The sequence below is a fragment of the Xenopus laevis genome, chromosome 3L (assembly GCF_017654675.1).
Source record: "Xenopus laevis strain J_2021 chromosome 3L, Xenopus_laevis_v10.1, whole genome shotgun sequence".
In the NCBI taxonomy this organism is placed as follows: Eukaryota; Metazoa; Chordata; class Amphibia; order Anura; family Pipidae; genus Xenopus; species Xenopus laevis.
In genome coordinates, this window is record NC_054375.1 from 108,959,757 (window position 1) to 109,031,845 (window position 72,089).

The 72,089-nt window shown below is 38.8% G+C and overlaps 1 protein-coding gene across 4 annotated transcripts; it reads left to right on the forward strand.

Annotated features, from left to right (window-relative positions):
* Window positions 1–12,899: 12,899 nt before the first annotated feature.
* sema6d.L (semaphorin 6D L homeolog) lies at window positions 12,900–59,949 on the forward strand. Of its 4 annotated transcripts, XM_041586782.1 has the most exons (19): window positions 12,902–13,867; window positions 38,188–38,341; window positions 40,191–40,302; window positions 41,126–41,186; window positions 42,676–42,738; window positions 42,935–43,036; window positions 43,352–43,442; window positions 43,766–43,885; window positions 44,354–44,442; window positions 45,285–45,502; window positions 45,612–45,743; window positions 47,051–47,206; window positions 47,295–47,468; window positions 47,598–47,738; window positions 47,823–47,900; window positions 48,291–48,349; window positions 49,509–49,565; window positions 50,487–50,654; window positions 56,586–59,949. In XM_041586782.1, exons 2-19 carry the CDS (start codon window positions 38,233–38,235, stop codon window positions 57,911–57,913), a joined length of 3,258 nt encoding a protein of 1,085 aa, XP_041442716.1. In that variant the 5' UTR covers window positions 12,902–13,867; window positions 38,188–38,232; the 3' UTR covers window positions 57,914–59,949. The 4 variants fall into 4 exon arrangements, with proteins under 4 accessions (XP_041442718.1, XP_041442717.1, XP_041442719.1 ...); XM_041586784.1 differs by lacking the exon at window positions 50,487–50,654 and having other exon boundaries at window positions 12,900–13,867; XM_041586783.1 differs by lacking the exon at window positions 49,509–49,565 and having other exon boundaries at window positions 12,900–13,867.
* The last annotated feature ends 12,140 nt before the right edge of the window (window positions 59,950–72,089 follow it).

A 72,089-nucleotide genomic window follows, 5' to 3' on the forward strand; every position in this document is an offset into this window, starting at 1 on the left:
CTGTTTTCACCCAGACCTCTGCATGGTTACTTCAGAGCTGTCTAAAATGGTTCAACACTTGAGTGATGTCTCCCATTGTGCTTAAATGCACCCACCCACCTGGTACCTGGGCACCTGAAACAACATTTTTTTAGTCCTGCAGGAACCAGAGGGAGGGGAGACAAGCCAGACTTGATAAGTTAATACTGAAGTTTCTAGGTCCCTAGTCCCTAGTGCCCCAGCAGGCACGAAACGCATTAGGCTTTTGTCTCTCATGTCCAAATAAATGTTTTTTTTTTATATTTACTAATTTAGTAGCTACTTTTTCTTTTTGAAGAATCACACAATTGGAGCTATGTTGTATATTTCAATGCCCCTGGACTGGGGTGAACTGTGAGTCTTTTTTCACTTATTTTTGTTATTGTATTTTCATACATATTGTTTTGTTAGTACGCATATAAATACTTTTTGGCGTTTTTTCACCATTCCTTCAAATTTGTGTCTGTCTTCCCTCCCCACATAAGAGCAGGAGTGATTGTCATACTAATTGCACACTTTATAGGACTGTTTTATGAAATGTATCTATATCATGGCTGCTTTGAATGGCCTTAGACTATTTGGGTGCTGTAGAACTGAGGTGTCCGCAAGATATCCCTAAGGCATTTCATGGCCCCCAGATAGCCAATGGCCTTCAAAGACCTACATGATTGTAAATATTCTAGCCCTCAGATATATTCATATCAGATATTTTGTCTCTTGCTTAGGGGCACATTTACCTAGGGTCGAATATCGAGGGTTAATTAACCCTCGATATTCGACCGTCGAAGTAAAATCCTTCGACTTCGAATATCGAAGTCGAAGGATTTACCGCTATTCCTACGATCGAAAGATTAAATCCTTAGAATCAAATGATTCGAAGGATTTTAATCCATCGATCGAAGGATATTCCTTCGATCAGAAAATTGTTAGGAAGGCTAACATTGGCCTCGGTAGGTTTTAGGTGGCAAACTAGGAGACAGTACTTCGACTATCAGCTAGTCGAACGATTTTTAGTTGGAATAGTTCGATTCGAAGTCGAAGGTCGTAGTCGAAGGTCAAAGTAACCCATTCGATGGTCGAAGTAGCCAAAAAAAACATTCGAAATTCGTACTATTTTTCCTCTATTCCTTCACTCGAACTAAGTAAATGGGCTCCTTAGAGTTTGGAAAATACTTATGTCAAATATTCTAGACCCATCATGATTTACTAAACTGTATGAAATATGGTTTTGCAATAGATTTTAAACATAACAGCTAAAAGTGCTGGTCGTTGTATTTGGGGAGTTGGCTACCAAACACCAACTAAAACAAATACATTTTTTTGTTCAGGAATGACATTTTATATTGTAGAGTGAATTATTTGTAGTGTAAACGGTGTAATTTAGAAATCAAAAATACACCATAAAAATCATGCCAGAATCAGGCTGATCCAATCATGGGCCCTAGGGTCCAACAAACAGATGCGCTCCGCAATCCAACGTGATTTTTACCCCTGTCTGATCGAGATCTGGTTGACTCTCAGCCAGATATCGATTGGGGAAGCCTGTCGGAGGGCCGCACACACTGGCCAATATGCTGCCAACTCAGTCTGACGGCAGCTTTTATTGGTTCGTTTATGGCCACCTTTAGAGATAAAGGATCCTTGGGGATATCATTATTCACCCCCTTTACCCCAAAATGATTGCAGGAAAGGATTAATGCTGGATATGAACATTTTATTAAAGTATATATGACTGTGGTTTTTATGTGTGGGAAATAGAGAAAGTCTGAGTTTAACCTGCTCCTCTGTCAACAAACAGGAAGAGACTCACCCTTCAGGCAAATACAGGCTGATTATATGTTCTGCTGGCTTTATTTGCATGAAAAAGAAATAAGCACGGAAAGTTACTTGACATAATCTACTGAAAATAAATAAAAGGCAGAATATACAGGCACCTTATAATACTCAACTGATTTTATTAAGTGAATATATCAGTAGTGAGGATCCCAAAATAATGAAAATTGCCCAAAATCACTTGGGGGCCCATTTACTTAGTTCGAGTGAAGGAATAGAATAAAAAAAACTTCTAATTTCGAATGTTTTTTTTGGCTACTTCGACCATGTAATTGGCTACTTTGACCTTCGACTACGACTTCGAATCAAACGATTCAAACTAAAAATCTTTCGACTGTACTGTCTCTTTAAAAAAAACTTCGACCCCCTACTTCGCCACCTAAAACCTACCGAGGTGCCATAGACTTTTTAAAAATTTTTAGGTCGAAGAAAAATCGTTCGATCGATGGATTAAAATCCTTCGAATCGAACCATTTCATCGAACTATTTGCGGTAAACCCCTCGATATTCGAAGTCGAAGGATTTACATTCGGCAGTCAAATATCGAGGGTTATTTACCCCTCGATATTCGACCCTTTGTAAATCTGCCCCTTGATGTAACCAACACTATCAGAATGGCAATAGACTAAAGACTAAAAGTATTAATGGGGTACTCTATGCCAATATATGTGACTTTAATTGAAAATAAACAGCACACATACCTATTGGCTTGTACTGTAATCTTTGCAAACATGCCCTTATTGCCAATGTATAATGCAGTTTAAAGGTGAGAATCTTTACGGTGGGACTAGCAGATGTGTCTAATAATGAACTCAGATCCAGTCCAAAATGGCCTGTTAAGAACACAGCATGTGAGTGTGTCATCAGATAATTTGGGTACAAGCCCACTATCTTTTTAGAGCAATGGCCTGCTGAGGAGTTTTGCATAACTGACAGATGGCTATTTTGGTCCTGCCAGTACGGACTCTAATTCAAAGCACTCTCCACCAGCTATTTAGCATTTATGTTCTACTAAAAATGTCATTTTCATCTATGTGTCTTCGGTTTGAACATAACATACATTACTTTTGCAGCTTTTTATTGTAGATTATAAAGTGTCATGCAGAGGTGTCCAATCTGTAAATCTCCAGATGTTGCCTAAAAGGAAAAACACATATAAATCCTTTGAAGGATTTAGTAGATGAGATTGGCATTGGAAACATGTTACTTTAACTCTCTAACTACAAATTACAGCCAAATTTCTGTTTGAGTGTTTAACTAATTTATTGTCATGTGATTCCCTGTGATACTTTCCAATGAAAATGTGTCAGTAGTCTTGTTTGTGGTATAGGTGTGGCTTACCTTTAAGTTATTTTTAAGTGTGTTATAGGATGCCCTGTTCTTAAATTTTGGGTTGTAATTATATTTTTATTCAGGTCCTTTCATACTGCAGGCCAACTGTCCCAGGTGAAGGTAAAGAAAAACATAGAAAGGGAAAAAGTACCCCACTCATAGGAGCTTGCTCAAGTGGTTTATTTAGAAAAGTTGCAATGTTTCGAGCACAAACTGTGTCCCTGACGAAGAGCAGAGACTCCCCATAATAAAGATGATCTGGATTTTTATTAAGTCCTGTGAGTGCGGATCTCTGAGACAATGAGACCATACTATTTACTGCAGTTGTGGATATATATATATATATATATATCCACATTCAAGGCTCTTATTCAAACTACTGCCTGGTTGTTAAAGTGAATTCGACCCTAGCAACCACACAGCTTCTTCAATTCCAAACTGGATAGCTGCTTTACAAAAAGCAAGATAATTAAATAATGAAAACCACATAAAAATAATAATGAAGACCAGTTGCACAATCAGAATATCACTGTTCCTACATCATACTGAAAGTTAACTTAATGGAGAACTACCCCTTTATTGTGTTCAAATAGTAGCAAATGGTGGCTGGTGTTTTAGCCTGTCTTGGCTTCCATTCAATAGTTTACCTTGATGGTTTCTGATGTGCTCCAACCACCAACTCTACAGTCCATGCCCCCTTGTCCCCTGGGCAGATCTGCTGTATATTGATGCCACTGCTTTCAGTCATCCTGCTGTGTCTGGCACCATAGCTTTCTCCTACCCAATATCTCAGTGCACTTTGTTCAGTTGTTCAAGAGACCAGTTGGAATTGTTGTTCTTCAGGGATGCTCTGATCACTGGCTCAGGTGGCCAAACTGGGCAAATATCCGCTTGGTAACCTCTGCAGATTTAATACATATCATGTTTGCTGTCTAATGGGTTTGATGCATCATTTTTTCTGACTCTATCTTTCTTTACCAATGAATGTTTATTATTTAGAAGCAATACAGTTTAAGGGGTGGTTCACATTTACATGAACTTTTAGTATGTTATAGAATGGCTAATTCTAAGCACCTTTTCCATTGGCCTTCATTATTTATTTGTTTGTTTTTGAATTATTTGCCTTCTTCTTCTTCTTCTTCTGACCCTTTCCAACTTTCAAATTGGGGTCACTGACCCCACCTAAAAACAAATGCTCAGTAAGGATATACATTTATTTCCCATATCTGATTAATACAATCAGCCTTTGGGGTTATGTCCTAACAGAAGGGATCCCTTCAGCTTCATATGCAGCGCTGCTTAGTTTTTAAATTTTTTTAATCCTATTTGATTATTATGGCATGGTGGTGAATAAAAATTGCTTTTTATTTTATTTCTAATGTGTAATTACTTGCATTATCTCTAGATCGTTTCTGACACTTGTATTGTAGAGTTAAAAGTCCCTTGTGTTTTACGTTTTCATGTTGCTAATTTAGTGGACACCCCAATACCTGTAGTCTGATATAATCTCATTAAGCCCTATTTTAGTAACTTTGTTGTTGGATATACATTTATTGTTATTGCTACTTTTTATTGCTCAATTTTTTATTCAGGCCTCTCCTATTCATATTCCAGCCTCTTATTCAAATCAGAGCATGGTTGCTAGGGTAATTGGGACCCTAGCAACCAGACTGCTGAAACTGCAAACTGGAGAGCTGCTGAATAAAACACTAAATAACCCAAAAACCACACATAATAAAAAAAAGAAAACCAATTGCAAATTGTCTCAGAATATCACTCTTTACGTCATACTAAAACTTAACTCAAAGGTGAATAACCCCTTTAATCTCTTTCGAACACATCATAGTCGTACCAGTCCTCTCCCACTAATAACATTATTGGGCGTTCAAGTGAATTTCTCTGCTGTAGAATTTGCCTTCCAGCACTACAAGTTCATATCTAAATCTTGGCTTCAGCACAACGGGAATTTTTCCCACAGCATTACCAAACAGAAATCAGTAAAGGATTATTATTTTACTTAGTCTTCTTCCAATTTAGGAACTTGATTTGTAGGCAAATCTTTTGGAGTAGCGTAAATTATACTAGTTTTTGTTTAGATAGGAATCATCTGAATGACACAATAAAACAGAGATAGAGAAGGGGAAAGTAACTGTGTCTCTTAGCTGCCTGTGACCTGAGGCCAAACCATTTTGTTATTGATTGTCTCATGCACATTGACTACACATATTGGGTATCATACAAATGAATAATCACACTTTTTTGCTTGCAGAGGGGGGGCTCAGTCTGAATGTATAAGTGCAGGCATGGGATACATTATCCGGAAACCCGTTATCCAGAAAGTTTAGAATTACAGCAAGGTCATCTCCCATTGACTCCATTTTAATCAAATAATTCTAATTTTTAAAAATGATTTCCTTTTAATCTGTAATAATAAAAGAGTGCCTTGTACTTGATCTCAACTAACATATCATTAATCCATATTGGAGGTGAATCCATTATATTGGGTTTATTTAATGTTTAAAGAAGTTTTTCACCCTCCAAACACTTTTTTTCAGTTCAGTTGTTTTCAGATTGTTCGCCAGAAATAAAGATTTTTTTCAGTTGCTTTCCAGGTTTTATTTTTCATATTTTTTCTCAAATTCAAGTCTATAATGTAATGTTCCTGTCTCTGGAAACTGTTATAGTTTGCTACATTAGTGGATGCATGTCTCTGCAGCATCTATGGAACATTAGCAACTATTGTATCAACTGAAACTTAGAGATTCTGCTCAGCAGGGCCAAAGATAAAAAAAAAATGTATCAACTTAGATATCAATTTAGAACAGTTTACAGAGTCGGAGACTAGTGATGTGCCCATTACCCGCGGGTCAGGTTGGTTCGGCCTACCTTGTTGCTCCTCAAGCGGGTCGCTGCTCTTTACCCGCGGGTCGGGTTGGTTCGGCCTACCTTGTTGCTCCTCAAGCGGGTCGCTGCTCTTTAGACTGTTGGCTTCCGACTTCTGGCTTCCTATATTATAGGCTTGTGTCTACCCCGCCCCAACAATTCTGTGACGTATTCAGTGGGGTGGCGTGGATCTATAAATAGAGGGGGGGGCGAGTGCTGGCAGGTCCAGGTCAGGTGTGGATAGAGTTTTTCTCTCGACACCCCTCCCAGACCTGCTAAAGAAAGAAATAAGAAGGTGAAAAATGAAAAGTAAACTTCAATATTCAGAAAAACAGGCATAAATAGAAAATAAAAAGTAATTGGAAAAAGCCTTTGTTTCTAGTGAACTTTAAAATCTGAACTGGAAAAAAAAGTGTTGAAAGGTGAAAAACCTCTTTAAAGTACAGAAATCTAAATTATGCAAAGACCCCTCATTTGGAAAACCCCAGGTCCCGAGCAGGTCCCATACCTGTCCAAGATTGGCTTTCTATGGAAAAAAAACTTCTACATGACAACATGTATCAAAACATACTATCAATATATACTTTGATGGGATACATTGAAACTTAGGGGTCAAGGACCAGCACCTGCACCATCATGTTTGAGGAATCATTTAGAGTTTTTAGCTGTTTCTTCTCAGGAAAAATCCAAAGTGACAAATCCCCCAGGAACTGTCCCCCCATTACAGCTAATGAAGCTCAGTAACCATCGCCTGAAAATGCAAACATGTGCAGTTTCTGACATTTGATAAAGCTAGCAATTACCATCAACCCTAAAATGACCCCATGCCATGTGTGCCAATGCACTTACAAACCATTCCACCTTTATAAAAGTGGTAGGACTTTGCAAAAAAAAAACACTCTTACCAATACACTCATTTAACAACAATTAAATATATAAAATAATATAAAGTTCGATGCCTGGCTTTGGTTTCCATCTTGGCAACCCCTGCACCAGCAGGCAAAAGCAGAGCTTGTCTAAGGGGAAGATAAATCCATGAGGATGTCTGTTACTCCCTCATTTGTGTGCCATTAGTTGTATTGGTTGCCAATAGGATAACACTGAAGAAATGAATGAGGACAGCCAGGTCATGCGCAATATTGCTTAACACCATGATGTCCTTACTGACTCTCTCTTCACTGCTGGTCTCTGCATCTGCTCTGAACTCAGGAATTGAGGATATGCATACATTTCATTTAAAACTATATTAGTGCTCTAACACACTGTGCCTTTGCCATGTTTGCCATCTTTAAGCGCACCTAAAATATCAGCAAACCTTTATATTCGACCTGTGTGTACTTATGTGCATTCAGATTTGCATTTTATTGCCACCTCATATCATTGTATTGTTGGACTTGATGCACGTTCTTAATACAATAAAGTAAAGAGATGTGTGTTGTGTTTTCAAAAAGCATATGCAATTTAATGCACTCAGCATGCATTTTTAGAGGCATAAATATGCCTGGGTGCAAGAGCCCTATTATTCATTATTTTTAATTATTATACTCATTAGTAGGACTCTTTCAGTCAAAATAAGGTATAGTGCTCAAATAACTTTACAAAATAAACAAACATGGTTGACCTATAACTTTCCTATTGGGAAAACGGGAGTCTCCTCTTGTTAGATATTTGCATTTGGGAGGAAACGGCAATGCCTTTAAAGCTTTACAGACATATCTTTTTCTGCCACAAAACCAGGGGAAAATATAGAGTGCCATGTTGTCTTAAAAATTAAAATGACCTGTGAGGGTGCTAATAATAATTTGTTGGCCAATTAGACGGTTTCAGTCAAAATAAGTTGTATTGGTCAAATAACTTTGCAAAATAAACAAACATGGCTGACCTATGCCTTTCCTATTGGGAATACAGGAGTCTCCTCTTATCAGATATTTGCATGGGGGGAGGAAACAGGAATGCCTTTAAAGCTTTACTGCATATCTTTTTCTGCCACAAAACCAGGGGAAAACACAGAGTGACATGCTGTTTTAAAAATTAAAATGAAATGTATTTTATTGCCTTTAAGGTTAATACATTGACCCCTTTGCATTGTCTCAACTCACTGGTGGTTCATAACAATCTAGTAATAGTGAAGAATAATAGAATCACAAAGTCGCTCTGCCGCCTAAAAACAATCTGCAGTGAAGCATAGGAAGCATTTAGGTTGTTAATTCTCAGAATATTTAGTGCCTATTATTGAATATAAATGTGAAAATCTTTGCCTAGACTGTATCTCAATGATTACACGCTAGGCTTTTTGCTTGTTAAAAATGTATGAGGGAGCATTGAAAATGTTTTATGAACAAGACTGTATTTGCTTGCAGAGTGCTAGCTTCCTATAGAAGTGGCTTTCTTATTAATGGAGTCCATTGCACAGCACCCCTTTGCCAAGAACCGCCACTCACTGCGTCTTATAGGGTTATTTTCAAACACTAGTATTAGGAGCAGCAATAGGCCAAAAGTGACATTTTGACTGCCCTGACCAAAGCCCTATGACAGAGTCCTACAGCAGTTAGGGTACCTGCGGATTACCTGCAAAAAAATGAGTAACCTGTGGGTTGCGGGTAGAACTTTTGGATGCGAGTATAGACGCAGGTTGGCGGTTATACATATTTGTGGGTTGGATTTTGAGGGTCATATCAATAGCGAGTTTTCCTCCTCTGTTTTGACTTCTAATGATGTCACTTCTGGTATACAATGACAGAACTTCCTGTTTCTTGATGGTCAGCGGATTGGGTTGCAGATAAGGCACTTCCAGGTCAGGTCGGGTAGCGGGTCCAAGTGGGTAAAAATTCTGGTCTGGGTCAGACTTGGGTTTCAAAAATTGGTTCCGCGCAGGACTCTACCCTATAAGCCATATCTATATGGTTAAAAAAAAATATTGTCCTGCTTGGTAGCAACATAGCATCAAAAAAAAGCCTGGAAAGGAAATAACTGATGTTGTGGCTGTATTAAACTTTCCTTTGGTTCCAGGCAATCCTTAAAAAGAAATAACTGCAAACATTTGTTAAAGGACCAGTAACATCAAAAAATCTAATTGTTTTAAAGTACTAAAGATATAATGTAGTGTTGCCCTGCACTGGTAAAAATGCTGTGTTTTCTTCAGAAACAAGTTTCAAGTTACACAGCAGATAGCAGATAAGCTCTGTAGAACATAATGTTATCTGTTATCCACTATTTATCCTGTGCCATATAGCCTTTTTTCAATTTCCTCCATTGCTGCTCAGCAGCTGGTTAATATGAACTATAGTAGCGTTTCTGAAGCAAACAGATCAGTTTTAATAGTGCAGGGCAACACTACATGATATTTTCATTACTTTAAAACACTTTCACTTTTTGGTGTAACTGTTACTTTAATGTCATAAGCATGGTCAACCTTAGAATTAAATTTTAGTATGATGCAGGCAGGGGTATGCTATGGCAATTTCAATTGGTCTTCATTTAATTATTTAAAATAATTATTTTGCACTGCTGCTTTCCAGTTTGAAATGTCTGTATACATATAGTTTCTAGGGGTCCACATTCTACCCTAGCGACCAGGCAGTGGTTTGAAGATGAACAGGACCTCAAAGAAAAGATATGCAGAACATTCTAAGCAACTTTTCAATAGGTTTTCATTATTTATTTTTTATAGTTTTATAGTTATTTGCCTTTTTCTTCTGACTCTTTGCAGCTTTCAAAAGGGCGTTGCTGACACCCTTCTAAAAAACAAATGCTCTGTAAGGCTACAAATGTATTGTTATTGTTACTTTTTATTACTCATCTTTCTATAAATGATGATGATGAAATCAATGCATGGGTCATTTGGACCCTAGTTAACAGATTGCTTAAGATGCAAATTGAAGAGCTGCTGAATAAAACGCTAAATAACTCAAAAACCTTCAATAATAAAAAATGAAAAGCAATTGCAAATTGTCTCAGAATATCACTCTCTACATCATACTTAGTGGCCCATTTACTTAGTTCGAGTGAAGGAATAGAATAAAAAAAACTTCGGATTTCAAATGTTTTTTTTGGCTACTTCGACCATTGAATTGGCTACTTCGACCACAATTTCGACTTCGAATCGAACTAAAAATCGTTCGACTATTCGACCATTCGATAGTCAAAATACTGTCTCTTTAAAAAAAAACTTTGAAGGTCCCCATAGGCTTTGGAACAATTTTTAGGTCGAAGAAAAATCGTTTGATCGATGGATTAAAATCCTTCGAAACTAACGATTCGAAGGATTTAATCGTTCAAACGATTTTTCGTTTGATCAAACTATTTAAATATTCGATATTTGAAGTCGAAGGATTTCAATTCGGCAGTCGAATATCGAGGGTTAATTAACCCTCGATATTCGACCATAAGTAAATTTGCCCCCAAAAGTTATCTCAAAGTTGAGCAACCTTTAAAATGTTCATGGTTAAAAATATCAATGGATTTAAAAAGTTATTTGAAACTGAAGTTATTTGTATATCCCTGTCTGGTTCTCCACCAGATCTGTTAATCTGCTGGCTTCTGCTATATTGTTTCAGAAGTCAGAACTAAAAGGGCTGTAAATATAAACAGCCAGTCAGCTACTGCTTTCAGTAGCAATGACATTTGTAAATATCTTTTAAAATTATGAAACATTTTTAATTCATGTATATTGGAAACTTGCTTAGAATTATATTTTCTGTACCTATGTTTTGTGTGATTAATATATTATCATTATTATTAATAATTATGTACACAGCGATAATTTGAGACAAATTAAAATGTGATTTATTTTTTTTGGTCGTTTTTGAAAAAAAAAAAATTGCCCTTTTGCTTTCCATCTTCAGCCTCAAACTTATAAGAACATTAATCCTGTGGCTATATTTTTCTCCTATTTATCTTCCAGCCTGTCATTCAGACCCCTGCTTGGCTGATAAGTGGGTGAAAGAAAAAAAAGATACGTCAAATTGCAGTACAAAAAGATAAATGGCCTAAAGGGGAAGCTCACTTCCAGTATTTTATAGATTGACACATTCTCAGAAAATTTCCAGTTGGTTTTAATTTTTTATGACATTTCATCTTTTATTCTGAGGTTGTTTCCCTTCCAACACTTGTTTCAGTTCAGTTGGTTTCAGATTATTTACCAGAAATAGACTTTTTCTAATTACTTTCTATTTTCTATTTGTAACCTTTTTCTGATATTGAAGTTCAAACTTAAATTTTTCACCTTCTAAAGTAGCGTTGGGAGGGGGGGTCGCCGACTCTCTAAACTACCTCTAAAGGCAGCTGTTAGAATTGATACAATAGTTGCTAATACTCCAGAGATGCTGCTGTATCAACTAAATATTGCAAAATTGTAACAGTTTAGAATCTGCACCTGAATTACTGAGCTGTCAAACACCAGAGACAGTGACATTCAACTTTAAGATTTTGGAAAAACGGTTTAACTCTGGATACAATCTGAACATAATTGAACTGAAAAAAAAAGTGTTTGGAAGGTGGACAGCTCCTTGAAATGTCTTCTAACTGAATTTCCTAGAGATCTGCACCAAATGCTTGACATGACCTGGTAACCTTAGGCCAGATATTATAGTAACTACAGTAATCTTCAGCCTGAGCTCCCCATTGCCGTGAGCCATGAGGACAGGCCCGGACTGGTAATCTGTGGGTCCTGGCAAATGCCAGAGGACCTGCGATAAGTTGCCATAGACAGTCAGTATTTAGTGGGCTGGTGGGGGCTGTTTGGGCTTCTATGTGGGCTGATTGGGCCTCTCTGTACCTGAAATGCCAGGGCCTATTTTAATTCTCAGTCCGGACCTGCATGAGGAGGACCCTATAGATTGGGAACCAAATTTCTAGCAGCTTTTGAAATACTCATCCCAGAATTTATTTATTATTATTAACATGTATTTATATAGCGCCAACATATTGCGTAGCACTGTAAAGTAAATGTGAATATACAACTACATCACATGAATTACATATATAGAATATATGGAGTAACAAACATTACAATCAATACAGGTACAAACAGGTGAGGAAGGCCCTATGCATAGGCATACAGTCTAAAGGGAAGGGAGTAATACACAAGGTGTGGGAGTGAGCAAAATCGAAGTAAGTGGGTGAGAAATGTGGTGTTGTATGTGGTGTTGCGTTTGGTAGTTAAGCAGAGTGAGGGTAGGCTTCTCGAAAGAAGTGCGTTTTCAGAGATTTTTTGAAAGCAGAAAGGTTGGGAGAAAGTCGGACAGACCGTGGGAGAGCGTTCCAGAGGAGGGGTGCAGCCCATCCAAAGTCTTGAATGCGAGCATGTGAGGAGGTAATGAGAGAAGAGTTGAGTAGCAGGTCAGTAGAGGAGCGTAGTAAGCGAGTGGGTGAGTATATAGAGATGAGTTCAGAGATGTAGGGTGGAGCAGAGTTGTGAAGTGCTTTGAAAGTCAGTGTCATTAATTTGAATTTGATTCTGAAAGGTAACGGAAGCCAGTGCAGGGATTGACAGAATGGCGAGGCAGAGGAGGAGCGGTTGCTGAGGTGTATGAGCCTCGCAGCAGTGTTCATTATGGACTGGAGAGGTGACAGTCTCTGGAGGGGGAGACCAATTAAAAGAATGTCCTAACAACTGTGGGAAATACAGAAATGTGTAGAGAACAAGTAAAGGACTGTCAACGTTCGGATATTTTTTGTGCCCAGATAGAATGAGTAGAATTTGAACAGTATACCAACAGTCAGGGGCAGATTAGAGTTTACCACAGAAAAACGCCCTTCTGTTTATTCCTATGGGATTTTTAAAAGCGTATTGATCAGACTGTGAACTGTAACTTTCTATATTCATGGGGATGGGGGAAAAGACACAGTAAAGGGCTCCAGGGCTGGGGTGTGTGTCAGACAGTCACTGAGGAAGCTGAAAAGTCGCCACAGAAGTAGAACTGCTTTCAGCTGCCACTGTAAGAAAGAGTGTGAGACAGACACAAGAAGAGACCTAGGAGGACCCTCCAAATGTGCCTGTGCTGCAGGATCAGAGCTGGGGGCGGAGCCGGCACAGAGCTAAGCAGCCCGACTGACTGACTGGAGATGAGTCGAATTACACCATTTGCCTGGGCTGACTTTGTTTTGCTCGCAGCCTGTCCCACTGCTGGACGGAGATAATTCGGTGCAGTCGGGAGCTGAGGAGGATTGTGTGAGAGGAGCAACAGCAGAGACACAGAGACACTATATCCCAGCGAGGATTTGTGTGTAGCGTGGATAGCGGTCGCTGCTGCTACTGGATACTCATCGCTACTCCTGTGTGATCAGCGCTACCCGGGGCTATTGTTACTATTATCAGGCTGCTGGGCGTGTGTGCCGGGGAGGCAAAGTTTAGCCGAGCAGACTGTGCGTGAGGAGTGATTTCTTTGCCCGGCGGGACTGACTGGGAGTCTTTTTCCCCCTGAGCCAAGTTGTATTTGCCGGAGCGGAGGGCTGTGTTTATAGGGGGATGGGAAGTGCAGGGGGGGAGGTGCAGCCGGAGTACAGGGGATTGGGCAGTCAGCGCTGTTGCCATTTGATCAGACTGGAGCTTTGAAGATCACAAAGATTATTACACAGCTGGGCCCCTAAACACTCACCGGGCTGTGCGGGGCTGAGGGATGTACAGAGTCTTCTAAACCCCAAGTGGATGTTCCCTGCGAGCGGCAGCAGCTGCATGTGAAGCCTCCTATGTGGACTATTGCTCGGACCTTACGCAAACTTACCGGATGGCTGCCGGGATCTGCCGATAAGTAGCGCCGGGGAGACACTGGCAGGAGGCGGCACAGCTCATCCCCACTGGGTAAGTTTCCCTTTCATTCTGCCCTGTCATATGGGAGACCTGTTATCCGCAACCCAATGCAACTAACAGGTTCTGTTGCCTCTCACAGGGATTCACTCTGGAGTCCTCCTCATCCCTTGTAACGAGGCAGCAGTGCTTATTCACTACACACATCTCTCTGTATATATTGCTCTCATTATAGGCTTCCAGTAGTGCCATGTGTAGTGTTTCTTCTCACTGGCAAATGCCTATGATTTACATGCTGTCCGGGGAATCTCATCTACATTTGCTGGATGAAAGTCTGTGAGCTTTGTGTGTGTGTATATATATATATGTATGAGTGTGTGTGTGTGTGTATATATATATATATATGTATGTATATATGTGAGTGTGTGTATGTGTGTATATAGATATATATATATAGATATATAGATAGATATACTCATGTGAGTGTATATGTGAGTGCTGTAAAGCATGAAGTGTGCTGGAAGTTTAGAGAGTGTTCTTGTGTATAACTATGCAGTGTGAGGGAATACTATGCCAAATCCTGACTGGGTCCTTGCCTTGTTCAGTATCAGCAAAGTGCTGGGATGTAGAGGGAGCTAAATTTCATTGCTGCCTATATATTATGCATGGAAACAAATAGGAGAGTCGCAGGCAAAGGCATGTGCAGTGCTGAGTAGCTGGAAGCAGGTTTTTTTTTCTGTGTGTTCCTATGTTAGCATTTTATCAAACGGGTCTGAGAGATTTAGGCAGTGGCAAGGAAGCTCGGAATATCTTATTTCTGTACCTCATTCGCTTTCGGAAAAGGTCACTGGTTTTGTGAAGATGATTGCCTGGCTATAGATGAAGTGAAAATCTCAGTAGTGCACCACCTACCGAAACCACACCTCAGGGCTCCAAAGTATTGTGATATGTCACACACCAGAGCACTTACTGCCAACGAGACCAGTTGCTTTGCAGCGTGCTGGCTCCTTTACTGTATATTATATATATTTCATATTTCCCACGTGCTGTGCTGAAACCTCTCTCCCTCAAAGCAGCTTCTAAGTCAGACTGTGGCATTATTATTCTGTGTGTGCCTTGGAAGATTCTATTAGGAATGTTACCAACCCCCACCCTAGTGCATTTGTAACCCTTACACATACGGCAGATATTTCCTATCTAAGAGGATACAGCCCACATAAAGCATATTATTATTATTGGACTAATGCCTGCCTTAATAATTATTAAACATCTGCACAGACTATTTTTCAGACATAGTGGGTGAGTGCGCCATAGAGCTGACAGTCTACATTTAGTAGATACCAGTGGCACAGAGAGGTCCTGAGCATCACACCCAGGTCTACAGTTCACTTACCCACCCATAACACAAGTCACAGATTTATCAATATATATATATATATATATATATATATATATATATATATATATATATATATATATATATATATATATATATATATATATATATATATATATATATATATATATATATATACATATATATTGAAATATAATTTTGACTTGGCAATATCCTGTTATGAAATAAACGGTTGGTACGGTCGCTGCCGACTTTAATGTTTATTTTATTCCGGCTCTGGCTGAGATGCTTGTTTGTATGCTTGAGGTGTCCAGCTTACAAGGATCTCGGTGTTAGACTGTGCTAATGCTTTTGTGCTGTAATGGAATATGCCTTTATTCAGCTTTATTTGTGCCCAGAGCAAGGCATTCATGTGCTTAATGTAACTTTATGCCTAATGAGAATTTCTGCAAGCAGCACTGCTTTCAGTCTATAAACATTTCCTTTGCTCAAAAGAAAATTCATAAGAAGATGAATGGGTCCTGTCACTGCAATCTAATTGCATACTTGGAGGATCTAATTATACCTGCTCAAGAAATGAGCGAGTTTGAAAAAATGTATTGGCGTGTAGCATTATTAATAAATGCTGTAACCTGGTTGGCCATGATTAAAAAATATATATGCAAATGTTGTAAAGGAAGTGATTTTGCCCAAATTGGTACCCTCCAATTATTGAACAGCGATTGGTAAGTATCAGAACATATGAAGGGGGAGTGTTATGTCGTTTTTCCATAATTAAAGGGCAGCAGGTTAATTCCACTTATTGTAGCCCAGCACCTGGATTATGTGTCTGTGTTGCTTTAAATAACAAACATGAGGGCATGGTCCTCCGATGATGTGAGTTTTATTTGCAGCTTTGCTGCTGAAAGATCTCATTGGCTCGGTCTTATCTGAAGGCAGTTTTGTCATGAGCCAGTCTTTAAATTAGTCCTAGTGTAATAACACATTTAAATTGGATGACCTTCCGCAGATCTAATTATCACTGTATAAATTACTGCATGTAGGGTCCTGATGTGTTCAGCTGACTAATGGATGAACCTGTACAGAGATCTATCCGTTCTGACTTACATGTTTATGTGTGATTAACTCTGTGCTCTTTAACTTGCTCCATGTATCGGGGAGATTATCTATACCACATGGTTTTGAAGGTCTGATTGCCTTTCATACCATACAAAGAAGTCTATGGAGCTTTCAAACCTGATGGGGAAAATAATAGAAGTCTATTGGAGGGCCACACCCAGCCTCTGGGCCTCAAATTGGTTACTAGCTGTCGTCTGTCAATCTGGTTTTTAACAATTATTGCATATTGGTTTTTGCATTAACCTTCTGGGATCCATAAACCAAATGTCCATGTTAAAATCTGAAATAAACAGCTGTTTGGGGTGCTGGCCAACTCAGGAACACTTAAACAGCAGCAGGTTGCACCACTCTCCCCTAGAACATGTACTAATACATTTTTCCACTCTAATGAACTTAAGAAAGGAGGTGTATTATTTACTCATGGGTGAATATTATATTCAGTGCCTTAACACCAGTAAAGTGCTTTGTAATTAAACCAGCCAAAGCAGCTCCTTCACCCTGGTGTCTGTAAGGACAGTTGATCTGTTTTCATACATTAGATAAGCCATTATGGTTACAGTTAGAAATCCATACAAGACATTAATTGAACGTTCTATCCTTGCCAATTTTACATTCAAAAAGAAAGCCGCTGTTGGGATTTATTTTTTGCCTTTTATTATGGACACAGAACTGTTTACAGAAAATCATATTTTATCCTTCCGATGGCAATTCCAAGCGCGGTGGGATTTATTTTATGGTCTGTATTCAGTGCCTTGTGCAGAAAGGAGTAAGCTGCTAATAATGTATTGATTCAGTTTATTCAAACAGGAAGGCTAGTAAATTGTCTTCATTCCACGGGGCTAATGTTTGAGAAGAAATAGGCTTCAAATCTCTAGAGCACACACATAACATGAGATATGTCTGTTTCCCCAACTTTTCTCTTCCATTAGTCTTTTGTTAACTAACCCGTATTAGCATTTTAACAACCGTGCAGTGAACTTCTGCAATCTTTTTTCAACTTGGGCTCAGTCAGTAGATCATCCATCATTCTGTCCTTGGTCACAACAGGCTACTGGCTCCATAACCATTCAGAGCTGGAGAGAGAAATTATCCGACTGTGAACAGCACAGCTGGCTGGAGTTTTTTTTCCCCCTTCTATACTACTGCCAGCATTGTAAGGGCCATAGCAACAAAAGTTAACATCTAGAACATAAAGTTTCTTTTGTTTCTTTAATGGCTACCCAACTCTCTTCTTCCCTTTGTGAGTTGTCAGGGCCCTTTGGCTTTTACTCCTGGCTAAAGTGGGTTAAATATAAAATTGGCTATGCCTGGTTATTTCTGTTGTAATTTTGGGATCTTTTATCCAGGGGACCTGGGATTTTTCAGATACAGGGTTTTTCTGTAACTTGGAACATTGTTGCAGTAGGTTTGTTCTGCCCTCTATAGATGTAGGTAACTCGGTTATCCTCAAAAAGAAGACTGAGAAATGACAGACATGCCTGTAATACAGAAATAAAATGCGACTAATCCAATATATGTTGGTTTGATTGCATGTCAAATGTTATATTGTACAGTGCTGCCGAAAATGTTGATGCTTTATTATAAACTAACGAAGATATATATTTTTCTTTATATCCTGATGTCATCAGTTATAATGTAGTGCTTGTCGATGTCCCTTTTGTGTATTATAAGTGATCATATACCCTCCTACTTTTAAGATTTAAGGCTCTAGAAGTCATCTTGGTGTTAAATGACCTTTATAGAAACACGACTATGGGTCTTCTCAGTTAGTTCTAATATCCTTATATTTTACAATGCAGGATGAATTATACCCTGTATAAAAGTCTTGTGTCTGCTGGAGAATCATGTGCTTACGCTGTTTAACATTTCCATATATACAACATATCTACTCCATCACATACTCCAATGTAGAAACCCAAAAGCTGTGTTTTTTTTCCCCTCCACTTGGAGTATATAATAGTTGTATTTACACCAGCTTGTAGAAACTTGTTGCATACTCTGCTGTTTTGATTTGGAAATGGCTTGAAGGCATCCTCCAGTTACTGAATGGCAGCTGAGGGTTATGTTTCTAAGTAGGGTTTTAACTTCACATTATTCTTTTTGTGTTTGGAGAGACTTGTTTATCTGCATATTTGTGTTCATGTATTGATATGACTGTTCGCTAACCTGAATCATCTGCTGAAATATCATCCATAGGCTCAGGTAAAATAGGGCCGATACCCTTCTGAATGTCAAGCAACAAAAGAATATACATTTCTTACTTGGCTAGAGCTTTTATGTTTATGTACACACGTTTATAGTATTCCACCCATTATTTCAGAGCTAATAGCTTGCTATTCAGGCCCTGTTTATAGTATGTATCCTTTATTTTACCTTAAATATGAAACACATTTGCCTTGATGCATACGTAGGTGCTACAGTGCTTGTGTTGAATAAGAAAAACTTGGCTAACCTGCTGAGAATGTTCTGTCCATGCAGTTCCCTATAAACAGTTTTTACCCTCCTTTTAAAGGAACATAATACATCACTGACCAACTGAGATTTAGAAGTCAACGGCAGCTCTTCTCCTATAGATAAACAAGCATAACTAAGGTTGTCACTGCAAACACTGCCTATTAATGGGGTCACCCCTAATTAGGATGTTTCCCATTTAATCTCCCTAAGGCTTTTTTTAAATGCATATGTACAGCTTTTCAGCAATTGGAGAGCACCTTAGCAGACTGATCTCCTTGGGATCAGGCACCCCTCCTTTATATACCCCTCTCGTGTACTGATTAGGTGGAGTATTCGCTTACTAGACCCCTGTACTTTTGCACCATCAGCTCTTTACTGGTCTGGGACTGAAACACTGTAATCTATTCCCAATGGGATTCTAAGTTGTTTACAGACTAATGGCAGCTTTATTGATGGCCAAACCATCACATAGCTGTCTGCTCTCCCCCCACCCGCTTTAATGCAAGCACTTGCTGATACATGTTCAGAGACTGTACATTGCCAGAATGGAGACATTTATCAGCATTTAGCTGGAATATCTAGTATTAGCTTTTCGTGCAATGAAAGTAACAATTAGCTTTATTTTACATTGTGAATATGCAGTGCCGGCCACTCGCCCCATAGCCAGCCACATACCCATTTGTGTTTGAAGGCTGGAAACATCTGGAAATGAACAGAATATGGCAGATGGGCTGATGGGTATTGACTGGAGCCAGAGCTGTGTCTAAGGTTATCATTATCTAATTTAGGGCTTTGGAAGGAGATGCTGGCAGGCAGTTCTTTACTAATAACCTTCTCTATTCCTCCTGATTGCTAACAACCATATTTATATTCCTTAATACCTGTTGGGCTGTTCCTTTTTGTCATGTTTTAGCAGCCCAGAATATTTTGTTCTGAGAGGCTGGAATTCCCAGAACACACAAAGGAATTTAGAATCTCATCACCTCCATGCTCCGTTACCAGCCCTTGATTTGTCGGTGGTGCTTTGGCACGTGTCCTGAACAGAAGGAAATAAAGCAGGTTGTGTGTTGGATGCAGCCGCATCACTTAGAGCTAAACATACATATTTAAACACTGGACCTGGGCAAAATGGGCTGCAAATGCACATACTGTGTTTAGAATGGGCTTTTTCCTCCACTGCTATATTCCATAAAAAGAGAGCGGGAGAAATAACATAACAAATGCAAATACTTGTTGACATCACATGGCGCAGAGGGAGCATAATAAAATGCAGAATAAACATAAATGCTTGGGTTAAAAGTGCTAGCGTGCACATGCCCCGAGGTTGCCACTGGCTATATTCTGAAACTAGCAATTGGCTAAAATTACTTTCCATGTCTGCCTTATGAATTAAATTATTATTATTATTATTATTATTATTATTATTATTATTATTATTATTATTATTATCAGGATTGTGTTCTGTCAAAGATAATTAAAGCATATTATTGCCTTCAAAAACAAGCAGCAGAGACACTGGAGGAAAGAAACACTGCATTGCAATAACATTTTATTCCTGGGAGCCGTATAGGTGGGACTGTGGTGCTAGACTTTGTGCTGATATCATCATTCATGGAAATAGGATTTCTAACCCTCTGCTTTCATATCTATGGCTAAAATCTTCCTACTCAGCGACATGGGCTACACTGAAGGAAGATATTTGTGTACTTCATAAAAACTCTTGGATATATTTTATATAATCTGTATTTTTGCCAGTGTGTCTAGGTGTTTTGCTTCTGACAGTTGTTCTTCCATGCACTGTACATTTCCCACTCAACAAAATCGTTAACAGGGCATTTTGGGATTTCCCATGGTACTCCATTGACTTGCATCAGCACACTAAGCCACAGGGAGATGAGTTTTTTTTCCACTGAAGTGTTCAAGTCTTGCTCCCACTTGTGAAGAAGCTAGGCCTGCCTCTCTAATACATGTGCACAAAATAAATGCTAAAAGACCAAGTGCATGTGGGAACTTTTTGAAGTTTTGTAAAAAGCTGGGAGTTGTAGGATAACAAAAGCTTGAGAGCCACGGATAGACGTCCCTATCGCAAATCATTGGCATGTTGCTGTTGACTAGACAAAGGCTGTAGTATAGATCTTTACAATTCTGTTGGAACTCAAAAAAACACTTAGGGGGTATTTACTAAAATCTGAATTTATCTTATAATTTAAATAAAAAAGGCTTGACCAAACTCCCATCTCTGATTTTGCCTTATTTATTAAAAACAAATTACTCTAATTGGATGGAGAAAAGACCTGACAAAATAGAGAGAAAACCCAAATAGTTTTTTGACCTTCTTTCACCGAATCGCTCTGTTTTTTTTTGGGGGGGGGGGCGGGGGTTTTGACCAAAAACCCTGAAAATAGATTATCAAAGTTAAATGCAGCACAAACCACGATAACTTTCAGTTGGCATAGGGACATCTCCCATTGACTGTACATGACCTCGACAGGTCTGAGATGGCAGATTTTGCAGCATTGGGGTATAATAAATCAAGAAAAAATTGAGTTTTTCCACGGAAAATTCAAGTTGTTTTTTTTTCCTTGAAAAATTCGAGTTTTTGCCCCAAAAAGCCCAGCCAGATAAATTGAAGGTTTAGAAAATAACCCTCTTAATGTAAATTTGCATTATTTCAAATGCAACAAGTCGATGCAATGACTGTTCCCCATGACAATGCCCCTTTATGTTAATGTACAAGTATGTTCATATTCAGCTAGCAGCTCTGAATACGAATGCATATGTCATGTGCATGCCAGTGAGTGTGTATATTCATGTTTATCTTGCCATACATGTCTATACACTTGCTAATGAGCTCATAAAGATGCATAAAGCTCATTTGGGAGGCACACCCAGCTGTATGCGCACACTGATTAGAAGAGTTCACCAAATAATAAATAAAAGTCACTAATAATAACAGGAAAAAGCTAATTTATAACAAATCCATGCCTGGTTGCAAGGTACCACCGATTATGGATGTGTCTGTTATTGTAATGGTGCAAACAACTGCAGATGGCAGAGTTTGGAGGAGGGAGGCTGGTGAGCCTTTCATCAGGTTTAGTACACACTACACTTCCTGTGTAAACAAAATCTAGCCCCCCCCCCTCCTGCACTGGGGTTAAGTGGTCCTGAATTGCCCAACTCTACAATATGAAACAAAGTCTGAAATAGCAAAGCGGCATTGTAGCTTATATTTCTTCAAAATGATTTTATAGCCCCAAGAGAGAGCGCGAGATGACGCAAAAAGCATAAATTCATCAAGTCAGGTTTGGAGAGTGGCAGATCTGCAAACAGTAGGTGTTCGATCAATGAATAATAGATGTGTGTGTACAGCCAGCATTGCCTGGATCCCACATTCTCTAGTCCCACTTACTGCGCAAACCACACACAGACCTGCCCAATTGTTACCCCCACAGATGGAATGTTCACATTCTGAGCAACAGCCAAGCACATCCGATACATAAATGAGACAGGACATGCAAATAGCCGCTTAAATATTTGCAAATCTCTGCTGGGGATTATATATTTAAAGGGGCACAGTATGGAAATATTGATATCAATTTCTCTGCATGTCTTCTAAGGAACTGCTGCAGTTTACGGTTATGGTTGAAAATGATATATGGTTTTTTTTTTTTTACTTTCCCAAGTGTAATTTTGCAGCAGATAGAAAAAGTGAACTCTGCCCATCCATAAAGAATTTGGGCAATAGCCATTAAATGAATTAACCTGTATGGGCCAGGCAAGACTCTTGTGCTATAGGGATATTAAACTTAGACCTTCCCCTTTTGTGAATTACAACCCGTAACATTCTGGATGTATTGTGTATTCTCTGTATCTTATAGTGGCTGCAGGACTATGACTTTATATTGCTTTCAATTTATACTGTTTAATAACAAAGCATGTAGCAGGGTCTCTAAAGGGCTAGTAAACCCCAAGACCTTTTTATTATGTTACTTTAATTCATTTAAATTCATAGTGATGCTATACCAATTGCTATGGGCAGCCTTGTGTATTTGAACAACATTTTAAAGGAACAGTAACATCAAAAAATAAAAGTGTTCCAACGTAATTAAACTATAGTGTACTGTTCCCTGCACTAGTAAAACTGGTGTGTTTGCTTCAGAAAACCTATTATAGTTTATATAAACATGGTGCTGTGTAGCCATGGGGCAGCCATTCAAGGCTCAGGTTACATGTCCGATGCACTCTGTAAAATACTATTTTATTCTTTTTCAGAGCTAACCTGTGCCTTTTATCCTTTTTCAGCTTAAATGGCTGCCCCCCATGGCTACATAGCAGCTTGTTTAGATAAACTATAGTAGTCTTTTTAAAGCAAACACATTACTTTTACTAATGCAGGTTAACAATTAACTATTTTAAAATGCTTTAATTTTTGGTGTTCCTGTTCCTTTAAGCAAAGATGTACGGGGGGGGGGGCATACATTCCTTGCTGCCACTATTCTGATCATCCTAGAAGCCAAGCACTGTGGTAGTGCCGTACAAATGAGAGAAAGTACAGTGATAAATGGAGTTCAGATAACTTAGGGGAAACAGACATTTTTTGGCAGTGGCTTTGCGAATAGTGGAGATGTGGCACTTTTTTTATTGTATGCAGCAAAATCTGTACCATTATGTAACTTTTCAATCATTTTCTGTGACTGTTTCTACCGTATGATGATAATCTGTAACAAACAAACAGGAGTTTTACAAGTATATTAACAATGTATCGAACACATGAGTAACTGCGAGAAGAAATACTTTTTTTGGACTAAAGTGTCAAATCCTGTTTAAAATCAGGATGAAAATGGCATATGTCCACATTATTTTTTTTTAAACAGATTTTAGTCATTTTAGATGGTTGCTTGGATGACAAATATTGGTCCAAAAGCAAGTTATGTGGGGGACACCTAATTTTGTCTTTGGAGGGGAATTTGTCACAGTTCCCTTGCATTCAATCATGGGAAAGTTCCCCACTAGCCTGTATGTTGCATGATCAACCAATAGAGAGTTTCAGACTTATATATTTGCTAAAGCCGAACTGAGTACCTCTAGCACTTCTTTCCCGGCACCAAACTCCTTAATTCAGCAGAAAATATCATCACATGTTATCCATTTTATCCAACGTGGAGGAATGTTCTTGATAAAAACTGTGTACTGGTTCATCGTTGGGAAGGTATCAAACAGTGTTTATTTTTGTCTGCTTCTGCAGTATATTTATCCCAGTAATGATGCCTTTGTTTACTTTAAGTCTTAATGAAACACGGCAGCTTCATGGGTTCATTTCACAATACGCTTTTATATAATTAGAAGAGATATTTGAAGGCGCATATTCTGTTTCTTTTTATGTCCCGAAATAACACAGAAAGAGTATCCGTGCCAATCCAAATGGTTAGCAAAAGATTGAGGCGAAATGCTGCCATTCAGCCATTATATGGAAATTTAGTGTGACTGGAACAAAGTCTGCATTTGATTAAGCAATTTGAGGACTATAGAGGGCATTAACACTTCCACTGCAGAAGGAAGCAAGCGCTGCCAAGTTGTGTTATGCACAACTCTCCTGCATGTCAATTAGTTAAAATCCCCCCTTTACTGCTATACAGGGCCCTCGTGAAATGCTCTTAGCCTAATGAGAAGCAACAGAGTAAAAGAGAAAAGTGATATTTCATCAAAGATGTTGTGGTTGCTTGGAAACATTGGTTGGGGGGGGGGAGAACCCTCTATAATTTCCTATGCCTTGAATACAACTTTGTTTGCAATTTCATAATGGTTTGACTTTTCCCAGAATAGTATTTTTCATGTTTTGTATTTTTGATGGGTGTTTTTTATCCATTGTTATCCCTTCTACTATGCTAAATTGCCCAATTATTCAAATAACCTACGAGAAGCTTGAAATAGTTCTGTTAGAGAGTTAAAGATCTGATATGTATGTATATTTGTATTTATATAGCGCTACTTGCTCCAACACTGGAATAATATATTAATAGAGCAAACAGGCGATCAATACAGATATATAACAATACATTCAAGTTATAAGTGTTAATGTTAAAGGGACAAGAGAGAGGAGGTATCTGCCCTGTTGAGCTTACAGTGTAAGTTTATTTATGGGATCCGTTATCCCGAATGCTCCAGCGGTCTCCCATAGAGTCCATTTTATCCAAATAATGCAGATTTTTAAAAAATGATTTCCTTTTTCTCTTTAATAATAAAACAGTAGCTTGTACTTGTTCCAAACTAAGATATAATTAATCCTTATTGGAGGCAAAACCAGCCTATTGGGTTTATTTAATATTTATATGATTTTCTAGTAGACTTCAGGTATGTAGATCCAAATTATGGAAAGATCCATTATCCGGAAAACCCCTGGTCCCGAGCATTCTGGATAACCGATCCCGTACCTGTATGTATATGTATATGTATATGTATATGTATATGTATATGTATATATATATGTATATATATATATATATATATATATATATATATATATATATATATATATATATATATATATATATTGAATAAAGTACCCCCTGTTGTAAAATGTAAGGATATTATAAGTTACCGAGGAGTTTCATGACCATATAAAAACACGAGGCCGAAGGCCGAGTGTTTTTATACAGGTCATGGAACTCCGAGGTAACTTATAATATCCTCATATTTTACAACTGGGGGTACTTTATTAATTATAATACACAAATTTTAGTGAGTCATGTGACAGAAATGACATCACTACTCACCGTTTATAACTGATGACATCACTACTCACCGTTTATAAGGATATAATTTACAAGATATTCATGGCTTTTGTGTAATATATATATATATATATATATATATATATATATATATATATATATATATATATATATATATATATATATATATATATATATATATATATATATATATATATATATATATATATATATATATATATATATATATATATAGGATCCACCATGCAAGCTTTCTCTGTGGCTGAAGATTGTCAAGCAGTTTCATGATTTATCTAAGGAGTGAATGTGTGCAGTAGCAACGCCCTTACCAGTTTAGTTATTCTGTGGCCCTGAAAGAACTATATAATTTTGTTCTGCAATAAACAGGGGCCCCAGAGGGCCAAGTGAGCATCTTATGATGGTTGTCATTGTGTTTGCTAATGGCAAAGATGTAGGTGTGAGGGCAGGGTTTAAGAAGAGATATAGACACGTGAAGGTATTTAGCAACAATTTTAGGGAAACAAAGTGCTGACGTTTATCATTTTGGGATATAATGAATCGAATCCATGATTATTGTGACACAAATGGATCAAGATAATTTGCCGCCATTACACATTTCTAAAGATGGCGTACCAATCCATTGCTGAGGCCATATGAGTGGCTCCGTGCCAGTTTTAAACACTACAAGGAAGTCTCTGGAAATACCAGAAGGTTCTTCTGGAAACGAAGAATAGAGCAGAAATAATGACAAGTATTCTATTGTATGCATACGTTTACAGTACTTCATTAAAGTAGAGACTTTGGCTTGTGCTATTCATGTGCAATTCCCAAACATTTGTGAACAATGCAAAGAAGCATGGACGTGTTCTATGCATACAATAAAAAAAGGCCCTATACTACAACGACAGCCCCTTCTTGCTGAAGAGGTGTATTTACTCTTTAATTATTTACTAGAAGAATAATGTGTTTTGTTTGTGACAGTATCTAGATCAGGGGTCCCCAACCTTTTTTTATGCAACCAGAAGTTGCCTCCAAGCCAGGAATTCAAAAATAATTAAAAAATAATCACCTGCTTTGAGCCACTGGGAGCAACATCCAAGGGGTTGGTGATAAACATGCTGCTCACAAGTCACTGGTAGGTGATTACTGATCTAGATTGTAGGGTAAAAGTGGGCGCTTCTTCCTTGTAAGCAACAATGCCTTTCTTCCAATTAGAATCTCAGCAGAGCCATAGGGAATTGTAACTTTAAAGGACATATTCTGCATAAATGTACTTTATTATTTCTAAAAACTACGGTAAGTAGCAAAATTAAAAAGATACACATTAAGCAAGATCACAGATTTTCTTTTTTAAAAAACAGTGTTTGATTGTATCCGTTGCTAATGGTTTTTAGTGGCAACCTGTTGGTTTTGTACCAATAAGCAGAAGTGTATGAACAGATATGTACTGTCATAAAGGGTTGAAAAAATATGTTCATTAAGATATTAATTGAAGGCAGCTTTCACTTGGACTATATTCATGAGCTACTGCAAAGTATATTTTGCATGCAAATAAGGCTACCATTATCAGTGTTGACTCATCATCTTAGGATCACTATTTGACTTTAACATTCAGAAATGCTACATCGACTTTTAATTTGTCCTTTTCTTTTCTGCAGCGTTCACCAAAGTAATTACACGTTCAGGAAATAAAAACTGGATGACTATCCATCATTGAAATATAACCAATCCAGTGGTTTATCTGTTTATTCAATTAGGAAATGAGATTTCTCTGCATTCATTGGTCTAATACATTACATGTGGATTAAAAAAGAAAAAAAACAGGGAACCCTGGTTATTAGGAAAGTTTTGTTGTGTCCAAGCTATAACCCTCTAGCTGTTTGTCAACTACAGCTCCCACCCCCATTGTATAAACATGTTTTAATGAGAAATAATTAACTGTTCCCTTTAAGGATAATGGTACATGTAGCATGTTGTATCTATGCCTTTTCTTGCGTAGAACATTTTCAGTATATCCGCATGCCGAAGAAAATTCATACAGTATATTGGGCAACTTTTAAACGTTCTACAGAAAACTGGTTTCCTTAGGTGACTGCTGAGTTGGGCAGAAATTGAGCTCTGAATCCTCCATCTGTGATTACTGTCCCCTATTCTTGTGTCACTAGCTATGCGCATGCATATCAACTGTGGCTTATTTGTTAAAAACAATGGCTCGTCGGCACTAGTGACAGACATATGTCTCTGCCTTGTGACTGATGTATCCCTATGCACAGAGCAAGCTACAGAAGATGAGTAGCAACTTGCTTATGAACATATAGATGGCCAACCCCTGAAAGGGCTGCAGTCATGCTTTCAATGAACAGTTTTAATGATAAATAGCATGCATGGAGGTAGCCTTTTATAAAACAAGCTTACATGTGTCTGTTCGGCCCGAACTGCTAAAGTCAACAGGAAAATTCAGGTGGCAAGTCGGTTCCGCTGGAAGACGATGTAGCCACTTAAAAAGCCGATTTTGATTATCGCTGTATTTTCCCATAGCATTTTTTAGCGGCTGCTTACAGTTACGCCAGATTTAAATGAACAGGTATACATTCACCAAATATCCATACTGGACTTGATAAGTACACTGGGTTTCTACAATGCCTAGTGAATTTGGGTGCCTTTTTGCACAGCATAATAATTAGGCCCTCGTGTGTATGACCAGCTTTAAGGAGCAAATAATTTTTAGCACTGAATGTTGACTCTGACTTGGCTTTACAACAAGACTTCTGAACTTGGGGCATAGGATATTTCACTTTAAACACTTTCCTTCTGTTTTCAGAGTCGGCTTTCCTTCAATAAAAGCACTTCAATTATTAATGACTGTACATGTCCGTTATATATGAAGATCCTTGAATATAGCGTGCAGGGGGAGAAGTGGAGACATTTGCATTCTCCTGCTCCGGTGAAAAACAAATCCTGTGCACAATGAGGTGACTAGATGTTTGATATTCATGAAACATTTCTATATCCAGATTGATTAATTTCAAATAAAAACTGACCCGGGGATGACGCTTCACTGCTGGCTGAGCTTAACGCATGCTGGGTATTCATTGAATAGCATTTTGGACTGGCTGCTGTGTGCTTCAATCGTCAAGCAGTTTGTTTGTTATGCTGATTGAGCATGCTGGCAAAGCTCGCTGGGCATTCTTGTTTCCTCTCTATTCTTTATTTGTCTGAAAAAATAGTCTCTTTACACACCTGTGTGGATTCAGTGATATTTCATTCTGTCATATGAATGGCTAATCCGTTAACAAATTTGGCTAATCTATGACAGCCTGATCTCCTCTTCTGTGTGTGCAGGGGACTGTCTGAATCCACCACACATCACAACTCCTACCTAAGCAATTACTTTTTAATCAGATGGAGTGGGTTTATCCTAAAACAAAACAAAAAAAAATCCTGCATATGGGCTTTATCTTTTATGTGCCTAGACCAAGAACAGTATTGCCGCCTTGAGGGGGTTGAGAGTTACGGGGTGAATGGAGGGCACACCATAAAAGGGGTTGTTCAGCTTTAAATTAACTTTTAGTATGATGTAGAGTGATATTCTGAGACAATGTGCAATTGGTTTTCATTTTTTATTATTTGTGTTATTATTTATCTTTTTATACAGTGGCTCTCCAGTTTGCAATTTCCGCAATATGGTAGCTATGGTCAAAATTACCCTAGCAACCATACATTGATATGAATTGAAAGATGAGTAATAAAAAGTAGCAATAACAATACATGTGTAGCCTCACAGAGCATTTGTTTTTAGAAGGGATCAGTGACCCCCATTTGAAAGTTGGAAAGAGTCAGAAGAAGAAATAATAATTCAAAAACTATAAAAATAAAAAATAAAGGGCAATTGAAATGTTGCATAACATAAATAACATGGTAAAAGTTAACTTCAAGGTGAACCACCCCTATAAGAAACAAGGGTTGGTTGGAGGGGTCTCTTGGGCTGTGCGTTATGTATCAATTTGAACGTTGCTATTCGTTATGTGTCATTGAACCTTGTTGGTCTTCTTTCTGGCCTTCTTTTATATATTGAAATGTAGGTACAGTAAAAAAGCTTTAGACTATCCTTGTTTGTTCAGTTTAACAGTGGTGCTAGGGATCTTTTTTTTAATCTATTCTCCCTTCCCCAAGACACGTTCCTTGTTCTCCCTCCTTTAAGTCTGGCGCTAATCCCAATATCAACTCTATTTAGGGTTATGGCCTCAAGCAGCAAAATATTATCATTTCACAGTCAGTGGAGCAGGGAATGATGGTGCATGAAAAAGGCACGCACACACTCAGCACGGCATTTAGGGGAAAGTATTGCCTCCTATGAAAGCTGGTTCTTTCCATTAAGATGGTGATGTTGACTGGATACATGTAGTAATCCAAAGCTTATACATTATTCAACACTAAATGTGAAAATAAGAACGCCGTTATCTGTGCTACTGCACGAAGCACACCCCACAAAGTGCTTTTATTAATCAAAGAAGCGTTTAGTTTACAGAGAGAGTCAAAGGAAGGCACTAAGCGTTCGCTTCATTAAAAAGCATCAGGCGCATTTGAAAGAATCCTGCCGGCTTGTTCTCGTTCAAGGGGGAAGGATGGGCTCACTCTAATATTAAAAGATGGCAAACAACTGAAATGTAACTAGCACTACCAGAAGCCAATTAAGATCAAAGCAGCGATTTTCCATAGTACCGCTTCATCATTTTAATATTAAACTTCCCCCCCCCCTTCATTTTGACACAGATCAAGGGTGTTAATGCAGATTCTTTGAAACAAGTCAAGTGATGTTTTTATGTGACAGAACTGTTATTTGTTCTTTCACAATCAATTAGTATCATGCATTGGAATCCTCTGCCTTTCTCCAATGCCGTATCCCTGGAATCTCTTAACTGACAAACTGGAGGCTTTCATGGCCTTGAAGAAAACATGTTGGGGAAATTAGAAAGCTAGAAAAAGAAAGGAATCCTGCACCTATACAGAACAAAGCGGAGACATGTGTTCCTATCGTCCCCCATCACAATCACAACAGATTTTGTCCATGTATCGGATCAGGACACAGTGTTGGATGTTACAGAAGTAAATATAAAAACATGACCTTACAACCGAATAGACACGCTGGTAGCCCAAGGTTAGATTTCGTCTGATATCAGGGGCTCAGCTTCAACTCCCCAGCAGGTGCGGATTGTGCTCTTGCATTAAAATAATGATTTAGCAGTGATTTATAGCTTTGTTTTACCCTAACCGACTTGGCTTAGCTGTTGGAATTCTAGTGGCCCCTTGGATGATCAATCCATCATGCTAGAGCTGGCACCTCAGGTTCTCATTAGTGCCAGTGTCATTTTTAATTGTCCCCGTGCTGAAGTAAAGGAGAGTGGCAGTCGTTTTGCCACTACCAACACATGGGAAACGTTCCACCTTTTTTATCCATGTCGAGCTATTTTTGGCATTTAATTTGGTTTTTATGCAACCAAAACTTTTCTCTAAGCCTGGAATTCAAAAATAAGCACCTACTTTGACGCCACGGGGAGCAACATCCAAAGGGCTGGTGAACAACTTGTTGCTTGGGAGCCACTAGTTTGTGATCACTGACCTATGCAATATACAGTTCAAAAACTAGCAGCTACTATTCTCCATTAAGTAAATCCGCACCCCTTGAGGCATATGCCTAAAATCGAGAAACCACATAAGTGATGATTTTATGGTAGCCTTTATCTTCCATAGACATTAGTAGAACAGTGCCCACTTGTTCTCATACCCATGTAGAAACATCTTCATAAATGAGGGAACTGACGCTCAAGTCTTTATGATTGGGTTCATTTCTGTAAAGAACCATGGGAACCCATGAACTAGTAGCAAAAGAAGAGTTCAGATATAAAGGAATATAATAGTATGCCGCTCTGTTAAGGGAAAATGTTATTAATTGTGCAATTACAGATGACTAGGCCTCTCTTTTCTAATCAGACTGAAGTAACTAAATGGGCTAGTCCACTATCTGGAAACTGGAAGAAGGTGGTGTGAGAAATCAGGGAAAGTCTAAGCTTTACAGACAGTATGGCAAGTTTTAGGGGACAAAAAATTATCATTCAAAGCTTCATAGACCCCCTTTAAACAGTGCTGTGTAAATGGAATTGTTTCCACTTTGAACTGAGAACACCAGTCAATATACGGGTCATTAAAATCTCTCATGGTTGAATGAAACGTGCACTATATATATGTAAATAGTGTTGATTTGGAATTTATTTTTACCATAAAATAATGTAAAGCATGGACACTCAATATAAACAGTACATTTCTATTTTCTTTTACCATGAAACAATGTCACAGTAAAAATAATTCTGGTTTCAGTGATTTGAAGTAAAAATAGAACACGAGTATTTGATGTTCTGTTATGTGAGGGAATAGCTCAGTCATCTGAATACCTGTGCAAGGTGCTGTATGTAAGGCCTAAGCAGCTCCAACATATATTTCATGGACATTTGCAGAGAAGGAATGTTCTGTGCAAAAAAAATAAGCTATGTCCTCGTGCTTTACATTATTTTAAGGTAAACATAAATGCAAGATCAACACTACCTATATATAGTTTCCTAGAAATGAACCAAATCATAAAGGCTTGAGTGTCTTGTGGCAGTTCCGTCAATTATGAAGGCGTATGAGAACCAGTGGGGGCTGTTCTATTAATGTCTATGGAAGATAAAGGTTTGCTAGCATCCTATATCTTTAAATCAAAAATTAAAGTTTAAAGTTACTCACTCAAAGTGTTCCAGCAACAGTAATTTAGGAACCTCAGTGGCATGCTGATAATAATAATAATAATAATTCCTTACAGGCATAATAAGCCATGTGCACTGGGTTTGTGCTGATTTTTTTCCATCAAAGTTGCATTATACAGCTACCATACAGGTATCTTTTGACAAAGACTGATGTGTGTGTGTGTGTATGTATATATATATATATATATATATATAGATAGATAGATATCTATCTATCATTTACAAAGATGGTGACATTTTTAAAGGGCTAATAAAAAGCATTTGCAGTGAAGCATGTATCTCCTTAAACATGGGTCTGTATTCTGTGCCTATGGTGGTTTTCCATTTCATCATAGGGTGAGGTTGTAATTACAAGCATTTCATTTCTGTGTCATTTCAGTATGGGTGCTCATGCCTTATCTAAATGGCTGGTAGTTAGTGCACTGAATGTGGCCGAGCCCCTCTGCCGCCTCAGCTCAAAATAGGTGAGATGGAAACATGGTCACGTCTTTTTGTCATCATAACTGGCATTACGGCTACTGACAGTTTCCAATGCTTTAGAACCTTAACTGAAGCAATAAGGAAAGCAGAAGAAACACAAAAAACTGTTATCCTATAATTTCCATGTGAGGTATGTTTTTCCATGTGTGATTAGAGCCAGTCTGGGTATCCATATCTGCACAGAAAACCCTGTAAATCACAGAATGAATAACAGGTGGCTCAGACGGTGATGCCAGAAGGATTCATGCAACTCTCTTTGCTGATAGTCTTGTGTATATATATATATATATATATATATATATATATATATATATATATATAAGTACTCTTCATTGTTGTTCTTTAGTTAACGCTGTCCCTCCAGCTCTCCTTGTTAATTCTATTAAAGAGGACCTGAAAAAATTAGGCTTGTTCAGACTGCTCTTTTCCAGCTGTTTTAAAGATGTTTGCAGTTTTATACTGCTAATAATATGCATTCCACTGTATGGCGGTCTCTTAAAGCTGCTGCGCTGGTGGAATGAATGGATTAAATAAGTAGGTGAAGACAAGTATCCAATGAGATGCCCTAGTGCATATTGTTGTCTGTGACCTCATTGGACGGTGGAAGGCACATCACATGAAAATTAGCTGCCCCGTGTCAACAGAAAATGTAGACATGTTGTACACAGGAGTTTTTAATGATTTCATTAGGGATGCACCAAATCCACTATTTTAGGATTCTGCCGAATCCTTTGTGAAAGATTTAGCCGAATCCCAAACTGAATCTGAACCCTAACTTGCATATGTAAATTAGGGAAAGAAGGTAGAAAGAGAACCAAGAGTGTGTTGACTTTGTTGTTTTATGTCACAAAAAGTCACGTGACTTTTCGGTTTGGCCGAAAAAGGTGAATCTCTAACCGAATCCTGGATTTGGTGCATCCCTAGTTTTCATTAGTCATGTTGTTCAATGTATACTCTTTTTTTATTCTATAGCTGCACTGGGAACATTCTGTCCTTTACGCTTATATTTAACCATAGGTTTGGTTTCACCCGACAGTAAACAAAAGGGCTGTTTGAATGCCAGTCAGGGGCAGGGAAGTACAGAAATGCAAGTGATAAACAAAGTATTGAAAAGAAAAAGTTATAGGGCAACTGATGCCATCTATAAATGATATTGTGAGATATCACTTGCACCCCTTTTTCAGCACTTGCAAAAAGCAGTATGTTTCTGTGGCACAGACGTTTAAATCCACTCAGTCCTGTTGTACATGAAAAAGCACATTAACCCTTGGTATTGTGGGCACATGTGGTACACTAGATACCTTCAATCAGATGCACTTTAATCACCAGCAGAGACTGCAGAGGGGATGAGAGTCGGGGACACGGGGAGGCACATTTATCAAGGGTTGAATTTCAAATTCATGTAAGTTTTTTTTAAAATTTATCAATAAAATATAGTTTTTAATACTTGGACAAATTTAAACCACTCAAATTCAAATTCGATTGAACTAGATTTGAGTTTTTCTCTGAAAAAAAACTTGAATGTCAGAAGGCTGCAAACCTCTCCAAATTGATCCCAGGACCTCTCCCATTAGCTATACAGTAATTTGGCATATTTTAGGTGGTGAATAGTCTAATTGGAATGATTAAAGGGCCAGCGTTAGATAAATCTGGAAAATGTAATTCAAATTTTATAATAAAAAAAATATATAACTCGAATTGAGTTTGGATAACTCCCTAGTCGAATATGACAGTTTTGACCAGAAAAAAAAATTAAAATTTGAATTTTCAATTCGACCCTTAATAATCTGCCCCATAGTCCTTGATGACCTGTGGGCTTCCCATGTGACCCCCATGTCAGTATAGGTGCAGCAGCATGGGATTGGGACTGGGGGAATGAGCTGTGATATTATCAGAGAGAGAGGAATCTGATCAGTCTAATATTGTCTGGAGGATTGAAAGAAGACTTGGCTTGTTTAAGGGAAGTTATAGAAGACAATAATTGGAGGCTCCTTCTTCAGATATGGCACATGGTGTATTTCATCCATCTTAAAAGCTGCCAAAATCTCCTCCATTTGATTTGAATGGCAAACAATGGAGGCAAAAAGCACCTACCTCAGCCATCAGCATTAGATCTCCATTCTTTACAATGTACTAAAAGGCAAACTCCCCCTTTGAGTCACATTTATTATTTTCCCTTCTACCAATCTCCCTACACACACATTGAATGAATACAATTTCAGAAGCCCTTCGAAAATGAAATGATGGTTTCTCTTTTGTTGTGCGCTGGCAGCCCAAGACGTACATTCCTAATAAAGGATATTTATTCAGCTGCAAAAAATGAAATGTGTTATTTTGCGGCAGTAAAAGTAAGCGACAGAAGATCAGGCCAAACGTGCAGGCCATTCCCAATGTATCCTCCATGATTTCCAACAATAAAAATAAAGCCTGGATTAAATAAAGAAATTCAAGTTGTGTTTAACCTAGCTGCCCGTACTCTGTGAATTGTGATGGGAGATAAATCCACGGGGGAAATGACTTATAAATTAGCAGTTAAAATTGACAAGTGACAAGACGTCTGGATACAAGATTTCTCTTCCGTCGGCAGTAAAGGTGATATCTGCACATTGCAAATGATGTCTTTGCCTACTTTTAAACTGTGAAAATAACAGGCAGTGGGTTGTGGGAACGTGCCGCTCCTCCCAAATCTCTCTTTATAACAGCTTTATGGCACACTGGGCGATTATTCCCTATTGCTACTAAACTGAGCCATTTTTTTTTACAGTTTACAGTTACCAGTAGTTTTATTGCCTTTTTCTATTTATTGAGGTCTTACCTCAGCATGCACTGCGGTTACAAAGAAAACTTTCATGGATTCATTTTTCTGCGCACACACAAAATTCTATTTCAGAACAATGGCAAGAAGGCCTTTGTTTTCATTTTAATGGATGCTACATAGGATTCTAGAAGTGGGCAGTTATTAGTCACAGGGTCTGTGGCAAACTAGCCCGTACAGGGCCCCAGGGCAACATTTTAGGAAAGCCATTTTATAGCACCAATATTCTGACGCCCTTTATGGAGATAATACATTATGCACAGTGGAGCTTACAATCTAAGTTCATATCACATTGACGCGAGGGCACCCATGCCGATTAGAAGAAAAGAGGTTCCAGCTAAATATTCTGAAGGGTTTTTTTTTACAGTGAGAGCCGTGAAGATGTGGAATTCTCTCCCTGAATCAGTTGTACAGGCTGATACATTAGATAGCTTTAAGAAGGGGTTGGATGGCTTTTTAGCAGGTGAGGGAATACAGGGTTATGGGAGATAGATCATAGTACAAGTTGATCCAGGGACTAGTCCGATTGCCATTTTTGAGTCAGGAAGGAATTTTTCCCCCTCTAAAGCCATTTGGAGAGGCTTCAAATTGAGTTTTTGACTTCCTCTGGATCAACTAGCAGTTAGATTATATATAGACTTAAAAGGTTGAACTTGATGGATGTGTGTTATTTTTTCAACTTAACTTACTATGTAACTGCAGGGCCCATGTCTGCCTGCACCCTACTAAATTCTGCTTATGCATGAATCATGCTGTATAAATCCATATTGGTGGCAAAACACCTTATCCAGAAAACTCCAGGTCCCAAGCATTCCAGATAATAGATCCTATACCTGTACATTAGTGGATGATATTTTCATTGGCTTCAGTCCTATTAATCATACTCTCCATGGTTCATCCCATTGTTGCAATATATCAGTTTGTAACTGTTGCACTGTAAGATACTTTAGTATGCATCAAGTCTGGGAGCAGGCACAGTAGGGGGGCTACTGTCCTGCACTGGTCAAATTGGAAGGACCCGCACACGCCACCCTACACATCCCTATACCCAGAGCCGCTACCCGACCCGGACCCTATAAAGTTAAACTTGCCTTCCAGGACTGAAAGAGGTGCAATCGTAAACCTGAAGAGCCTTCCCAGTAAACTGGAAGTGATGTCACTCCAGCACCAAATCACCAGGAAAGGTGTATAAAAAATAAAAAAATGTTGGCTTCAGTAAGGATTTGTAGTTCTGACTAATGCCCCCTACCCCCTGTATTACAGAAATGCTGAGAGTGAGTCAGGCAGGTGTGAAGGGAAGGCTTCTTCAGCCAGAGCAACTGACACCATGTTAGGGGTGGCCTGAGAGTTTATTGCATTTTTGGCTCTCCCTTTGGGGTCAAGTACATCACTCACTGAGCTCCTGTCAGTCGATGGCCTATAAATATCTCTAGTAATGTATAATTGGGCCTGTATATTCTTTGTGCAATAGGTGTCATGTGAGCCCACGTGGGGAGTGGTGGGGTTGCTTTGTATGGATATATTTGTGGCTGAGAGTGTGCAGCAGGCACAGGGTTAATGGGGAAGAGAGGACCTTTAGTTTCTGTGCAGAATCCCATGGATTGTGTTACAGTGGCTGGCTGGGATTTGCACTGTTGGCATTCTAATAGGTTGTAGGTAAACAAAAATAAGGCAGTCCTGAAATTGCTGTTTTCCTTAGCTGCGTGAGCCGCTATATTTGTATGTCAGGAGATCTAGCATGTAATCCGACTTTGGCAGTGGCAACATTTCAGCTTTGTTCCAGCGTATCAGAGACCAAAGCACTGCAAGCAGCCTTGGCTCTTTGTTAGAATTAGCCCTATATCTCCGTGCAGCCGGACATGAAATTGTGCTTGCAAGCTGCAGCGTCTCATTCCACAAGTGGAGCGCAGATATTAGCAGGAATTTAATTATAACGTGACATTGACAGAAATACTTTCTTTCCAAATAGAGGACAGGAGGCCAGAGTCACATAGCCAGCGCTCAGGAGAAGAAACATTTCACTTGTGCTGGCTGGGGACACACATGGGAATTTTCATCTTTTATTTTTCTACAGTACAGTCCATAGTTTAGCAGGGTACCCCTGGGGTTTATCCACAGAACCCAGCAATCACACACAAAAGATCTATGCACTTGCTACTGTGCTCTGGATGCATGCCTTTTTGCTGTTTATTATATGTGCTTATCACACATGTGCAAAAGGGGAGTTGAGCCCATTGATATGAATTTGTAGAGGATATAATATAGTTTAATTCCTAAGGGTATGAAATCTGTATGGCTAAGTCTCCATATCGGTTCTATATACAGTTCTATATGTTTTATACATGAACTTTCTGCTGTACTAAGCACAGAATTCACAATGAAGAACAGGAACTTAAGTGTTTAGTGTCTCTTTAAGTAGTTATCCATGTTATAAATTCCTCTTACACTCAGACAGCTCAATATATTTCAGCTCTCACTTTTCCATTTAACATTATTTTTTCCCCCTGCTCGAAAAAAATATACTCACGGCTGGATAAAATAAAGCTCATTGTTCCGTACACGGCTGAGTTGTAAGTGATGTCTGTTTGTCATTGCAGGTAGAATTCAATTCTGAGAAGGAAGAATAATCCACTCGGTGAGCCATGACACTGTGCACAGGTTCTGCTTGGGCGCTGCTGCTAACCATAAGCGTGGTCTGTGCCGTTAGCTTTCCTGAAGACGACGAGCCTATTAATTTTGTCGATTATCACTGTAAGTATCACTTGATGATGATGATGACGATAATAAAGTGTTATCTTATGATATGAGCCGAGTGTAATGTGAAAAGTCCAATTCTTTCAGCATTTGTGATGGTGGCTTTGTTACCCTTCCATCAGTTCTGCATAATGCAAGTCTTTTAGTAATGCGACTTTATCAGTGGTTGTACTGGGACTATTGCACCATGACTGTGGCCCTGGCATTTCCAAGGTCCTGTGCTAATGTGAGTGAGCTGCAATTCCTGCCTCTAATTCCACTCCCTTACATGCGAAGTCAAATCTCCCAAGCATTCAGACATGTCTCATTTGTACTCTACTTTTCCAAGGAAATGCATGCCATAGGATATTATTAGTTGCCATTCTAAATCAAGTTTCAAGTTTCGCTCTAGCTCACATCACAGTTACAGCTAACTTTCCTGCATGTGTCTAATTCAGTTTTCTGGTTTTCCAAGGGAATATAGGGGAACCCAAATATACAGCGCTTCTTCTTTGGTGCACCAGCTAAAAACCAGGGTCCAAATCTGTATGAGTTTGAAGTGCTGTATTGATTGTATGCGTTAATATTCTGTGCTCAATGAAGATAAAAATTGCAGATGTCATATCTGCTTCTCTAACAAAATAAAATTTACCCACAAGTAGTAGAACTATAAAGCTGCCCATACTGTATATGCTTCTAAATTGACTAGTTTGGCGAGCTCACCAAATGAGAGGATATTTACTCCAATTTGTCCACCAACAAGGTGGGCCAAATATTGGATGATCTTTAATTGGGCAGGCAGGACATCCTTTGGTCCCCCCAATAAACTGCCAACTTGGTCTCAAGGGGTCAAGTCAGCAGCTTTTATTGGCCTATGTATGGCCAGTAGGAATGCACTAAATCCCTATTTTCAGGATTTGGCCAAACCATTTTGGGGAAGCATTTTGAGTTACATGCACTTAAAGGCATGTTATTTTAATGATTCAGTTCAGCCAGGCTTGTAAGGTAGCCATACACTATTAGATACGAGTGGATCTTAACCCGATATGCCCACTAACGGCAGGGCGATACTGGTGAATCGACGATCAGATTACAATTCTGTGAATGGGCGCAGACGAATCACAGGACTGCATCAACTAGCCAATGTGGTCCTGGATCTTATCTTAAAAAAAAAAAAAAAAAAATCAAACTTGACTGATCAATATTTGCCCTATTTTTGGCCTGATATTGATCGGGAGGACCCGTCGGGAGTCCCCACACACGGGCAGATAAACTGCTGAATCGGTCTAAAGTATCGATATCTGCATCTTTAATCTGCCACCTTTAGAGTCTGGCGAATCAGAATCCTGTTGACAAATGCTCAGATTGAGCTGAATCCAGGATTCGCTGCATCCCTAATATTGGCCAGCCTAACTCAGAGTACTTTATTTATCCGTTAAGGACTAGTTGTGTTCCCCCAGTAGCATAAAATGTGGATTTGTAGTCTCATCACAGGCAATATAATCAAAGCAGTGGTATAAGCTGCCATCTGATTGGCTGCTATATGTTATTGGACTTGGTGCAACGTTTGTGAATTTTACACAAGCCCATTAATGCCCCACCGGTTAGCTGTATAGTAACAGTTCATAACGTCATGGGCTTACATTTTTAATTTAAAACAGGCCTCCTTAATTATTAGGCATAATCTAAAGCAGCAGTGGGTCAGATTTGCTGACATTGTCTATAATATATTCATTTCTATTCAAGATGTTGCTATGGGGATTTAGGTTAAACCCTTTTACACCAAGTGTGAACAGCTAATCAATGCAGTATATTGATTCCTAGCGCTGTAATCCAGAGTGATGGTGTATCCCATTTTAACTTGCAGATTCAAGGCAATATCCAGTGTTTAGAGGACGCCCTTCAGGCAATGATTCACAGCACAGCCTGGACTTTCAACTGATGCTGAAAATTCGAGACACACTTTATGTGGCTGGAAGGTATTTTCCCTTAATCTGTTTATTTGAATTGGTTCTGCTTTCTATTTCTGCCTGCACTCAACTGTACCATTCGTTATAATATATTTATATAGGCAGGCTGCTGTGCAAATGAAAATTCCTTAATATTTGTTCGCACAGAACCAGACAGAAAATAATGTTTCCACGCTCTGCAAATATCGATAAAAGCTGTATCTCAGGCCGGATTAGAAAGGATGATCCCTGTCCCTCTGAATTGGGCTGGTGGTAAATAGAATATCTTCCCCTGTTAATAAATACATTTCTATGTTTCCCTGAACAGGATCGAATAAGGTCCAAGCTTATATGCCTAGAGCATTCCTTTCCTTCTCTAAATATTTGCCTTGATACATGGGAGTAGGGGCTGCTCTATTAAAAGGTATCCAAAAGGAGCAAGGCCAGTGGTGTTTATCTGCAGAAGATGTTTCAGCTCAGCCAAGGCAAGCAATATGGTGGCTCCCACTCATGGATACAAACATAAATATGAAGAGAGGGAATATTTAGTTCAGTCACTAACCAGAGTCGTCCTTCTTTACTTTCTGCACGTGAAAGGGAAAGAAAAAAACTACTGCTAAATAGGATACATGTCTCTCTGCTGATGGTTTTGTATATGTTCATACTAAAGCACACACTGAAGAAAAGGGATATATTACCCTCACAAGCAGAGAAGGGACTAAATGAATTCCAGCCAGGCTGCAAACATGTTCTATGTCTGACAAGGGCCCTGGAAGAGATTTTGAATACATTGAAGGGCAGCTTTTTTCCCTCCATATCCTGACGTAGCTTCTTCTTCTTCTGTCTTCCACAGAGACCAGGTTTATTCTATCAATTTGAATGAGGTGCCGAAGACGGAACTAACTCCAAGCAGAGTAAGTGCTTTCTCTGAAGGTTATAAACTGGAGGGTGTTGGGCAGTGAATTTACTGGCAAGAAAGCATTGGTGGCATTTCATCTGAGATTTTATATAAGCATCAGAATGAGACATGGAGTCTTTAAAGGAGCTGTTCACCTTTGAGATAACTTGTAGTATGATGTAGAGCATGATATTCTGAGCTAATTTACAATTGGTTTTCATTTTATCATTTTTTTGAGTTATTTAGCTTTTTATTCAGCAACTCTTCAATTTGCATTTTAAGCAATCCGGTAGCTAGGGTCCAAGTTACCTTAGCAAACATTCACTGATTTGAATAAGAGACTGTAATATGAATAGGAGAGGCCTGAATCATAAGACGATTAATACAAATTAGCAACAACAACACATTTTTAGCCTTACAGAGCATTTGCTTTTTAGAAGGGGTCAGCGATGCCCATTTGAAAGCTGCAAAGAGTCAGAAGAAAAAGACAAATAACTATAAACCTTTAAAAATAAATAAATAAATAATGAAAGCCAATTGAAAAGTTGCTTAGAATTGGCCATTCCATAACATACTAAAAGTTACCTTAAAGGTGAACCACCCCTTTAAAGACTCATGGCAAGACCAAAGACTTAATTTGGGTAATAATGGTTTGCAAAGACAGAGGAAACAAAACCATTGAATGTTTTCGCTGCATGTGAACAAGGTACATTACACTGTGAGCCTAAGGGGGGTTGGTAAATGGTTCTTTAGAATTGCATGGTTTATTTTCAACACGTGGAATAGGGTGTGTGTATATGTATATATATATATATATATATATATATATATATAGATCTGTGGAGGAGTCAGCACTCTCGTAACCAGGTGCAAACGTGCCTGGGTGCAGTATCCAAAATATTTAGAATTTCTATCCAACAAAGAGGTCCGCACTCTCAGGTCTTAAAAAATCAAAAATGGTTTATTAGCTAACAGACTAACGTTTCGGCCTCTCCGAGGCCTTTCTCACTTTGAGAAAGGCCTCGGAGAGGCCGAAACGTTAGTCTGTTAGCTAATAAACCATTTTTGATTTTTTAAGACCTGAGAGTGCGGACCTCTTTGTTGGATATATATATATATATATATATATATATATATATATATATATATATATATATATATATATATATATATATATATATATATATATATATATATATATATATATATATATATATATTATTTACTATTGGAAGTTCAAATAGTGTTGATGCACCTTTGCTATAAGCCCAACTGAATGAGCTCACGTCGCAGAGAGGGGTATATTTTCCCTTTGAATCAATGGCAGCAAGCATGGGTTGTGGCAGCAGTATATTCTCTATGGGTACAAATACACTGCGTGTGCAACAACATAATTGTATTCGTTTATGTACACAATGAAATTGAATTTTAAGAATATCCTGATTATATCTCTTGAGTCAAATACAGACACGAATTGTTAATTTTTTTGCTTTTGATTTTCTCAGAGGTTGACATGGAGGTCGGGCCAAGCAGACCGGAAAAACTGTGCGATGAAAGGAAAGCACAAGGTGAGTGTTCAGAGACAAAAAATGCCAAATACTTGAATCTTTTATTACGAAGGCCTTGTAAGACATTTAAGGTCTCTACAGCACCAAGGAACCTGATTAAAGGACAATTTTGAAAAAATTCATAAGAAATGCCATATTATTATTAAATGCCATTATTATTGTCCTTTCTTACCATGAACTCTTCCCTCCTGATTAGGATGAATGCCATAACTACATCAAGGTTTTCGTTCCAAGAAATGATGAGATGGTGTTTGTCTGTGGCACAAATGCATTCAATCCTATGTGCAGATATTACAGGGTAAGAAGCTATACAAGTTGTACTTAGTGTGTGTGTTGTTTTGTCCTACACTGCACTGCTGATATTATATTCTACCCCATAGTGATGTGTATGGCAAGAGCAGGAATGTCTCCTTGCTTTGTATTCACAATTGTTCCATTGAAATATATCATTTAGACCATTACTAAGCAGATTGTTGTAAAATTGCATTCATACAAATATCTCTTCACTGGCTCTTAATATACAGTGTTTCTCTCCCACAACTACTGTCATTTTCACATGGTATTTGAACTTTTGATTACTGGATACAAGTCATTCTTTATTTTACTTTTGCAGTTAAATACATTTGAGTATGATGGGGAAGAAATTAGTGGCTTGGCAAGATGTCCATTTGATGCCAGACAAACCAACGTAGCCCTCTTTGCTGGTAAGTTTGCGGTTCTTTGCTGGGCAAGATGAACCTATTTATGAGTAGTATCAAGTGCTTCAAAAGCTTAATGCAGAATCTTTCATGCAACAGAGCTGGCAGTCTAATAATGGTGTCTGAGGCATAAGAAATTGAAGTCACAAGCAGATGAGCCTGAAATTGACTCTAGGATTTGCTTATTATTTTAGTGCTCAGCGAGGGAACTGTGATTAAATTTTGACATATTGAATTGTGGCCTTTACTGCATGGGCGCATAGCCTAGCAAGGCCCATCCCTACACTGACCGCTCATCACCAAGTCTTCTCTCTCTCTCTCTCTCCTAGATGGCAAGTTATATTCTGCTACCATGGCAGATTTCCAAGCTAGTGATGCTGTGATCTACCGAAGCATGGGGGATGGATTCGCTCTGAGGACAATTAAATATGACTCCAAATGGCTGAAAGGTACTTGAGATCACGTTTCTATTAAAAACAGCCCAGAGATGCCATCATTACTAGCTGAGGGAGTGTAGCGTAGCACTGTGTATTAGCATTTCTCAGAAATATAATGCATATTAAGCATTCAAGAACCTTTTTGGTATGACAATACTAGATGATAATGCCATTGCATGCTGATGCATCAATGTCTTTACTTTAAATGCGTATTTTTGCAAAATGGTTACTGATTGATTTTCCAGTAAAGGAAAAGAAAATAAATCCTTAAGCGTGATGTAAATCCTTTGAGATTTTTGCATGCCATTAGTCAGTACTGAAGACTGTCGGATCAATTACGCTTGAATCCATTCAGATTTCTACATTAGGTTAGGAATACGTGGGCTCACAGCTGCGGCATTAATGTATGAACACAAGATGTGTTGTATGTATCTAATATACTGGCGCTGATAAAACTATCTTGTCTCATTACACTTCCAGAGCCACATTTTCTCCATGCAATAGAATACGGAAATTACATCTATTTCTTCTTTCGGGAGATTGCTGTTGAACATAATAACCTAGGCAAGGTAAGTGCAGAATTGGGGACGTTCCAGATTCAAACTAGTGAGATAGTGTTGGCAAGGATATGGAATACAGTACATGAACCGTGGATATAAGAGCATGAACATGCCATTGCTAGAAAAATAACCGTGCCGTTATAGAACTTCTAGTTATTCATTAGCGTGTCAGTGTATTTTTTATTTTCTGAAAATAACTGTATCCCATGTATATTTACAATTTCTCATAGACAATAAAATAATCATAGTTAATTAGGCAGAATGCATTTCCAGCACAAACATAAAAATGTCAAACATTTGCCCTTTAAATTTCAACAGCATTGTTAACTGCCCCGTCTTATATTTCAGCTAATATTGTCAAAAGAATTTGTGCAAAAAATGTCAGCAAAAATCTCCACGATCTTATTAAGAGGCCACATTGTTTCCCTTTTAAGATTTAACTTCATAAATGTGTTTTATATTTGAGACAGGGTTCCGTTATGCCTCCCAGATGTTAAATATTTAAGTGACACAAATGCAGTCTGTGATAGTCGGCCTACATTATAGACGACCCATTGTAAATTATTAAAGCACTTACGCATGGTTAATTAAAGAGTGGGGGGACTGTGTGAATGTTATGGGCTTGCTTAGTGGTGCATTAAACTGGACATTCGTCTGAAGTTAAATAGTGTCTGTTTTCCCTCACCAACTCTGCCACCGGTGCGGATGAAAGGTTGCCACTTTGCGTTCAAACTTAAAATGGCCTATGTTTTATTTAGTGAGTAAAGATACAACGTGATGTTTTACTATGTTGATTTTCATTAGTTCCACCATAACCCTCCCTTCCCCTTGGCTTTGCTTCAATTCTGCAGGCAGTGCACTCTCGGGTGGCACGCATATGCAAAAATGACTTGGGAGGCTCACAGCGAGTGCTCGAGAAACACTGGACTTCTTTCGTAAAAACACGACTCAATTGCTCTGTTCCTGGGGATTCATTCTTCTACTTTGATGTTCTGCAGTCTATCACGGACATAATAGAAATCAATGGAATTCCCACTGTTCTTGGTGTATTTACAACACAACTGAACAGGTAAGAGAAGGAAACCGACATCAAATGAACCACGTTACTTTCTTCTTGTTAGCAAAATAGACTTTGTTGCAGCCCACAGACCATCAAAGGTATTTCTTGTTTTTCCCAGTATCCCAGGTTCAGCGGTTTGTGCTTTCACCATGGATGACATAGAAAAGGTATTCAGGGGAAGATTTAAAGAACAAAAGACCCCAGACTCTGTTTGGACAGCTGTACCTGAAGACAGAGTACCTAAGCCAAGGTATTTAGAAAAAGAGATGTAATCACAGCACGCAGCTCTTAATCATTTCAGGCTATTTAATTATATGGCAGTAAACCTGTCATTTAGATTTGGGGTTATTGCATTTTTAAGGTCTTCAACAGGTAACTATTGTGTTGTACAGGTAACAAGAAGTCCTTATTCTATAGCATCATGTCAGCCAGCATTGTTAAGTACCAATAGCTATTAAAACATTTCAATTAACAGGCTTTATTTTGAAAAAGTCTTTTGTCAAAGTTTATAAAGTCCACATGTATTAACTTCTGTAATCAAAAAACTGTGATTAAAGAATATGCCTGAAACATAACTGTTTAAGGAGAAATGTAGCTCAAGTTAAAATTGGGCTGTATTACCAACATTTACATAGAAGATAGCAGCTAAGATGCGTAGAATACAATAGTTTTAAGTTGGCCATACACATTAAGATCCGCTCGTTTGGTGAGATTACCAAATAAGCAGACCTTTCCCTGATATGACCAGGTGGGCTATATTGGGCTGATCTGATTGTTTGGCCCTGAGGCCACTATATAAACTGCCCACTCGATCTGTCAGCAGCTGTTATTGGCCTACGTAAATTCTTAAGGTGGCCAAACATAGTTTTTGCTGCTGACAAACACTACTCCAGATCGACAGCTTATTGACTCATGTTTGGGCTAAAAACTAAGGTTTCTAAATCACGTTAGGAGGGGACATTAATGGACTATTCATATGGTATTTTGGACATAAGGCTAGCTTTACACAGGAAGGGAACACATGGGTTAAATACCTTTCTCTAGAGCAGTATATCTTATTGTTTAATAATTTCAATTCATGCCATTACCGTTCCTTTCATACGATAACTGGTTGGGGTTTTATTACATTTTCATTGTACAAATGCTGCATGGATTTCAGCTACTGTATAAAGATGGCGCTCCATGTACTTGCATTAAAACTACTGGAGTTTTTAGTCCTTATTTAAAAGGCAAATTGCGAACCTTCGTTTTGTCTGGCCCCTTTAAGTGATTTGCTTGGGCATCTTATTCAGTGTGTGATGCAGTGTCAGTTACAGTTTAAGTGTGGCATGTTTCCCAGCAATGACCTAAGCCAAGTACTGCAGACTCCCAGCTGATCTCTAGTTTATAGACACTGCGGTTTACTGTAACAAAAAGACCAGCATTTTGATATCTAGATCTGAGGCTGTTTTTTTGCATTTATTTTAGTAATGCTATAGATGTTTCTGAGGTCACTGCTGCTTTTGCTTTACATTCCATGTTACAGTTAAGACTAATAAGATGATTTGCTTTTATCAGACCCGGTTGCTGTGCAAGACATGGTTTTGGAGAAGGCTACAGGGCCTCTACAGAATTTCCTGATGAAACCTTATCTTTTATCAAGTCCCATCCACTGATGGATTCTGCAATCCCATCTATAATCGAAGAGCCTTGGTTCACTAAGACACGCGTAAGGTAAGCCAATGCGTCAATAAGCGGCACTTTGGAATTTTGCAATCACAGTTGATCATTCATTGTATGTTTTTTTCTTGTCTACTTAAAGGTACAGATTAACTGCTGTAGCAGTGGACCACTTGGCAGGGCCTCACTTAAACTACACCGTGATGTTTGTGGGTTCTGAAGCTGGTGTTGTATTGAAGATCCTAGCCAAGACCAACCCCTTTTCTCTGAATGACAGTGTATTATTGGAAGAGATTGATGCCTACAACCGTGCAAAGTAAGTAATCCGTTACGTCGTCTTTGGCAATGTCACATGTTTTTGGCTGTCCACCAGCCAGTTTTCCCACCTCAGCACATAGCTCTCCTGTCTGAGGTTTAAGATGAAACGGTTTACGGTTTATTGTAGGTGTTCTGGGAATAGCGAGGAGGATAGAAAAGTGATATCACTGCAGATGGACAGAGACCATCATGCCTTGTTTGTGGCTTTCTCAGGCTGCATTGTCAGACTGCCCTTGAGTCGCTGTGAGCGATATGGATCGTGCAAAAAGTGAGTGCCGTTTGTAATAATGATTTCTAACATTTTCTGACTTTCAACAACCTATAGTGAGTCCTTTTTTCCTTCCATGTACAGGTCTTGCATTGGTGCGAGAGATCCTTATTGTGGCTGGCTAAACCACGAGACCTGCGGAAGAGTGAAACCAGGCATGTTGTAAGTAACACTTCTGTTATATGGGAAATGTTTCCTTTAGTTTTTGACTGCTTTGTTTTAAGCTGAGTTTAGTCCAGGTGTTATTTTTTCATCAGAATGCTTCTGAGACAGTAAACAAAACCCCTAGCATGTCAAGTAATATGCTTTGAATTCTAGTGGGAGGTATAGCATTGCCTCTCAAGGGAGTTCTATTAATTATGACAAAACAATTCTCTTGTACAAACAAGCATAAATTGGTTCTCTGTGTTTACACAACATTATGTTCTAGCTGGAACTTGCTGCTCTGATGTGTTTTTTCATTTACACTTGAAGAAGGTGCAGAGCACAAGTTGCTGGCTCTGCTAATATTTGATTTACATTCCATTTTTTTATGCTTTCTTTATTATGCAGCTTTGGCTATGAGCAGGATGTGGAATATGGTAACACAGTACAGCTTGGAGACTGTCATGGTAAGAATCTGCCTTGAGTACCTCACAAGATCCTTCACTAATCTGTGTTTTTTTTTTTTTTTTTTTTTTGCTTCATTATTCTTAGTACAAAGGCAACATTGTTTTATGTATTTGGCTATACACAACAACAACTTACAGCATATGTACCCAAGGCCTTTAGTTGAGCCACAACTTCCAGCATTATGTGTTAGTGTAAATTGGCACAATATTAACACTGCACATGGTTTTTTATTATTAAAGCCTTCTTTCAGGAGTTAGTACCTCAAAGTCTTTATCTCCATTTTACTGTCTTTCCTGCCTGTCCATCAGACAGAACACAAAAATACTACTTTGCACAGGGGATCAACCAGAAATGACACTAATGCTAAAAGAGTGCAGAAGGCAGTGATACTGTCAGTCCTGTTGCTGATATTTAACCTATTGTCCTGCAATATAATCAGCTGAATATTGTATTGTATGTTATCCCCTCTAATAACATTGACACAAAGAATCAGTCTGAAAAACAACTGGTTAGATCAGCGATTCTTATTTTGGGTCTCGGTGATCCCATTTAGTAAATGAAATATTCTGTTACAGTAGTCCGTAATTAATGAGGTTTATGATTAATTCTAAAACTGATTACTTTGGGTGGTAAAGCTGAGAGAAAGGTTAAGAAAACCTGTAGTTACAGCAGGATTGTGTGGAAGTGTGGCCCTTCCATATCTTGGTTAGCCAATAATATAACACACTACCCCAAATTGGGTCATTGGTTGCCCCCAATTCTTTATCTGGTGGATCATCCATGGTGCACTAGGGGTTGATCAGCCATATAGATCATTTTGGGGTTCAGCACGCAGATGAAAGTACAATTTGGTCAGGTGAATTAATTCAATTGTAGACTATATCTGCATGTGTGGCCGGCGTAAAGTCTCAGTTAAGTTGCACCATGTAATACATCAAACCACAGATTTGCTATTTCTACGAATACACAAACCTCATTTATGTTGTTCATGTAGAACACAATAGCTCTTTGCCCTTTGACAAACAGCTAGTAGAGTGCAGATTGGACGCTTGTCCAAAGACAAAAAAGAGTTTTTTTATTTTTTTTCAATTCACAAATTATAACTTTTTTGCTTTCTTTTGGTTACTTTTCACTGATTATCTGTTCCTTTAATTTTAGACCTTTTGCCTTCTGCAACTACACCAGATTACAAAATATTTGGCGATCCAACGTCTGGTTAGTTTTTATTAATTTTCTTGCCTTTTCTTTTGGGTTCGGCATCTTCTGCTCTTTTTCTCCCTTTGATCTGTTCTGCAGTTGGCAATTGCTCATTACTGTGCTTTAACTCCATGCACCCACTGGTAAACAGAAAGATGGTCTTTTCTTCCAATCAGTAACTCGCCTATGTGTAGCCGCATGTTCCCTATCATTGATTGATTGAACGTCAACTCTCTTTGCTAAAATGCAATTTATTCGGTGACATTTCCACAGCATGAAAGCCAGCCAGCTTTCACTCCTTCTGTCCAAACATTTGTCAATACCTGTTTTGCATTTATTAATGATAAAGGACAGCACCATATCAATGAAGCATCTTTATAGACAATTACACATTTACTTAAAGGGAAATTGACTTTGTTTTTCCGAACCCAGTTTCCTTTGAACTTACTGTAAAACATGAGGGGCATGGCTTTTTGCATGCTCAGAACATTCCATCTTTGTGTATATATAAATGTGAGCGAGAACAGCTGTATAGTGGAGCCTTTTTATATGGATAGTGCTATTTATAATATTAGACTACTATTGCAACAAATATATAAAATATGGCAGCCCCCTCTCATACACATGGATGTAAGTATGCAGAAACGGAATGTACTGTGCACGCAAAAAGCGATGACCCTTATAAGCTGTTTAACAGAAAGTGGCTAATCTCTGTTTGTTAATAGGGTTATTTCTCTTTTACCTGTCTGTGCTGCTAAGCTTTACTGTCTGCCTTTTTACATTCATTTTGGATAACAATTCAAAAGAATTGCAGCAGTTCTTCAAGCCTAGGCTTGCTGCTCTCTTACAGCCAAGGAATTCCTCTCCCTTTTCTAAATCTGTCCTTATAAGTTGTGTATTGTGAATACCAATTAATGAATATCTCGTTTGCTACCACAGACATTGAGGTCCCCTCCACTTCTGTAGCCACCATGACAAGTAGCCCAGTCATTTTACCTAAAGTGATTGGTTCCTGGAAACCCAGAATGACTGGCTCTCGGAAATTTATATACCAAGATGACCCAAACACCTCCGAGTATATTGATCCATTAACAGGTGTCCAGAAGGGTAAGGCCTTTAAGGAAACACGGCAATCTGAGTGGAAACCTACAGCTGTTATAACATTAGTGTACATAGAGGGGCAAGCCTCTGTAAACCTGCCTATAATCCTGCTTAATCCAGTGTTGGTTGGCATGAAGATTAGCTAGTGTTGACTCTACAGCATTCCTCTGAATGCCTTGTATCTATCTTCAGAGCATATGGATACAAGATCAGAGTGTATATGTATATATATATATATATATATATATATATATATATATATATATATATATATTCATATCACATATTTTATTGCTTTCCCCGCCATTCTGCCTAGACCATAATAGCTTCACTCAGTCTACAAGATGACAAGCGTAGTTAACCCCATACTTGTGTATATTTACAGACAAACTTTTTTTTTGTCCATAAAGGAGATCAATTATAGTAATTATACAAGATAAATACTAGGTATGACTGTATCTTCCACTTTGGGTGGGAGCGGGAGGAGATGCCAGTGCCTAACCAACAATGGAGGAAGCAGGAGACAATACACCAGGGTACAATCGTATAGGAATGATGAATGTTACCTTTCCAAATCAAATTTTTCAATGCAAATTATGTAGCGCTGATTTAAAAAATGTGGCTCAGGTTTCCACTCAGACATTATGGCAGTGTATTTTCATTTATGTATTTTTAAGTTGCATTTATTGTTTCTTTTTTTGGATTCATTTTGAGTACAATGTCCGCACCATTGTTTTGTTCCCATTATTTATTATTGGTTGAAAAAAAAAAAAACACACATTTGTAAGAAGTTTAAGTAGCAATAATCCCTTTTAGTCCAGGATTCTCACTCCAAGCTTTAACCATGGGTAGAGCACATGGGAGAACACCTACGTGGAGCTCTCTAGTACATTATTCACCCTTCTCTCCAACTTCTGCCCAAGATGACCCCTGTCGTGAGAATAAATAGGTTTTATGTGACGTGAAATCAAGTTAAGTGATATTATCAGTGGAGAGGCACTAGCTAGTGTCACACCACAGGGACTTATGTTCCCATGTAGTGACACAAAGTACAGAGCTAATGCAATAATGACCTGCCGTTGTATCAAATTTAACCCTTGCTAGTCTTTGGGACAAGCAAATCTTACAGAAAATAATGGCCATATCTGCACATAGACATATTTGACACACTATGGAATGTTACAAGAAAGCTCCAATCAAGTGCCTTGTGTAACAAAGCTTAGTGTCTTCCTTATAGGGCCTGTTCCTTGTATATATTTGTATTAACTACTGTGCCATGTAGAAATAAAAACAGCTATAAAACACCATTATCCAGAAAGTGCCGAATTAAATCTCCCACAGGGTTCGGTCTTAGTGAATTATTTTAATTTTCAAAATGATTTCCTTTTTCTCTTTAATAATAAAACAGTAGCATTTGCACTTGATCCCAGCTAAGCTACATGAATCCATGTTGGTGGAAAAAATATCATATTGGGATTAATTCCCTGTACCTGGGGCAGCATATTACATAGCACTGTATAAAGTGAAATAGCGATACAGCAAGATGTAGTAAATAAAGACTCTCTTGTTTATTGTTTATTTGATCATTGTTACTCATTTCTGAGTTTGATTATTTGTCCTTTTGTTTGTCTTAGTTTTTATTTTTCATTGAATGTGGCTTTTTTTTTTTTCCGTACATTTGTTCTTTTAAGCACTGCCAAAGCGTAATAACCCAGAGCATTTTGCTCTGAATGTTCAAAGGCCTTGCCTCTAACAAATGCTGGTTCCTTCTGTATTTCTATTATTCCTCATTTCCTTTAGAGGAATGTAAGTCTGCATGTGTAGTCACTTCTTCTAGAACTAACTGGGTTTCAGAGGGTGTTTCTGATTTTCTATGTCTGTGGTGGCTAACATTACCTTTATACTAATAAAGAGTTTTTAGTCAAAACTAACCAAATACTCTTCTTTTAGGGTAATGGTTGCCTGGAGGCAACAGATCTCCCAAAAATGCCTTTACCATTACTATGATGAGAATCGGTGTATGTAAAACGTTTCACATGCAGCGATGCAATGTTATCACTAGAAAATGCCTTCATTGCAAGTGTTTACATGTGGCAATCAAAAAACCCAGCATTTGCATGCAACTCAGATTCCCTAGTTACATTGGGATATTTTAAAGGAAAATTCAACACTTGAGCAAAAAACCCATACCCCCACACCCCATGTAGAGTCCCCCCCCCCCCGGGGAAATGCCCCTAACTTTTTACTTACTCCTGCAGATTCAGGCATCGGAGTTCACCACAGCCATCTTCCGTGTCTTCTTCCGGCACTTCGCCAATTTCCATCCATTGCGACGCATGCTTGTGGCAAACTGGTAAATTGCTCCAACTGCGCATGCAACGATTCGCCGGTCTCAGGCTCTGCTTACCAAAGACCCGGGAAGATGGCTGCGTGGAACTCGATGCCTGAATCTGCGCCGAGGTGGTAAGTAAAAAGTTAGGGGCATTTACCTGGGGGGAGGAGGCAGGGAGTCTACATGGGGTGGGGGGTAGGGTTTTTTTTTTTTTTTGCTAAAGGGTTGAATTCTCTTTTAATGCTCATCCTGTTTGCCCTGAGCATTCCCAGCTAGTGCTCTCTTGCACCACTGGTCCTTCCAAGCCTTTGCCATATTTGCTACATTTTGTGCCTCTTTTGAGATCCATATATCAGGAATGTCCTTCATAAATAGGGACAGGTCCCTGTGTATCTACGAAACGGTCTTATTGCAGGTTATGAAGTGATCTCTGAGAGTGCACATATCAGCTCAATGTACTTACATGCTTAATGAGACTTATGGGCAAAATTTCAGTGTGAGATTAGAGCTCGCCATGGAACAACTCACCCACTTTTTATTCATTCCTATGGGATTTTCAGAAGCATATTTATCAATGGGTAAAAGTTAAGAGTTCACCATTTGGTAAATACACTTGTAAAAATCCAACAGGATTCATTAGAGATTGGTTGAGTGTTTCTCCCGCATGTGGCTTTCCAATGAGTCCATAGAACTGGGGTTTTCAGGCTTCATCAGATATCCTTTTGACTCGGTCACTTTCAGGGATAATGTGACATTAACCAGACACTACAATCCTATAATGAATGCCATGGGCACACACATCATGCCAGTCTTAATCACTGTGGAGATTAACAAGGTAGTCCTTGCTGGTCACACGGTCAGAGAAATATATAGCATGGTGGGCTGCTTATTCTAATCTGCTGCTCTCCCAACTGCTTTTTAGAGAAAAAAAAAACCCAGCAGCTCCAGAGATTCTTTGGTGGCTTAAGGGAGTAGTTGTGGTTCAATAACAGCTTGAGGTTGCGAATTGGCCTACATGAAAATGATTTCAATATATATACACAATAAAACACAGTAGCAGTACTTGAATACATTGAGAGACAATGTGACTGTTGCTTCATATACAGCTTCAATAAGATGTAGTATATTAACCAAACCTGAATTGTCACTGAAAAAGTCACAGTTGTCTATTCTGCACTTTTTCACCAGTGTGTGTCTGCAGTTTTCCCTGTGCATTAAACAGAACTGCACAATGATCTGTATGTTTGGCACACCTCTCATGCACAGTCATCAGCATTGGCATGAATATTCATGGGCATTTCTGTGCACAGTTTTTCACCAGCTGCTGCCTGACAGGAAGAGAAATGGGAAGCTTAGGAAATTGCACTTGTGGGCACCGATCTTCTTATTCATCCCTAGACTAGTTTTATATTAGTAACATTACTATCATTTAAAAGCTTATGGTCAGAAACAGAGTTAAGAAGATTGTAAGAATTGGGCTTTGTTGGCCTGTTTGAATTCAAGATGGAGTTTATTTATGGTGGCGAGGATGGACAAGCAGGGCTGGATAGCAGGAGAAAGAAACATTTCAATAACCCATTGTGGATTTAGGTTATGACTGCAGAGGAAGCTCTGCAATTCCTATAGGAGTAGCATTGGCTAGCGTAGGTCAATGGTGCTTAAAGTAACCGTTCAGTGTAAAAATAATAATATATTTAGTTAGGCAAAAATGTAATGTATAAAGGCTGGAGTGACTGGATGTCTAATAATAATCAGAACACTACTTCCTGCTATATTAACTATATTAGAAACATTTTTTTATTTTGCACAGCCTATTTACCCATTTACACTGAACTGTTCCTTTAGAGCAGTAGTCATAATAGCCTTTGGGACAGAAGGACCTGATGGTTGTGCATCAGTTGTCAGAGGGTCTTGGAATCTGCACTTCAATGTGCCAATTTTGCTTTGGGCCCTCAGATGTGATTTGCATGTTCTTGCTAGCCCAGTGAGCACGATTCTTCCTCGTGATCTACTTTAGAACTCTTACAAACCACCAGCTCAATTGAAATTCAGCATCATTTGAGGAAAGTCGTAGATCTGCTGCTGAAAGGACACTGCATAAACCGAATGATAACTCTGCTAAATGCCATCCGCCCTTCATTTAGTGTTTGTATCCACGGGCATTTTGACATCTGCTTGCATGAATTTCAATATTTCTGTATGAGTTTTTTTTGTGATTCTTAGCTCAGTCCCACATTAAGTAATTAAAAAGTTACAGGGAGAAACGTGTACTTTATTTTTTTTTGTGTTTTTATTTGCATTTCTAATCTGCATAGCCAGTCATATTCCAACCTCAAACCTAAAGTGCTGACTGGTTGCAGAGCATGAATGGTTAATTTTTGTTCTTAAATGCTAAAATTAATTCAAGAACAAAAAGAACCACAAATGATTATCATCCTACATATTCAATTTGTAGGATGAAGTTTTTAATGCACACTTTTCACTTATTCCAAGCCCAGTGCCAGTAGTGAACTAGTGTGACGTTTGATGTATTACCCGTTTTAAATGCTTTATGCTGCCCCCAAAAATGCCTATACCAGAAAATACGTAATATACAATATGTACTCAACAGCCAAATTGCCAAAGTAATAGATAAATACTCCATATTCATGTACAACATATAAGGGCTAATTTTCTAAGCTCCTGGGCACAAGATCATGCTCCTTAGTGCTCATTTTAAGAGAACTTTCACTCATGGGGGTGCTGCTCTTTGTGCAAGGTCTGGGCCGGTAGGTGGGGCACCTATGTGCTTACCCTAGCCCACTCCTTTTGAATCTAATGTGGCCTAACGCAAGTCAAACCGCCTTTAAACTTCAATCTGCATTTCTCTGAGAACAGAGGCCTAAGGCTGTTCACACAATGCCCCACAAAGTGGAGTGGAAATTTCCTTTTTTGCACGCTGCATGGGGCATTGTTATTGCACTCTATAGGCTTAGTATACTTTGTACAGGGAAGCAAAAAAGAGCAAACTGCCATATTAGTTTTCAGATAAACCAATAGTTTGGCCCCTGAAGCCTATACAGACCCATCAGGAGAGAACCACATCTTCAACCCGAGGCAGTCCCGCCAAATGGGATTTTATAAAATTCCCAGCAAATACTGTATGTGATTCCTGATCAGATATAAATAGGAGAGGTCATCAATTTGGCCTCATTCATAGGATAATAAGTTACTGACTTGGCCAGTGTGACTGATTGAGCAGTCATGTATGGACACCCTACCTTGGCAAAAACAATTTTTAATTGGTCACTGTTGGGTTATTTCATTAAATCATGATATGAACACAAAATCCTTTACTGATTTAAACTCCTTCTGGTAAATAACCTGTGTCTGTGCACATTCTTTAACTATACAGCCTTACTCAAAAATGTCTTGCCTTTCAACTTGCTTTATTATCAAACACTGTTTTGTGCAACTGTCAGTTGGTTTTAATCATGGCTGCCACATGGACTGGAAATGTTATATAGATGATTCAAAAAGAAACTTATTTAAAGAGCTGTCCATGTACTATATAAACTGTGCTGCTTCCCTAAAACATTGTCATTTGTATTTTTTTTTTTTTTTAGGTGTACGATGGGAGGTACAGTCAGGAGATGCCAACCAAATGGTCCACATGAATGTTTTGATCACCTGTGTACTTGCTGCTTTTGTGCTCGGGGCTTTCATTGCAGGAATGATAGTTTACTGCTACAGGGAGATGTTCGTAAGGAAAACCAGAAAAATTCACAAAGATGCAGAGTCCGCTCAGTCCTGTACAGATTCAAGTGGAAGTTTTGCAAAATTAAATGGATTGTTTGATAGCCCGGTTAAAGAATATCATCAAAGTATTGATTCACCCAAGCACTACACAAACATATTGACTAGTAGGAAGGAACTGCCACCAAATGGAGAAACCAAGGCTATGATGATGGACAGTCAAGGACAGCCACCCGAACTTGCGGCCCTTCCAACTCCCGAATCTACCCCTGTCCTTCACCAAAAGAGCCTGCAGCCTATCAAAAACCAGTGGGAAAAAACACACAACAACTTAAACATTTCACGGAAAGAAACTCCTCTTAAAAGTCCTCAGTTCTTTCCTTCCAGCCCTCCACCCCATTCACCTTTAGCTCATGGGCAAATACCGAGTGCTGTTGTTATTCCAAATGCCACCCACGACTACAATACTTCCTTTTCAAACTCAAATGGCCACAAATCGGATAAAAAATTGCATAACCTAGAGCATTCTTTGGGAAAACAGTCGAGCAAGAGGGACCACAGGCGCTCTGTCGATTCAAGGAATACATTAAATGACTTTTTTAAACATTTGAATGAATCCACTGGAAGCCCCAAAGCTCTTATGGCAGATATTCAAGTAACTCATCAGAATGGTCATCAAGTTCCACATCAAACTTTAATGCTAGATACTATGGGAAACATGTCTGAAGTTCCACCTAAGGTTCCCAACAGAGAGGCGTCTTTGTATTCCCCATCCTCTACTCTTCCCAGAAACAGCCCAACAAAAAGAGTGGATGTACCGTCAACTCCAAATGGGCAAATGACTCCTTTAGAATCACAAAGGAGCTATCATAAGAACTCTTCACAGAGGCATTCAATATCAGCCCTGCCTAAAAATATGAACTCACCAAATGGTGTTTTGCTTTCAAGACAGCCAAGTATTAATCGTGGAGGGTATATGCCTCCAAGTCCCAGCACAAGGATGGACTATATGCAAGGGACACCTATAATAGTTCACCAACAGACTTCTTTGTCGCGGCAAAGTAGTTATACAGGACATGGAACCCTTCCCCGTATGGGGGTAAAAAGGACACCGTCTATAAAGCCAGATGTGCCACCAAAACCTTCGTTTACGTCACAAAATACATCTGTAAGACAGCTAAACAAATATAGCTACTAAGGACAAAAGTCTTGCTTAACGCAAATAAGGTAATGGCGTGATGGTATAAAACAAACTCTGCAGGCAGGTGCCTAGTCATTCCCAAACAAAGTGGCCAAAGAAGCTCTCTTTAGTTTGGTAACATCATGTCTTGCCACCCGCAGATAAAGACGAATGAGCAAAAGAGCAAAACAAAGGAAAGTGCTGGTCATTTAATTTCTTTTGTTTGGCGCATAGTGGAGATGTAGCACAATGCAATGCTACGTGAGGGTTTGTTTTTTTTTTTAAACAGTACCACATTTAACGATATACTTGAAAACTGGCTTCATTTCAAACCACCGCCGTCTGTACCCATCCCATTTAATGTGAACGTTTGTTGTGTATGCATTCACCTTGCCTCTTGCACAAGTCCCACAAAGTTGTCTTGATCAAAGTTTGCGTTAAAGCTTCCTACTGTCTCCAGCCAATTATTTGTCACGTACAGCTGTACTCCACTGATACACCAGATCTTAGTATTTGCTATCTGTGCAAGTGTCCTGTGCACACAAACGGACCCATAGAGATTTTTGTGGCTACTCCTGTGTTATGGAACTGTTTCCATTGAGCATGGCAAACATATGATGTACTTCCATGCCATACAGAGCCGTTTGTATCTGGGAGAGACAGAGCTGCCTTTCTTTTCTGATAAACATGGCTGAACGAGGTATCTTGTGCAAGAACGTAAAGATTCTTAGTAAGGTTATGCTGCTATTTAATCAATATTGTGTATTGTCACTGGAAAAGCTACTGAGGATCTTTAACTAGTTTAGAAAAAAAAAAATATAAGTGTATTACGTTGCTCGGTTACCACGATCGGAATTGTAGTGCCAGTTCCATTTCCCTATTGTTTCTATAAATGCAGCCCTTAATAGCGGAACATTATTACCGCTCCTAGTTGCCATAGGTGTAGTGACGGTGAAATTGCCACTGCTACAGTACTACGTTCAACTATAGTGCAATTATGTTCATTTCATCTTTTAAAAGGTCATGCAGGCAATGACGATGTTCTGTAAATAGATGTGAGGATACCCGAATCTGTGCATTTTGTGCCTTATTCATGAGAATACAATTACTGTAGCCTGTCAAAGTGTCTTCAGTGCAGCGTATTATCCGAGTGTCAGATCCAATTTGACTGAGTCCTTTCAACCACTAAATACAATAAGAATGTAGGCGGCAGTCAGAACTACCAACTCTTCGATCGATGCCATTCTAGGAATTAAATACAGATTTCTAAACTAAAACAACACCTGCTAAAATTGGTGCAAGACGTTTCCAAGATTTGACAGCAGCGGCTGGTGACGGATATTCGGCACAGATGGATGTTTGAGCTGAGAAGATGCACATAAGCATATTGTTTATTGTACATAGATAGAATATGCTCAAAACTGAGGCTGCATTCGTTTTATTCAAGAGAATATCCATTTTTTAAAAAAAAAGTAATTTGCAAACTGACAGGAAGCAAAATTGGCTTATTCTCTTTGTCTGAAAAGAAAGTATTCACTTGTGTTTGTTTATGGCCAAAGTTGGGGGTAATGTTTTTATACTGAATGAATACCAGTTATGCAATTTGCCATCCATTTTTCCAGCTACAAAGGCTGACGACGTACGTTCGTATTTGAGAAAGATTAAGAGCACTTGAGACTGAAAAAAGCCAAACCAGAAAATCCTTTTAACCCGGGTAACTTTTTACTGCCTTGTAGATCGTAATGTGAGTTCTATCAGTATTTACGTTGATGTTTCTAACATTCAATCTAGGCAAAAACCATTTTCATTTTATTACAAAAAAAAGTGCTTTATCCATTTGTGCAAAGGTAAAAAAAAAAAAAAAATAAGGCAGATTGTAACTTTTTTTCTATTGGTCCAGCATAGAAAAGTAACCATGCAAATAAGTTGCTCTATCCTGTTCCTTAGTCTCTTTAAAGGGTAGATATCTTGTATTGTGAATGTGTAAATAATTCTGTACTATTTGGGTTTTTAACACAGCATGTAAAGAAAAAAAATAAAATATCCAATTGAAAGTGTCTGTGAGTCTTGAATGGAATGGTTCAGAAGAGCTTTGCACAGTAGTACCTGTAAAGGTTGGCCATACATGTTACAATTATGATCCTTCCTGGTGCAACCATTGGTCACAGGGAAAGATCCTTTGTTTTCAATACAAATAAACAATAGAATTCTACCTTCATCTGACAATTCAGCAGTATCCCCTTGCCAAATTTTAGCCCGATATCCAAGTCTTTTGCCAATAATGGTCGCCTCATCTCCCACCATAAACAAACCGAATTTTGAACGATGAGTATGATATGTGTGTATATGGCCACTTTAATGCCCCTTGGGCATGAGATAGGTCAGCCAATAAGACTCCATGGTCAGGTACAAGAATGCCATAATTGCTGGGTCTGGGTTCACAAGACCAGCCCATTTGTTGGTGAACTTTTAGAATTTAGAGTTGGGCTGAAGTTGCCAATGGATGAGCTTTTCATAGATGTGATCAGTCAGTCGTCTCTAATGGCATATATCACACAAATGCTAATTACTGAAGCAATGCCACTAATACAGCAGCTGAACAATTACAAGCATTGATCATTAGTCTGGATAGTCAGGGATTTCTCGTCAGCAATCCCTTCCTAAAGCTTGATACAAGTAGATAAAACATGGCTGCCTTGTCCAACAAGCTGCCCGACATTGGGCCATCTATAAATTACACCACTTCTGGAATCTTCTAAGAATCATGTAGCTTCTAAATGGAAATATTTGTATATCTATGTGTATGATAATTGTATCCGCACATTAGCAAATGAACAAACAGCTTCCCTTCCTGATCCATTTGTTTGGTAAACAAGTTGGATTCAGCCTGTAGTGGCCAATATTGTGCCTTTATACTCAAGGCCCACTTTGTTATAACAGGAGGGACTAGTGCTGCTAAAGACATTAAAGGAATAGTTATAAAAATAAAAACTGGGTAAATAGATAGGCTGTGTAAAATAAAAAAATGTTTCTGATCTAGTTAATGTATAAAGGCTGGAGTGAGTGAATGTGTAACATAATAGCCAGAACACTACTTCCTGCTTTTCAGCTTTCTTGGTTTCCACTGATCTGGCAGTAACCAATCATTGACTTGAGGGTAGGCACATGAGTCCATAACTGTTGCTTTTGAATCTGAGCTGAATGCTGAGGATCAATTGCAAACTCACTGAACAGTTATGTACCATGTGGCCCCCCTTCAAGTTGCTGACTAACTCAGAGTTAGAAAGCTGAGAAGCAGGAAGTAGTGTTGGACATCCAGTCACTCCAGCCTTTATTCATTACATTTTTGGCTAACTAACTATATTAAAAACATTTTTTATTTTGCACAGCCTATCTATTTGTCCAGTTTTTATTTTTACACTGAACTGTTCCTTTAAGGCCTCGGTTAGTTTAACATGGCAGCTTTAGGCGAGTGCTACAAGTTATTTCAGACTATATGCAGAAAAATCAAACTCTGTAGCCTATTTATTCCCTAGCTTGCTGATCAGAGGAATATATTCTTCTTGCTAACTGCTTAAAAACAGAGCAAACCAAAATGAAACAACAGATCAACAAATGAAGTGAGCGAGATGGTGACCATTAGCTCTGTACCCGATCTATTGCTGCGCTGTAATAAAGCCACTCACCTAATGTGCTGCTAAGATATATAAATGCTCATTTAACAACATTTGCATTCCCTATATAAACATCAATATTTGCATTTTCACTGGTTTTATTAAAGTCATAAATATCTCATTTGCAGCATGGCTTCATACATCACGATGATCAGGGAACAGGAACGTAATTAGCTTGAGGCTTTCAGTTAAGCACTCTGCTGCGCCTGACAAAACCTGACATGCGCCATAACTGTGTGAAATTTGTTACCGTTTCGCCATTAGCGTGCAAATACAACTTCCCACAATGCAAAGGGCTTCCAGGCGGGAATCTGTCCATCCTGCAGCTGACCTCTAGTTATTGAACTACTGCAAGAGTCACATGATGCAGGGGATACCCGCCATACACAGTGATAGTAAATACTCATTGTTTTGGCATTTGTCTGTCCAAAGGACAAAAGCAATGTCAAAGCTCAGAAAAAATATAATTTCAACGTGTTTCCCTTTTCTTCAATTGACATAATACGGTCTTATCATCTGCACTGTACAAATTACTTTGGTTAAGGGACTGACTATCATTTCTTTTATGCGGTTGCCCCATAGTGTGAGGCAGGAAGTATTGTAGGAATAGGCAGAGCTCACAGGCCGAGAGCAGGAGCCACTCATCAAGTAGCATTGTGTGCTATCAGCCCCTTCCAGCTTTCTCATTCCAATCAGTGCGATTTATGCCCCAAATTAGTCATACTGTGTAATAAATCACCTGCAACATGGCTGTCCTCTGAATATATATATATATTTTACAGCTCGACAGAAAGAAATTACTTTGTATTGATTGATACATTGATATTATCAAGCTGAAATCTAGGAATCACTTTAGCTAGCTATTTTTCTATTGCCAAGGTGCTGCTCTCCCTGCCATAACAACACTATCTCCTCTCCACCCACTCCCATTTCATATCTCAATTAGACATTGCAAAATCCACACAACTAGTTCAACAAACGGAAAGCTACTTGCCTTCCAACGGGCGCTCTTTTACCATGCTGGCTATTGTAATGCAAATTCACATTTTATTAGAATTATTCTCTTTTTATGACAATGGAGCTTGCAGTCTACTCAGGATACGTTTCATCAGGAGCCAGCCACAATGTTTTTGGCTTATCACTGTGCCACCTTGTCCTTATACATTAGATTTTACCAACAGTCATTTCTGTCCTGTACCATGTTACAGCAGTATTTTCTTTAGGGAAACATCAGTGAAAAAAAAGCATTAGCTGTTCAGGCCAATATATCCCAGTATCCTCTGTAGATGTTATGTTTATGTTATGGTGGCAGAAAAAAGGTTTCTAAATATTTAGCACATAAAAGGGAACAAGTCAGATACACAGCCTTTATTAAAGGGATACTGTCATGGGAAAAAAAATTTTTTTTTCAAAATGAATCAGGTAATAGTGCTGCTCCAGCAGAATTCTGCACTGACATCCATTTCTCAAAAGAGCAAACAGATTTTTTTATATTCAATTTTGAAATTTGACACGGGGGGCTAGACATATTGTCAATTTCCCAGCTGCCCCAAGTCATGTGACTTGTGCTCTGATAAACTTCAATCACCCTTTACTGCTGTACTGCAAGTTGGAGTGATATCACCCCCTCCCTTTCCCTCCCAGCAGCCAAACAAAAGAACAATGGGAAGGTAACCAGATAGCAGTTCTCTAACACAAGATAACAGCTGCCTGGTAGATCTAAGAACCACACTCAATAGTAAAAACCCATGTCCCACTGAGACACATTCAGTTACATTGAGAAGGAAAAACAGCAGCCTGCCAGAAAGAATTTCTCTCCTAAAGTGCAGGCACAAGTCACATGACTTGGGGCAGCTGGGAAATTGACAAAATGTCCAGCCCCATGTCAGATTTCAAAATTGGATATAAAAAAATCTGTTTGCTCTTTTGAGAAATGGATTTCAGTGCAGAAGTCTGCTAGAGTAGCACTATTAACTGATGCGTTTCGAAAAAAAAGTGTTTTCCGATGACAGGATCCCTTTAAGATAATAGTAGCCGAAGATTTCCTACATAATAAAGACCTGACATTGCTCCCTTTCACTTAGAATCAGAGCCGCTCCATAACAATTATTATTAAAAAATAAAGCTCAGCCTGAGCTGGGTTAAGATTCGCAATAAAATGTATCGGTACCTTTACTGTCCCCATCCCTCTGTGTGTATAGAAAATATTGGCTGGGGGTATGGCCAGTGTTCCGCAGCAAAGCCTCGGGCACCTTATTTAGGCATGGGATAATTTCCATTTATGGCTGTTATATAAACGTATGGATTGTTTAAATGTTACTGGCATTTAACGGAAACATTTCACTAAAAGATCAAAAGCCTTCAGTGGGTGTTGTGACATCTGTGAAAGAGTATTATATATATATATATATATATATATATATATATATATATATATATATATATATATATATATATATATATATATATATATATATATATATATATATATATATATATATATATAACTTAACGTTGAGACAAATAAAATTACTTTAGTTTCACGATAAGAAGCCCTGTGAGTGCAGTTTGTTGGTTCTGTTGGATATTTATATATATTCTAACCAGCACCCAGGCAGTGACCTTTACTGCTTATTATTCAGAAATATGTAGAGAAATATGTGGTAAGGACAGAAATGCAAACTGATGGAAGAGGAACCTGTGCACAGAGCTATCCTCAGGAAGGTTCAAGCAGGGGGTGACTAGCTAAAGCCTCATTCTTTGGGACACCCCCTAGAACAGAGGTCCTCAACCTTTTTTACCCGTTTGCCACATTCAAATATAAAAGGAGTTGGGGAGTAACAAAAGCATGAAAAAGTCCTTTGCGGTGCCAAATAAGTGCTGTGATTGGCTATTTGGTAGCCCCTATGTGGACTGGCAGCCTACAGGAGACTCTACTTGGAAGTACACCTGGTTTTTATGCAATTAAAACTTGCCTCCAAGCCTGGAATACAAAAATAATCACCTGCTTTGAGTCCACTGAGAGCAACATCCAAGGGGTTGGAGAGCAACATGTTACTCACGAGCTACTGGTTGGGGATCACTGGTCTAGAACAACAGTTGCATTCAGACAGAAAATAAAGAAACTCATCGCACCCCTCAGATATATGTCTTGTCTGGAAAGGACTTGCAACGGTGAAACAGCATAGAAAAATGTACGTCTATACTAATATTGCTGCAAATCAGAAATATTTAAGCAGTAGACTTTAGTTATCACTAAACATCAAACTGATATCCCCCCAAGCTCACAGGGTATTTGTTATTGTAGTACAAACTGGTTATCCTGGTCACAGCATACAAGTATACCTCTAGCATTAAATACAAGAATCTTCCATCCTTGTGGAGACCAGATGCGATAAATTGTATTTATTCAGAGCTTGAAAGATAATGCAGCATTTTGGGTTCCCAGGTGTGGAAGGAGTGGGAGACTGATATTTCAGACCATAAAATGTTACATTTCTCTGTAAAGATGGTCATTTCCAGAGATTCAGAACAAGTGACTGTCCCTGGAAATAAGGTACAATTTGTGACTATGCCATAGGAGATCCGTTAGTTTGATGGATAGAGGATGTGACACAAGTTGGACAGAGCAGCACCAAGGAAGGTATTTGTATGTTTGTAGCAATGTATACAGTGCATATAGATATAAATGTGAGGTTTGCCATAACAAAAACAAAATTGCCTTGGAGTTGGCCTCCATCAGCACATCATTAAAATAACAGCTACATGTTCTGGATAACAACCCCAGGATAAAGGGACCAATATTCAGCCAGTGAATCTGAAAGCTAAACACTATTCCAAAGGAGTTAGAGATAAAATAATTCAATTGTGTAAAGGGGTAAAAGTACGAAAACAAAATAACGATAGCCAAGTGTTTAGATCCCACTGTTGGTGCAATTGTCAGGCAGTAGAAGCCAGCAATCCACCCTAGGAAATGTTTCTGTTTGTCAGTACACCTGGTTTTTATGCAACTAGAACTTTCCTCCAAGTCAGGAACTGAAAACAAAGCACCTGCTATAAAGGAGAACTCAACCCAAGAATTAAAAAAGCCCCTACATAGTAAGCAAGATAACCCCCCCCCCAATTGCTTCCCCTTGCAGAGTTCAATAGGACTGAAAATATCCGTTACATTTTTCCCACCTAACAGTGCAGAGTAAGCGCAGCGGAGATTGTGAGCGGCATCTTCCAGATTGCGAGTTTTCATCTGTAACAGAGTGGTGTACTGGCGCATGCCCAATTGAATCAGCCTACTGGCTGTGCATGCGCCAAAAGTGCCGGAAATTGCCGAAGAGGACTCAAATTGCCGAAGAGGACCCAAAGAAATCCGAAGATTCGGAAGAGAATACCCATAAGCTCCGCTGTGCTTACTCTGCACTGTTAGGTGGGAAAAATTTGACAGACTTTTTTAGATTTATTGAACTCTGCGAGGAAAAGCAGGGGGGGGCTATCTTGCTTACCAGATAGTGGCTTTTTATAATTTGGGAGGTTAAATTCTCCTTTAAGGGCCACTGGGGATGCTCATGAGCCACTGGTTGAGGATCACTGTCTAAGAATAAGTATATAATTATATAATGATCTAATGTTTCCATCAGCAAAATTCTTATATATTTAGAGCAATATGTGCAAGCTGTTCTCAAAAAGGCAATTTTACAACCTTCACTGATGCCTCAGCACCTAAATCAAAGTTCCAACATTTACCAGTAACATTTGTGTAAGGATCATAGTGACTTTAGCAGTAAATGTAGCATTATGACTGCAGTGTCTAGATTATTTGTAGATGCATGTATACAGTATTGGTTATGTTCCTGTATTTCCATAGTAGAAACATGAAATGATTCAGTTATTAGGCATTGGTGGATGGAGCCTACAATCTTTGTCTCCCTATCACATGTACAATAACGTCTCAGAGATGCCAGTCAATCTATCAGTAGGTTTTTGGGATGTACCAGGAAACTGGAGCGCTAGGAAGAAACCATTACAGGACATACAAATGCCAACAAAAGACAGTGTCCTTATCAGAATCAAACATTAAAATTCCTTACCATATAAACAGCCTTTTTTGTTAGTACAAATGATACATTCACTTTATGCTTTAATTACTCAAAATTAGAATGAAGGAGCCCATCCTATAGAATAATGGTGAACCAAATCAACTGTCCATTCACATCAGTACATGTGTGGCTATTTACTGTTTGTTAGCGGATGAGACTCAGTTACAAAGACAAATAGTAACATATACAAGTTATTTGCTGCTAGTACATTCCCTTATCCATCATGTGGATGCTTCTTGGGTATGTGTGTAGTTCCACATTGAACAAGTAAAGTAAGGGTAAAACTACATGGGCGATTTAGGTCCGATCCGACACCACTTGCTGAAATGCTGGCGTCAAGTCGGATGCCACAAAGATAAGGTTAGTTGTAGGAATGTCGGATTAAGTCGCAGCGTGCATCCGAAATGACTGTTACATGCATGCTTCAACTGATGATGATAATGACGAGGGACATTATGACTAAATAACAGCTGGAGAGATATAAGCTAAAATTGCCATATAATGTATTTTGGGGTCCAGAAGTTGACCTATTTTACCATATTTATCTAGCTCAGCAGTTTCCCAACCTTTTTTTACACGTTAGCCACATTCAAATATAAAAAAAAGTTCAGGAGCACCACAAGCATGAAAAAAGTTCCTGGAGATGACAAATAAGGGCTGTGATTGGCTATTGGTAGCCCCAATGTGGACTGGTAGCCTACAGGAGGGTCTGTTTGGTAGTACACCTGGATTTTATTCAACCAAAACTTGCCTCCAAGCCTGGAATTCAAAATTAAGCACCTGCTTTGAGACCACTGGGAGCAACATCCAAGAGGTTGGTGAGAAACGTTGCTCATGAGCCACTGGTTGGGGATCACTGACCTAGACAAAGATAAGAGGTCTTCTACATTCAACCCAATACATTCAACCCAATAACAAATTAGCGACCTGTCTGTATCTATTTGTCTATATCTGTCCATCTATCTCATTAGGAACTCATCACTGTATGTTTTGCTTTCTATATACTTATGTCCCTGGCCATCTCCCCACTGCATAAGTAACACACACTGGAGAAGCTGCAAAGTAATAAAAGAAAGTGCTATGCAATTAGTTGGACACAGTGATGACACATACTGTATAAACAGTACAAAAAAAATATCCCTGTCTGGTTAAAATGAAACAACACACAAGCACATCTGCTGGCAAAAGCATCTTAATGGGTTGTGTTGTTTATGGTGGTCTGATCTATTATGTAGGAGACAGTACTGAGTAAATATGTGCGTATGTGCAATATGGAGAAATAAATCGCCATGCAGCTTCATTGTCTTTTCATTATAAACGGAAGGTTTTTTTTAATCTTTTAAGAAAACATAAATAACCTGAAGGTTCTATCAAAAAAGATTCTGAGCAGCTGTTGAAAGGGGAAAGTGTCCCAGCTGGAGCTCAGGGTGAAAAGAGAAAAAGAAGCTGCTGAGTGGAAATGAAGGGGAATGTGCAAGTCACACAAGAACTCCAGTGTGGTTTTACCCTGGGGAATGCGCTCAGCACAAGGTAAGCACCACTTCATTAAGTGTTAGGTTTTTTTTTCCTACTCAATAGGAACCCTAGAGAGATAATTGTCATTCTTTAAAAGAAGGTTAAAAAAAAATTAAAAGGAAAGGAGTGAATTTTCTTAAAGGTTTGAGATGTGGGGAAAAGACTTGTGGGGTTGTTAAAACTCAAAGCTTTAACTCTTTCATCCACAATCTTTTTATAGAAAAGGAACTTTCTACAAGCCTTTTGTATAGCTGAAAGCTGCTCTGAAATTCCCCGACTCTATTTTTATCACGCCGTCCTTCAGAGGATCAAAGTGACAGGCCGATGTGCTATTTCTAGATTCCTAACTATTCCAAAACGTTCAGCTTTCTCGTTAATTGTTTGTGAAGAGAGAGTGATCCATCATAATTGCCCTTGTACAACAGATTAGTTACATATTATTGTATGGAATTCTCTTTTCTCTGCCCATGATGTGTTATATAATACAAGGGCTGAGACTGAGAGGGGCCCCAAGAACAAGCCCTCAGATACAGGAGTAAGAAAATAGTAAGAACAGGGAATAGTACAATTCAAGCATGAGTGGGGGTGGATAGAGGAGGTGGGAAATTACTTATGACTTGGGGATGTTCAGACCTCTAATTTCCCAGCTGGCTATATTATATCTGATGGCCTTTTACTTACGTGGGATAAGGTGCAAAAACATTTGCAGAGCAGCATGGATTTTGGCCACAATGCATTCTGCCTAGTCTTTTTTTTTTTTTTAGCTTGCAGGTGTCATGTTAAAATCTTTACACCTTTGGTGGGCAATAGTTTCACCCACCATATAAGGGGCAGCATGTTTGCTTCACTTATAAGGTGATCCTGGTCCGGATGCAGAGCTTCTGCTAATAGTAATTAAAGGACAAGGAAAGTGTTAACTCACTGGGGGGGGGGTTCTAAAACAGGAATGGAATCCATTATCCAAAAACCACTTATCCAGAAAGCCCCGAATTAAGTAAAGGCCATCTCCCATACACTCCACTTTAATCAAATGATTCAAATTTTTAAAAAACGATTTTCTTTTTCTCTGTAGTAATAAAACAGTACCTTGTAACTGATCCAAACTTACATACAGTATAGTTAATCCTTACTGGAAGCAAAAGCAGCATATTGGATTTATTTATTGTTGAAATGATTCTCTAGTAGACTTAAAGATCCACATTAATGAAAGATCCCTTATCCAAGTGATCCCCAACCAGTAGCTCGTGAGCAACATGTTGCTCTCCAACCCCTTGGATGTTGCTCTCAGTGGCCTCAAAACAGGTGCTTATTTTTGAATTCCAGGCTTGGAGGTACGTTTTTGTTGTATAAAAAACAGGTGCATTGCCAAACAGAGCCACAATCTAGGTTGACTGGCCATTGTCCACCTAGGGGCTACCAAATGGCCAATCACAGCACTTATTTGGCACCCCAAGAACATTTTTCATGCTTGTGTTGCTCCCCAACTACTTTTACTTCTGAATGTTGCTCACGGGTTCAAAAGGTTGGGGATCCCTGCCTTATCCGGAAAACCCCAGGTCCCGGGTATTATGGATTACAAGTCCTATATCTGTATATTAGGTGATTTTATTATATGAATTAAGTGAACAAGACAGAATATGTCAGTGTAGAACTCAACTGAATATTAACCCATGCAAAACTTGGGAGCAAGGAGCAATTATCAGTGGTGTATTAAAGGGGGCAGACCCCAAGAGCATGAGGGGGTCTTGCAGGGGAAGGGGCGATTATATTCACTGGGGGGTGCCAACAAACTCTTTCAGTGGACTAATTCTTATGGTGTTCTGCATCTTGTAGATAATGATGGCTAGATAAGCACATCCCTACTGTAGGAGTGTAAGTTCTGTCTTCATATAAGGGCTAAAGGTCCAGTGGCTACACATACTGTGGGTTATTTGAGTGTTATCACAGCTCCAAAACAAAAACCATGTTGCATTGCTTTTTTAATAAACATATATAGCAACCTCAACATTACTCCGTTACTTTGGCGCCCCTACTTAACCGCCAGCACTTTCACTGCACTGTGTTTATTTGCAATGGAAAAAGTGCCATTTTCAAGGTGTAAATAATTGCTGAGATAATTATATATGCAGGAATTAACATTGTGAGATCCAAATAAACACTACAATTACTGGATACACGTGAAGTATTTCCCCCACTCGATTTATTATAATTATAATATTAAAAACCTTATATACAATGATATAATGCAGGAACAGGCCATAGCGCTGATGCCAGTGAACCGAGTGCCACAATGTAATACAGTAGCAATATTAACCCTCAATGACTAATTACTGGAGATTTAGGATAGAACCAGTCATAGATGGAATCCTGCAGCCCAGGAGTGATGTATGTTACTGGGCCCTTCAGCAAAAACATTTTAGGGATTCTAAGTTCATAAAGATAACTTGCTTCTTAAACATATATTGTACTGGGTCCTCTAAACCCAGAGTCTCCCAGTAGTGAAACAGTTTACTTGTCCCATTGTTACATCACTGCACCCTGCACAAATGAGCAGCCTTGGCGGGGGTTTAAGGCTATACAGTATGTCACACGGTTCTCTGCATTTTCCGCTTTACCTACGACTGCAACGGGTTTTTCATTTTGTAAATAATCTTCACCTCAATTTCCTGTTGCAGTCACCCATGTCTTCATCCCTGCTCTAAATTTATATCATTTTCCAAACTCTCTACTGTGAGGATGGTGGGAAAGAAGCCACGGGAGACAAGGGCAAAGAACAGTTTCTCCCTGCAGCTGCCAATAACAGCTTGAGCAGACATTAGTATCATGCACTTTGCCATGCTACAGTAATAGCTATAGATAGCAATAGATATTAGCAGATTTTCTTTCATTGAAGGCTATGAACTATTAAATGACCAACAACACAGAGATATACTGATTTCTAGTAAAGCTGGCCATAGAATATCAGATTTTCAGACCATGTGTGCATTAGGGTTGCCACCTGTCCGGTTTTTGTCAGCTAATGATAACATCTCTGGGTAGAGACCCTGAGGGTAAGGCATCTCTATGGGCAGTTTCCCCCTGTAGTTTGGACACCTAAAGTGGTTCTTAGTGAGCCCTGGGTGTTAAGCTGGCCATAGATGTTGAGATTTTTAAAAGATCAGATCCTGATCGTGAGACCACGATCTTCTCAGAACGATCGTACGATCGTACGAATCTACCATCAACTAAAAAGACCAATTTACCAGGAAAACAAAGGGTAGCTGCCTGCTTGGCCCTGCAAACATAGAGAGATTGCACTGGGACCGACAAAGATTTTTTGACCTGGCCGATCAATTTCCCGACAGATGTCGGCCGAAAAATCATAAGATGTACGATCGTTCGAATACCACTAACCGCACGATAATTTCGAAGGATTGGTCGGGCTTCCCTAAAATCGGTCGTTCGGCAAGAAGAATCGTCGCGTCTATGGGGACCTTAAGACCCTTTTCCTGAATGTCAGTAATCTGATCTCATCGCTTGACCAGTAGGTGGCAGTGTTTTAAAGTATAAAAGGTGGAGCATGCATGTGCTCAGGGCTCTCTCTTCCTGTGTCCCACCTTGTAGGGAGTTGGGTACAGGAGTTGGTCTGAGCAGGTTTCTGTATTAGTCGCTCTTGGAGCAAAAGTTACAGGCAGTGTATTTAGTGGGCAGCATTCTGGCTCCAACAAGAAGATTAGTTGGGGGTTGCACCATTGCAGGGAACAAGCCACCAGACAGGGACACGAGTGGGTGAGCTCAGGAGCAGGGAAAGTGCCAAAGAGCAAGATACCCCGTGGGATCCCTATTGCTGGGGAAAATCACCAAGACAGGTGCACTACCCCCCTAAGAGGAACCTACTTGTAATATCTTAAAGTGGGAAGGTTTTACACTGAGTAT

Excerpts from the sequence above, each read along its gene's own strand:
- sema6d.L (XM_041586782.1), top strand. The coding sequence starts at position 38,233 with ATGACACTGTGCACAGGTTCTGCTTGGGCGCTGCTGCTAACCATAAGC. Across the intron at positions 41,187-42,675 it reads CGGAACTAACTCCAAGCAGA|AGGTTGACATGGAGGTCGGG; the intron begins GTAAGTGCTTTC and ends TGATTTTCTCAG. Across the intron at positions 42,739-42,934 it reads CGATGAAAGGAAAGCACAAG|GATGAATGCCATAACTACAT; the intron begins GTGAGTGTTCAG and ends CCTCCTGATTAG.